The sequence below is a fragment of the Ambystoma mexicanum genome, chromosome 7q (assembly GCF_040938575.1).
Source record: "Ambystoma mexicanum isolate Mex_15411 chromosome 7q, UKY_AmexF1_1, whole genome shotgun sequence".
Lineage (NCBI taxonomy): Eukaryota > Metazoa > Chordata > Amphibia > Caudata > Ambystomatidae > Ambystoma > Ambystoma mexicanum.
Genome location: NC_090941.1, coordinates 936730011 through 936802099, shown reverse-complemented (window position 1 = coordinate 936802099; position 72089 = coordinate 936730011).

Genomic DNA, 72089 nt, shown 5'->3' with positions numbered 1-72089 from the left:
CGGGTGTTCTTAGAAGCGTCTTCAGAACACCACCATCTTGTTCATTTGCGAACATTTCAGTACACCGCGAGTGTTCTTAGGACACATTCAACTTGACAGAGAACAGTACGGACAGCGTCTTCAGGACACCCCTTACGAACACTCCCCGGACACCGCGAGTGTTCTTAGAAGCGTCTTCAGAACACCCCCATTTTGTTTATTTGCGAACATTTCAGGACACCGCGAGTGTTCTTAGGACACATTCAACTTGACAGAGAACAATACGGATAGCGTCCTCAGGACACCCCCTACGAACACTCCCCGGACACCGCGAGTGTTCTTAGAAGCGTCTTCAGAACACCCCCATTTTGTTTATTTGCAAACATTTCAGGACACCGCGAGTGTTCTTAGAACACATTCAACTTGACAGAGAACAATACGGACAGCATCCTCAGAACACCCCCTACAAACATTTCAGGACACCGGGAGTGTTCTCAAAAACGTCTTCAGAACACCCCCATTTTGTTTATTTCCGTACATTTCAGGACACCGCGCGTGTTCTTAGAACACATTCAACTTGACAGAGAACAATACGGACAGCGTCCTCAGGACGCCCCCTACGAACACTCCCCGGACACCGCGAGTGTTCTTAGAACAGTTTCACTTTGCTTGCGAACAAAACTGACACATATTGACTCCTTAGAACACCCCCTAGTCAGTTTATTTAGAATATTTCAGAACACCCGTGATGGCCGCAAACAAATCGAACACAAAAAGAACGTCTAACACATAAAAAACGCAACTTTCATCCTATCTCATACACTCCCACCCTCCCCAAACTACACACCAACACACTCTACAAAATACACATTTTGAACAAAGTTTCACTGCGCTGTCCGGGGACGTCCACGAATCCAAGATGGCGGGCGCTACCGAAAAATCTGACGCGCTTCACGCTCCACGCCGTCCAATCAGCGAACACTTTGCATGTCCGCGAACATCACGCAAGATGATTGGCCAATCAGGACACTTTCCGCGGAGCGAACAGGGAAGTGTGTTCGCAAACCGAACACAGATATCACAATTTTTTTTTTACCTACTTTTTGGTCATTTTTAAAAAAAACTACTGGACGGATTTTCACCAAATTTGCAAAAGCACGCTTTCGGGACCTAGCCGCTGCTCCTGGTCCAAATTTGGTGGAAATCCGTCCAGCGGTTTGGGCTTTAGGCGCGAGCAAAATATTTTTCCAATTCACTCTATGGAGAGTGAGTATAATGTATACAAATATGAGCATATAGAGGGAAGGTAGAGTAATAAAAATAAAACTATGAGAAAGTGCTGATAACCATAATGATTATCTTCATGCACAGAAAGGATTGCTCTCTTTCAAGCCTGTATCTTCCGCTATGTATATGTTTCATATGATGTGACTGGACCCTAAGTCTACAAATATAGTACCTTTTCAATTTTTACTTCCTGACTGTTACTGAAGAAAACTATGTGGCTTCGATATGTCAGTAAATGATAAAAAGAGAGAGCCAGCCATGTGTTGTCATCAGTGATGTCATCAATGACATTTGTGATGTCATCTTTGATGTCCTGGGTGTTAGTGTTAGCAGTGCACGGCGCCGCGAGTTATGGTTGCTTATGTTACGTTAACTGCTGAATTTCAGGGGTTTTTCGGTTTTACTTTGAGCCATAACGTCCCTTTAACAAAGTTTTTTCACTGAATTTCATAGGTTTTTAGTAGCGCAACTTAACCATAACGTCCCTTTAACAAAGTTTTTTCACTGAATTTCATAGGTTTTTAGTGCACAACTTAACCATAATATCCCTGACTTCATATACATGTAACATAGAACATACTAACCCCCTCATAGTGATTTTCATGTCCGCATACTACCGCCATGTCCGCGGACACATCGAAAATCTGAGCGTGGTGAATGTAAATTTAATAGTGTGCCCCATTTCCCCTTTGAAGTTGGCTCTGAAAAGAGCCGTTTTTTTTTTTTTTACAGATGCTTGACAGACACCTGTTATTTTGTATTTTTTTTCTTGTTTTTTTTTCTTACTTTACTCCTAAAATCTTCACATAACCTTCTCCAAAGCAACCCTTACATTCCAAAATAGAAAGGCATTTGTATTTGTATTTGTATTTATTTTATTTGTATAGCGCAGACCAGGCCCGGAGGCTACCGGGCACATTTCTTAAGGCAATGGTTACATAAGTTGCATACAATGATAATATATCAAACAATAAGTATGGCATAGAGATAGACATAGGTAGGTAGTACAACGATACATGGTTTGTCAAGTAGTACATCCCTACATAGGTTATTGCAATGGTTTTCAGAGTGTAGCTTAATCATTGGAAGAGGCAAGCCAACGTTTGGCTCTATGTTTGAAAAGGTTGAGGGAGGGGAGGTTTCTGATAGTCAAGGGGACAGCATTCCACAGTTTGGCTGCCAGGACTGGGAAGCTAGAACCACCAGCTGTTTGGAGCTTGTATCTAGGTATCCGTAGGCTCTGGTTGAGGGTAGATCTAAGTGAGCGAACTGGAGTGTACAGCGTGAATCGTGAGGAGAGATAAGTGGGGGCCAGGTTGTTCATGCTTTTGTAGGTAAGGGCAAGCGATTTTAGTGAGATCCTTTGGGTGACTGACAACCAATGAAGGTTCTTCCTGGTATCTGAAATGTGTGCGGATCTGGGGATATTGAGGGCTGCCCTGATGGCGTTATTTTGTATGATTTGGAGCTTGTCTAGGTTACTCTGATTAGTGCCCTGGTACAATGCATTGCAATAGTCTAGTTTGGACATGACCAGGGTCCTAGCAAGGGTAGTACAGTTGTGCGAGGAGAGGAAAGGGTGACATGCTGTGATCAGCTTGCAGGTATAGGCGGCGGCGGCCGCAACTGCATTAGTTTGTCTGTGAAGGGAGAGGGTGGAGTCGAGGTAAATTCCAAGCGTTTTTGTGTCTTTGGAGACTTTTATTATATTTCCATCGATGTTAAAGGAGTTGAACATAGGGTTCAGCTTGTTTAGTCTTTGCTGAGTACCTAGGATGAGGAGCTCTGTCTTGTCGTCATTGAGACAGAGCTCATGTTGGGCCATCCATGTTTGAATGACATGGTAAACGTCGTTCAAGGCTTTTGAGTCTAATGTGTAATCACCCGTGATGGGGATGAGTATCTGGGTGTCATCCGCATAGTTTGTGTAGGTGACACCCAGATAGTCGAGAACATCAAATAAGGGTTTAGTAAATACATTGTAAAGGGTCGGGGATACACACGATCCTTGGGGGACTCCGCAAGGGACTGGTGCAGGGTCAGCCGCGGAAGTGGGCGAAAATACCCTGTAAAAGATAAAGAAATGCCATCTTCTTTAAAATTAACAGCATTACTGGCATCAATATTCTCATTGTTACAGAAGAACATACCAGCTCTAAGCATGAAGGCACACATGCCTCGGTTGATGACACAACTAGCAATATTTTGCTGAGGACAAAAAACTGAACTATTGTCCCATATTGCCCTAGGTAGTAATCCAGAAAAAAATACTTTTGCATTTGGAAGGATCTTCATTACTGCTTGAACCAAGCGTTCCAAATCAGCCAACAAAGTAGGGGCACTGACGTTGCCCAAATGGAAAGCACCATAGTGCAAAACTACCACATGCGGACTGTTCATCGTGGCCATATCCTCACAAACTTGTACAATTCCCTGTACATTGCAATCAGGCACACTGCTCCACACCACCTCCACTCCTTTCACATCAAAGTTCTTTGCAACATGCCTGCATTCAGCGTACTGCTCTAAACCATGCACAAACATATCTCCGAGCACCAACACCCTGACTTTCTCCACCTCTGCCATCTTCACCACACACAGTCTCTTTCAACACAAATCCACAACCTCGACATCTGATTGACTGATCCGTACAGTCTTCTTTCCATGTTGGATTTCCTGGAAAAACCCGGATGTAGCACGCCCTGTCCACGAACAGCCGCGGTGTCCACGGACTGCGTCCACTTTACTCTCTGTGCCATTCCCTCATTGCATACAGCTAAGCAATCACACAATACGAATAACGTCCTCAGAACAACCCCATTTTGTGAATTTTCGAACATTTCAGGACAATTATTATTTCATCATTCAACATATTAACATTACACATATTATACTTTCATCTTGTACTCTGCACACAATGCTATGTTTCTCCATTAGTAGCTCAGTATACTGGATAGAATCCCATAATACAATGCTATTTATATCAATGGATCGTTCAAAGCACTAATAACGGTATGATATTTATTGCAATATCCTTGACACTTTTTTTGCAACATTATAATGAAAATCCCTAGTACACAAATTCCATGAAAAGTACATACACACATGATGTCATCAGTGATTTCATCAATGACATTTGCTATGTCATCTTTGATGTCCTGGGTGTTAGTCTTAGCAGTGCACGGTGGTGGCGCCAGTTATTTTTCAAAGCTTACCATAACTTGCGATTTTCAGGGGTCTTTCGGCTGTACTTAGAACCATAACGTCCTTTAAACAAACTTTTTTTAATATCACGCAAACAATATACAAACATGGCGTGCAAAAACCAAATTCTACAGATGGCTTTACACAGAATGTTGCAAAGTAAGAATTTATGCTCATTCACAGTGAAGGTCAGCTGCTTCCACAACTTCTACACATGGCTTTACACAGAATGTTGCAAAGTAAGAATTTATGCTCGTTCACAGTGAAGGTCAGCTGCTTCCATTTTTTTCTCGGGCCCCGGAGAGGCTCACGAAGTGGACTATAAGGTTGTATTGTGTTTTGACCTTGACAGACAGAGATTGTGATGAAAGACTTCTCTTGAAGGAGTGTTGCTAAAACGTAAGAGAAGATAAAGATGACATTTCTGAAACAAAACCACTTTTATATATTATATCACTATGCAAAGATCGTTGGCACACACGGAGTCATATTTTGGGACTGCACCACTCGTAGGCAATGGAAATTGCAATTGCACTTTAAGTAACCCTTTATACCAAATATAATTACAATAGCGTAGCATTAAAGACCGCTCAAGTTGAACTTGTTCGTTGAAAGTGGCATAATGTTTTCTACCGCACACTATCACTGCCGAATTGATCCCCTGTCGTTTAGAGGGCTCTGAAAAAGGCAGACGACACAGGGTGGGTTAATAGAAATAATTTAACCGGTCTATAGGCGGTCAAGCGCTCTACTCGCTGTGCCACTTCACTGTAGCCTGTCAAGTGGAACAGCGAGTACAGCGCTCACTTTGACATCCGTGCACAGCTTGCTAACGCAAGTTTGAAACCCGGCAAGGCCAAACTCAGCCTTTCATCCTTCCGTGGTCGATAAATGAGCACCACACACCGTGGTTAATAATAAGCACCGCTTAGATACCTCACGGTTCTTAGCGCTATATGAATGGGAAAATGTTATTATTTTATTATTAACATACTCTGTTGCACTATCTTCGATAGCAAATATTTTCACGCCCTAATAAATAAAATGATGATTTTTAATGAAGATCGGCTGGTGAGACTAATTTATGTTTTTTAAAACAGGTATGTGGCTCCATTTTGCCTATGTCACGATTTACAGACTCCAGCGGATGGGGTCTTCAACTGCCAGGTGCAGGTCCAAATATGCAACTTCATGACCCTCACCATTTTATTGGACAATCGCCAAGTACCAAAATGCCCTTACGCAGTACTAGCGGCTACAATACAACATACCAACCAATAGGGTGGTCTAATGGCTCGTTGTTAAAGCAACCTTCCGATTATCAGAGCGACCATTTACTGCTTTTATCATAATCCAACAGCCTATCTACCGCAAAGGAACAACGCGTGGCTCCAAATAAACTTTTGCTGATCGACAGCAGAGACAATAGCAAATCGCTGAATATTCACTAAACATTTCATGTGAAATAAATGTACTTTACCAAATGTACAATCCTGCTGTTTACTTTTAAACCACAGTTTCATATTCCGAATTGTGGCGCACTGAGTTGTAAGCTGATCTAACACTCTCTGTACTGCAAAGGAACATCTCGCGGTGTTCTTAGAAGCGTCTTCAGAACACCCCCATTTTGTTTATTTGCAAACATTTCAGGACACCGCGAGTGTTCTTAGGACACATTCAACTTGACAGAGAACAATACGGACAGCGTCCTCAGGACACCCCCTACGAACACTCCCTGGACACCGCGAGTGTTCTTAGAAGCGTCTTCAGGACACCCCCATTTTGTTTATTTGCGAACATTTCAGGACACCGCGAGTGTTCTTAGAACACATTCAACTTGACAGAGAACAATACGGACAGCGTCCTTAGAACACCCCCTACAAACATTTCAGGACACCGGGAGTGTTCTCAAAAACGTCTTCAGAACACCCCCATTTTGTTTATTTCCGTACATTTCAGGACACCGCGCGTGTTCTTAGAACACATTCAACTTGACAGAGAACAATACGGACAGCGTCCTCAGGACGCCCCCTACGAACACTCCCCGGACACCGCGAGTGTTCTTAGAACAGTTTCACTTTGCTTGCGAACAAAACTGACACATATTGACTCCTTAGAACACCCCCTAGTCAGTTTATTTAGAATATTTCAGAACACCTGTGATGGCCGCAAACAAATCGAACACAAAAAGAACGTCTAACACATAAAAAACACAACTTTCATCCTATCTCATACACTCCCACCCTCCCCAAACACTCCTACACACCAACACACTCTACAAAATACACATTTTGAACAAAGTTTCACTGCGCTGTCCGGGGACGTCCGCGAATCCAAGATGGCGGGCGCTACCGAAAAATCTGACGCGCTTCACGCTCCACGCCGTCCAATCAGCGAACACTTTGCATGTCCGCGAACATCACGCAAGATGATTGGCCAATCAGGACACTTTCCGCGGAGCGAACAGGGAAGTGTGTTCGCAAACCGAACACAGATATCACTAATTTTTTTTTACCTACTTTTTGGTCATTTTAAAAAAAAACTACTGGACGGATTTTCACCAAATTTGCAAAAGCACGCTTTCGGGACCAAGCCGCTGCTCCTGGTCCAGATTTGGTGGATATCCGTCCAGCGGTTTGGGCTGTAGGCGCGAGCAAAATATTTTTCCAATTCACTCTATGCAGAGTGAGTATAATGTATACAAATATGAGCATATAGAGGGAAGGTAGAGTAATAAAAATAAAACTATGAGAAAGTGCTGATAACCATAATGATTATCTTCATGCACAGAAAGGATTGCTCTCTTTCAAGCCTGTATCTTCCGCTATGTATATGTTTCATATGATGTGACTGGACCCTAAGTCTACAAATATAGTACCTTTTCAATTTTTACTTCCTGACTGTTACTGAAGAAAACTATGTGGCTTCGATATGTCAGTAAATGATAAAAAGGGAGAGCCAGCCATGTGATGTCATCAGTGATGTCATCAATGACATTTGTGATGTCATCTTTGATGTCCTGTGTGTTAGTGTTAGCAGTGAACGGCGCCGCAAGTTATGGTTGCTTATGTTACGTTAACTGCTGAATTTCAGGGGTTTTTCGGTTTTACTTTGAGCCATAACGTCCCTTTAACAAAGTTTTTTCACTGAATTTCATAGGTTTTTAGTAGCGCAACTTAACCATAACGTCCCTTTAACAAAGTTTTTTCACTGAATTTCATAGGTTTTTAGTGCACAACTTAACCATAATATCCCTGACTTCATATACATGTAACATAGAACATACTAACCCCCTCGTAGTGATTTTCATGTCTGCAGACTACCGCCATGTCCGCGGACACATCGAAAATCTGAGCGTGGTGAATGTAAATTTAAATAGTGTGCCCCATTTCCCCTTTGAAGTTGGCTCTGAAAAGAGCCGTTTTTTTTTTTTTTACAGATGCTTGACAGACACCTGTTATTTTGTATTTTTTTTCTTGTTTTTTTTTCTTACTTTACTCCTAAAATCTTCACATAACCTTCTCCAAAGCAACCCTTACATTCCAAAATAGAAAGGCATTTGTATTTGTATTTGTATTTATTTTATTTTTATAGCGCAGACCAGGCCCGGAGGCTACCGGGCGCATTTCTTAAGGCAATGGTTACATAAGTTGCATACAATGATAATATATCGAACAATAAGTATGGCATAGAGATAGACATAGGTAGGTAGTACAACGATATATGGTTTGTCAAGTAGTACATCCCTACATAGGTTATTGCAATGGTTTTCAGAGTGTAGCTTAGGCATTGGAAGAGGCAAGCCAACGTTTGGCTCTATGTTTGAAAAGGTTGAGGGAGGGGAGGTTTCTGATAGTCAAGGGGACAGCATTCCACAGTTTGGCTGCCAGGACTGGGGAGCTAGAACCACCAGCTGTTTGGAGCTTGTATCTAGGTATCCGTAGGCTCTGGTTGAGGGTAGATCTAAGTGAGCGAACTGGAGTGTACAGCGTGAATCGTGAGGAGAGATAAGTGGGGGCCAGGTTGTTCATGCATTTGTAGGTAAGGGCAAGCGATTTTAGTGAGATCCTTTGGGTGACTGACAACCAATGAAGGTTCTTCCTGGTATCCGAAATGTGTGCGGATCTGGGGATATTGAGGGCTGCCCTGATGGCGTTATTTTGTATGATTTGGAGCTTGTCTAGGTTACTCTGATTAGTGCCCTGGTACAATGCATTGCAATAGTCTAGTTTGGACATGACCAGGGTCCTAGCAAGGGTAGTACAGTTGTGCGAGGAGAGGAAAGGGCGACATGCTGTGATCAGCTTGCAGGTATAGGCGGCGGCGGCCGCAACTGCATTAGTTTGTCTGTGAAGGGAGAGGGTGGAGTCGAGGTAAATTCCAAGCGTTTTTGTGTCTTTGGAGACTTTTATTATATTTCCATCGATGTTAAAGGAGCTGAACATAGGGTTCAGCTTGTTTAGTCTTTGCTGAGTACCTAGGATGAGGAGCTCTGTCTTGTCGTCATTGAGACAGAGCTCATGTTGGGCCATCCATGTTTGAATGACATGGTAAACGTTGTTCAAGGCTTTTGAGTCTAATGTGTAATCACCCGTGATGGGGATGAGTATCTGGGTGTCATCCGCATAGTTTGTGTAGGTGACACCCAGATAGTCGAGAACATCAAATAAGGGTTTAGTAAATACATTGTAAAGGGTCGGGGATACACACGATCCTTGGGGGACTCCGCAAGGGACTGGTGCAGGGTCAGCCGCGGAAGTGGGCGAAAATACCCTGTAAAAGATAAAGAAATGCCATCTTCTTTAAAATTAACAGCATTACTGGCATCAATATTCTCATTGTTACAGAAGAACATACCAGCTCTAAGCATGAAGGCACACGTGCCTCGGTTGATGACACAACTAGCAATATTTTGCTGAGGACAAAAAACTGAACTATTGTCCCATATTGCCCTAGGTAGTAATCCAGAAAAAAATACTTTTGCATTTGGAAGGATCTTCATTACTGCTTGAACCAGGCGTTCAAATCAGCAAACAAAGTAGGGGCACTGACGTTGCCCAAATGGAAAGCACCATAGTGCAAAACTACCACATGCGGACTGTTCATCGTGGCCATATCCTCACAAACTTGTACAATTCCCTGTACATTGCAATCAGGCACACTGCTCCACACCACCTCCACTCCTTTCACATCAAAGTTCTTTGCAACATGCCTGCATTCAGCGTACTGCTGTAAACCATGCACAAACATATCTCAGAGCACCAACACCCTGACTTTCTCCACCTCTGCCATCTTCACCACACACAGTCTCTTTCAACACAAATCCACAACCTCGACATCTGATTGACTGATCCGTACAGTCTTCTTTCCATGTTGGATTTCCTGGAAAAACCCGGATGTAGCACGCCCTGTCCACGAACAGCCGCGGTGTCCACGGACTGCGTCCACTTTACTCTCTGTGCCATTCCCTCATTGCATACAGCTAAGCAATCACACAATACGAATAACGTCCTCAGAACAACCCCATTTTGTGAATTTTCGAACATTTCAGGACAATTATTATTTCATCATTCAACATATTAACATTACACATATTATACTTTCATCTTGTACTCTGCACACAATGCTATGTTTCTCCATTAGTAGCTCAGTATACTGGATAGAATCCCATAATACAATGCTATTTATATCAATGGATCGTTCAAAGCACTAATAACGGTATGATATTTATTGCAATATCCTTGACACTTTTTTTGCAACATTATAATGAAAATCCCTAGTACACAAATTCCATGAAAAGTACATACACACATGATGTCATCAGTGATTTCATCAATGACATTTGCGATGTCATCTTTGATGTCCTGGGTGTTAGTCTTAGCAGTGCACGGTGGTGGCGCCAGTTATTTTTCAAAGCTTACCATAACTTGCGATTTTCAGGGGTCTTTCGGCTATACATAGAACCATAACGTCCTTTAAACAAACTTTTTTTAATATCACGCAAACAATATACAAACATGGCGTGCAAAAACCAAATTCTACAGATGGCTTTACACAGAATGTTGCAAAGTAAGAATTTATGCTCATTCACAGTGAAGGTCAGCTGCTTCCACAACTTCTACAGATGGCTTTACACAGAATGTTGCAAAGTAAGAATTTATGCTCGTTCACAGTGAAGGTCAGCTGCTTCCATTTTTTTCTCGGGCCCCGGAGAGGCTCACGAAGCGGACTATAAGGTTGTATTGTGTTTTGACCTTGACAGACAGAGATTGTGATGAAAGGCTTCTCTTGAAGGAATGTTGCTAAAATGTAAGAGAAGATAAAGATGACATTTCTGAAACGAAACCACTTTTATATATTATATCACTATGCGAAAGATCGTTGGCACACACGGAGTCATATTTTGGGACTGCACCACTCGTAGACAATGGAAATTGCAATTGCACTTTAAGTAACCCTTTAGATTACTTTATACCAAATATAATTACAATAGCGTAGCATTAAAGACCGCTCAAGTTGAACTTGTTCGTTGAAAGTGGCATAATGTTTTCTACCGCGCACTATCACCGCCGAATTGATCCCCTGTCGTTTAGAGGGCTCTGAAAAAGGCAGACGACACAGGGTGGGTTAATAGAAATAATTTAACCGGTCTGTAGGCGGTCAAGCGCTCTACTCGCTGTGCCACTTCACTGTAGCCTGTCAAGTGGCACAGCGAGTACAGCGCTCGCTTTGACATCCGTGCACAGCTTGCTAACGCAAGTTTGAAACCCGGCAAGGCCAAACTCAGCCTTTCATCCTTCCGTGGTCGATAAATGAGCACCACACACCGTGGTTAATAATAAGCACCGCTTAGATACCTCACGGTTCTTAGCGCTATATGAATGGGAAAATGTTATTATTTTATTATTAACATACTCTGTTGCACTATCTTCGATAGCAAATATTTTCACGCCCTAATAAATAAAATGATGATTTTTAAAGAAGATCGGCTGGTGAGACTAATTTATGTTTTTTAAAACAGGTATGTGGCTCCATTTTGCCTATGTCATGATTTACAGACTCCAGCGGATGGGGTCTTCAACTGCCAGGTGCAGGTCCAAATATGCAACTTCATGACCCTCACCATTTTATGGGACAATCGCCAAGGACCAATAAGCCCTTACGCAGTACTAGCGGCTACAAACAACATACCAACCAATAGGGTGGTCTAATGGCTCGTTGTTAGAGCAACCTTCCGATTATCAGAGCGACCATTTACTGCTTTTATCATAATACAACAGCCTATCTACCGCAAAGGAACAACGCGTGGCTCCAAATAAACTTTTGCTGATCGACAGCAGAGACAATAGCAAATCGCTGAATATTCACTAAACATTTCATGTGAAATAAATGTACTTTACCAAATGTACAATCCTGCTGTTTACTTTTAAACCACAGTTTCATATTCCGAATTGTGACGCACTGAGTTGTAAGCTGATCTAACACTCTCTGTACTGCAAAGGAACATCGCGTGTCTCAACATGAACTTTTGCGGATCGACAACAAAGAGAAATGCAAATTGCTGAATATTCTCTAAACATTTGGTGTCAAATAAATGTACTTTACAACATTTACAATCTTGCTGTTTGCTTTTAAATCACAGTTTCATATTCCCAATTGTGGCGCGCTGTGTTGTGACATAATGTGTGTTGTCTTCCGGTTTCTGTGTAAAGTCGCGTAGTACTGGAGACGACTGGGCGCGTTTGATTACGCACCCTGTAACGTCACGGAGAGAGGCGGGGAATATGAATGCTTTGATAATATCAGGCTTAGGGGCGGGAGATATGATTTAGTGTCGCAAAAGCAAGTCAGCCAGGTCAATACCGCCAGTCATAGGATTATCACATAATGTCGGCGCACACCAGCCGGATTTATCGTTTCTTTAGTGGACAAAAAATCGGTTGACGCCCCTAGGAAATTGTACTATTAGCGGACAAAAGGAGTGCTCTTAAAACACTTTCACCCTGACAACGAACAATACAAACAACGTTCTCAGAACACCCCCATTTTGTGTAATTGCAACCATTTCGGGACACTGCGAGTGTTCTTAGAACACATTCAACTAGACAGATTACAATATGGACAGCGTCCTGAGGACACCCCCAGTTTGTGTATTTACGAACAATTAAGTACACCGCGAGTGTTCATAGCTCATTTTTACCTTCCTTGCGAACAAAAATGACACATACTTCGTCCTCTAAACACCCCACAATTTAGTTTATTTACAAAATGTCAGAACAGCCGTGTTCTCCGCGGACAAATTGAACGCAACAAAAACGTCTAGCACATAAAAAAACAAAACATTGAACCTATCTCATACTCCCCCACCCTCCCCAAACACTCTTACACACCAACACACGGCACTGAATACAATTTTTTATCCACGTTTCACTGCGCTGTACGCGGTCGACTGTGAATACAAGATGGCGGGCGCCACAGAAAATCTGACGCGCTCCACGCCCCTCGCCGTCCAATCAGCGAACACGTCGCATGTCCGCGGACATGACGCAAGGCCATGGGCCAATCGGGGTGCTGTCCGCAGAGCGAACAGGGAAGTCCGTCCGCGAAGCGAACACAGATATCAATAATTTTTTTGCCTTACATTTTGGTCATTTTTAAAAAAACTACTGGACAGATTTACACCAAATTTACAAAAGCACGCTTTTGGGACCAGGCCGCCGCTCCTGCCGCAAATTTGGTGTAAATCCGTCTAGCGGTTCGGGCTGTAGCCGTGCGCAAAGTTTTTTCCCATTCAGTCTATGGGAAAAAAAAAAGTTTTGGGACCCCCTATAACTTTTCCCCCCCTGGTCGAACCCAACTACTTTTTTTGCAAAGTTTGGTGAGGATCTGTCCAGGGAGAGCGAAGTTATAAGCCGCCCAAAAAGTGCTCTTCCTATGGAAACAGCAATTTAACCATAACTACATAGCCACTACCGTGGCCATGTAATGTATATATACGGTGTCAGTATTGTTCGCTGGCAAGTTCAAAGTTTTCTAAGAACACTCACATTGTTCGCGGACATTAAAAGTTTCCCATAGATCATAGTTGTAATGTATATTACATGGCCACGGTAGGTTTCCATAGGAAGAGCACTTTTTGGGCGGCTTATAACTTCGCTCTCCCTGGACGGATCCTCACCAAACTGTGCAAAAAAATTATTTGGGTCACTCTGATTTTTTTGCAAAGTTTGGTGAGGATTCGTCCAGGGGGGGGCAAAGTTATAGGGGGGGTCCCAAAACTTTTTTTTTTTCCCATAGACTGAATGGGAAAAATGTTTTGCTCGCACCTACAGCCCAAACCGCTGGACGGATTTCCACCAAATTTGGACCAGGAGCAGCGGCTTGGTCCCGAAAGTGTGCTTTTGCAAATTTGTTGAAAATCCGTCCAGTAGTTTTTTTTAAAATGACCAAAAAGTAGGTAAAAAAAAATTAGTGATATCTGTGTTCGGTTCGCGGACACACTTCCCTGTTCGCTCAGCGGACAGTGTCCTGATGGCCAATCGTCTTGCGTGATGTTCGCGGACATGCAACGTGTTCGCTGATTGGACGGCCTGGAGCGTGAAGCGCGTCAGATTTTTCAGTAGCGCCCGCCATCTTGGATTCACGGACGTCCCCGGACAGCGCAGTGAAACTTTGTTCAAAATGTGTATTTTGTAGAGTGTGTTGGTGTGTAGGAGTGTTTGGGGAGCGTGGGAGTGTATGAAATAGGATGAAAGTTGTGTTTTTTATGTGTTAGACGTTCTTTTTGTGTTCGATTTGTTTGCGGACATCACGGGTGTTCTGAAATGTTCTAAATAAACTGACTGGGGGGTGTTCTAAGGACTCAATATGTGTCCTTTTTGTTCGCAAGCAAAGTGAAACTGTTCTAAGAACACTCGCGGTGTCCGGGGAGTGTTCGTAGGGGGTGTCCTGAGGACCGTGTCCGTATTGTTCTCTGTCAAGTTGAATGTGTTCTAAGAACACCCGCGGTGTCCTGAAATGTTCGCAAATAAACAAAATGGGGGTAGTCTGAAGACGTTTTTGAGAACACTTCCGGTGTCCTGAAATGTTCGTAGGGGGTGTCCTGAGGACGCTGTCCGTATTGTTCTTTGTCAAGTTAAATGTGTTCTAAGAACACCCGCGGTGTCCTGAAATGTTCCCAAATAAACAAAATGGGGGTGTTCTGAAGACGTTTTTGAGAACACTCCCGGTGTCCTGAAATGTTCGTAGGGGGTGTCCTGAGGACGCTGTCCGTATTGTTCTCTGTCAAGTTGAATGTGTTCTAAGAACACCCGCGGTGTCCTGAAATGTTCGCAAATAAACAAAATGGGGGTGTTCTGAAGACGCTTCTAAGAACACTCGCGGTGTCCGGGGAGTGTTCGTAGGGGGTATCCTGAGGACGCTGTCCGTATTGTTCTCTGTCAAGTTGAATGTGTCCTAAGAACACTCGCGGTCTCCTGAAATGTTTGCAAATAAACAAGATGGTGGTGTTCTGAAGACGCTTCTAAGAACACTCCCGGTGTCCTGGAATGTTCGTAGGGGGTGTCCTGAGGACGCTGTCCGTATTGTTCTCTGTCAAGTTGAATGTGTTCTAAGAACACCCGCGGTGTCCTGAAATGTTCGCAAATAAACAAAATGGGGGTGTTCTGAAGATGCTTCTAAGAACACTCGCGGTGTCCGGGGACTGTTCGTAGGGGGTGTCCTGAGGACGCTGTCCATATTGTTCTCTATCAAGTTGAATGTGTCCTAAGAACACTTGCGGTGTCCTGAAATGTTTGCAAATAAACAAGATGGTGGTGTTTGGAAGACGCTTCTAAGAACACTCCCGGTGTCCTGGAATGTTCGTAGGGGGTGCCCTGAGGACGCTGTCCGTATTGTTCTCTGTCAAGTTGAATGTGTTCTAAGAACACCCGCGGTGTCCTGAAATGTTCGCAAATAAACAAAATGGGGGTGTTCTGAAGACGCTTCTAAGAACACTAGCGGTGTCCGGGGAGTGTTCGTAGGGGGTGCCCTGAGGACGCTGTCCGTATTGTTCTCTGTCAAGTTGAATGTGTCCTAAGAACACTCGCGGTGTCCTGAAATGTTCGCCAATAAACAAAATGGGGGTGTTCTGAAGACGCTTCTAAGAACACTAGCGGTGTCCGGGGAGTGTTCGTAGGGGGTGTCCTGAGGACGCTGTCCGTATTGTTCTATGTCAAGTTGAATGTGTCCTAAGAACACTTGCGGTGTCCTAAAATGTTCGCAAATAAACAAGATGGTGGTGTTCTGAAGACGCTTCTAAGAACACTTACGGTGTCCGGGGAGTGTTCGTAGGGGATGTCCTGAGGACGCTGTCTGTATTGTTCTCTGTCAAGTTGAATGTGTCCTAAGAACACTCGCGTTGTCCTGAAATGTTCGCAAATAAACAAGATGGTGGTGTTCTGAAGACGCTTCTAAGAACACTCGCAGTGTCCGGGGAGTGTTCGTAGGGGGTGTCCTGAGGACGCTGTCCATATTGTTCTCTATCAAGTTGAATGTGTCCTAAGAACACTTGCGGTGTCCTGAAATGTTTGCAAATAAACAAGATGGTGGTGTTTGGAAGACGCTTCTAAGAACACTCCCGGTGTCCTGGAATGTTCGTAGGGGGTGCCCTGAGGACGCTGTCCGTATTGTTCTCTGTCAAGTTGAATGTGTTCTAAGAACACCCACGGTGTCCTGAAATGTTCGCAAATAAACAAAATGGGGGTGTTCTGAAGACGCTTCTAAGAACACTAGCGGTGTCCGGGGAGTGTTCGTAGGGGGTGCCCTGAGGACGCTGTCCGTATTGTTCTCTGTCAAGTTGAATGTGTCCTAAGAACACTCGCGGTGTCCTGAAATGTTCGCCAATAAACAAAATGGGGGTGTTCTGAAGACGCTTCTAAGAACACTAGCGGTGTCCGGGGAGTGTTCGTAGGGGGTGTCCTGAGGACGCTGTCCGTATTGTTCTCTGTCAAGTTGAATGTGTCCTAAGAACACTTGCGGTGTCCTAAAATGTTCGCAAATAAACAAGATGGTGGTGTTCTGAAGACGCTTCTAAGAACACTTACGGTGTCCGGGGAGTGTTCGTAGGGGGTGTCCTGAGGACGCTGTCTGTATTGTTCCCTGTCAAGTTGAAAGTGTCCTAAGAACACTCGCGTTGTCCTGAAATGTTCGCAAATAAACAAGATGGTGGTGTTCTGAAGACGCTTCTAAGAACACTTGCGGTGTCCGGGGAGTGTTCGTAGGGGGTGTCCTGAGGACGCTGTCCGCATTGTTCTCTGTCAAGTTGAATGTGTTCTAAGAACACCCGCGGTGTCCTGAAATGTTCGCAAATAAACAAAATGGGGGTGTTCTGAAGACGTTTTTTGAGAACACTCCCGGTGTCCTAGAATATGCGTAGGGGGTGTCCTTAGGACGCTGTCCGTATTGTTCGTTGTTAAGTTGAAAGTGTTCTAAGAACTATCGCGTTGTTCTGAAATGTTCGTAGGGATTGTCCTGAAAACGGTGTCCGTATTGTTCGCTGGCAAGTTCAAAGTGTTCTAAGAACACTCACATTGTTCGCGGACATTAAAAGTTTCCCATAGATCAGAGTTGAAATGTTTGACTCTATGGATGTGATATGCTGCGGTGGTTGTTGCCACGGCATAGAGTCTTGGGTGCATGGCCAAATGGCAACAACCACCGCAGCATATCACATTCATATTTGCTTATAACTTTGGGTGAAAAACAAATGTGTAAGGAACAAAGGGATTAGATACTATGGATGTGATATGCTGCTATGGTTGTCCTTATTATTGTATACTTACTCTTTGGTCTAGTAATGGGAGTCCATGTTTTTCTTCTTCATTTCTGTGATAAAAGAAAATAGCATGTTAGTATTAGTATTTTGTAATGACTTATTACATTGTGTAAGCAATATACTTTTATTTTTTTTTCGACCCTCATATTTAGTAGAGTACAAATCAGAGTACTGTGCAATTTGCTCAGTTTCTGTATTTGTTGCTAAAATCATTGGGTCTGTGGGAGAAAAAAAAAATCCAGTTGGATTAAAAAAAAAAACCTTTTTCTGTTATGCTACAGTTTATTTGTTTGTTTGTTTTCAATGTTCACTTTTTGTTTCTGGCTAATGCTTTATACTTTGCTTTGTTGTATTTTTTTGGAGCAGTAACAGATTCTTCATTTGTTTTGATATTATAAAATTTTGGAGCAGTTAGATACCAATTGGCGTATTCTGTCTATTTTTTTTAATATATTTTAGTGGTTTCGATTTATCTATTTGGATATTGTTAAATTTTGGGACAGTTAGATACCAATTGGCGTATTCTAACTGTGTATTTTTTGGCCTAATTTAGTGGTATTCAATTATCTGATTAGTTGTTGTAGAATCTTTGAGCTGTTAGATAGCTTTTGGAGTATTCTAACAGTTTATATTATTTTAACACAAATTTATAATTTTGGGACAGTTAGATACCAATTGGCGTATTCTAACTGTGTATTTTTTGGTCTAATTTAGTGGTATTCATTTATCTGATTAGTTGTTGTAGAATCTTTGAGCAGTTAGATAGCTTTTGGAGTATTCTAACAGTTTATATTTTTTTAACACAAATTTACTTAAAGGTTTAAATACAGTTTTTTTAATCAAATTTTGGTTTTAAGAACATCAAATAAGCGTTTGTAAGATTTGCTGGTAATCTCTGCTTTAGAGTAATGGTACTATCATTACATTCAAACCATCCACATTTCTTTTTTATATATGCAGTGTAGTGCCCTGAATTGGTTGTGGCTCCTGTGTGGTAGATTATACCTATTTTTGTGAAGGTTTTCTTACCAAGTGATATTTGACTATGTGTGATTCCAGTCAGCTTGCAGTTGTTTTTGGTACCATCTGCATTGTAACGTAGAAGCATTAGTATTACGTATTTACTATGTGTTTGTATTACTAATGTGGAGCGATTATCTGAATTGCAGGTAGAGCATAATCTACCATGGTTTGCATTTTGTACAAGTTGCTGAAATGGAATGGATTCACAATTTGGTATTGATATATATATGAAGCGTTCAATGGGAATTTCTTCTTGTGTCACATTGTTGCACAGAGTGCATGTATGTTTCCACATGTATGAAATCTGGAAGATTTCATTTATAGGTATGTTTTTGTTTTCCAGTACTAATAGTAAGTACATTAGAAATTCTTGTGGATCTTTCTGTGAGTTTATAGTGAATTTCACCATTCCAGCACAGTAGTCCAATTGTCGTCTTATTCCAAAAACACTATATGTGTTGTCAGGATTGTTTGCTGCATTTCTGTGAAGTACTAACATTTGCAAACACAAAGGTTCTGTACTGTGTAAGTAAATGTTGTCAACAATTGGTGGTAATTGATATAGAATATTCATTGCTACATTTGCATTGCAACTTACACCAACTATATTTGAGAATTTAAATGGTCCAGGTAGTTCTGTATCTAACTGCTTTTTTTGGAGTTTGTCTTCCTTCTTTAAAGAAGTACCTGGTTTACTTTCTCTAATTGATTCTTTTTTGTTTGTGGTACTTGATGAAGTATTAGTTTCTTTTACTCTCTTTGGAGGATTTGCAGTGACGTCCTGTTGCATTTCTGTTTGATTTAGTTTTCTTTTACAACGTTTTAGTTTTTGTGGAACAGAATATGTGTTTAGATGGGGAGTGTATAGTGAGCGAAGTCTATTATATTCTAAAATGCAAGGAATATCAGCGTTTACTTTACTTGCATCAAAGTTGATTAGAAATAGACCGTCAAGTGTACGTAAGCGTGATAGTGCTACGTAGTTCATGCCTTCTTTAAAGACTGTGTTACCAATATCTATCATTGCTTTGTCTAGGGTAAGACCTTGTGATTTATGAATCGTGACTGCGTATGCAAGAGTTAGAGAAAATTGTTCTCTGCGTACATACATATCTTTGAAGAGAAGGAATCTAGCTGTTGAGCGTCCTATCCGTTTTACTTCTGAAAGTTTGTCAAAGAGTATATTGACAAACTGAATTTTGTTGTCACGTGGGTATGTTTGAAAGCCAATAACTGTACCCAGTGCTCCATTAACTAGTCCTTGGTCCACGTCAAGGTTACGTTTAAGCACCACTCTGCAATTTAAGGATAATTTTAACATCTTTTCTAAGCCTGCTGTGTTTGAGATTGATTTTTCTAAATTATTTAGTCTTGTTGTGGCTTGGTCACACATGGGTAGTGTCATACCATGTACATCTAGTTTGTGTGTGGCGCTAATTTCCATTATTGGTTGCATTTCTTTACTTAACATTATTTCGTTGAATTTGAGACAGCTTGCAAGAGTTGGCATTAAGGCCAGACAATTGACATTTTTGTGGGCTAATTGTTCCATAACATCTGTAGCACATGCATTATCGCCATGAAGTGCATTAATGTGCCGGGTTTTCAATGTTGCTTCTGCTTCTTTAGAAAGTATACCAACTCTCAAACTTTTTAAAATGTTGGCATAAGTTAGATCTGCAGATTGGCGCATGTTTTCTGTTAATTCTCTGTATTGGAAATGTTGCCAAAGGTTGACATTTCCAATGCTGCCAACAGTTTTACGGCAGAGTTTGTGCCTTAATGTTTTAAAAATAGTTTCACCTTTTACTGGTGTTAATTGAAGCAGATCTCCAAAAACAATAATGTGTTTTCCTGCAAAGAGCTCTTCATTGTCTGTTTTGAGTACTTCTTGTAATCTGAGGTGAATCAAAGCTAACATCAGGTTGGAGACCATGCTCACTTCATCTATTAGTAGCATTTTCATTTGTTTCAATACTCTGCGTAATTCCATTGCAGCTTCTGCAGAAAGTTTGTAATAGTCTAATTTGTTCTGTTGTTCTACTGGTAATAGTAGCAATCGGTGTGATGTAACACCACCTATGTTGTAGGCAGCTAAACCTGTGGGGGCAGTGACAACAGCTGACAGTTTGTTGTTTGTCAATTGGTGAAGGAACTTACTAATGATTTTGATTAGGAATGTTTTGCCAGAACCAGCTTCACCACTGACGTACAGTAGTATAGGTTTATAATTATGGCAGGAACATTCTTTATTTTCATGTTTTACACCATGTGCAATTTGTTTTGTTACTTCTTGAAAAATACTACTCTGCTCATTGTTTAGTTTTGATTGTAGTATAGTTAAGTCTTCCTTATCTTCATACTGACACATGGTGTTTTCTAATTCTATCATAGCTAATTCTGCCTCATTTGTTATTAGTGGTTCTCCCAGTGGTTCTTGGCTTCCTGTTACAGAAGGTTGACTACTGTCAGGAGTATCCTTATTTAGTTGGGCTTTGAGTTCTTCTTCATGTTGCTGTTCATTGTGCAACATTGTTTTGTACTGTGTAAAGTTTACATCAGTTATAGTGCTTTCATTTGCTTTGAAAGCATCCTCATATGAGTCATAGTTATCTAGTAATTGTTCTTCTTTTCTCCATGGTTTGAAGAGTTGTAGCAAGGACATGTAATATACTTCTTTATGTTGAGGAGTCTTCAATGACAATTTGATATGATTAATTAAATTTGGTTTAGTGAGTTTAACTAAGCTGCCTTCACAGTCTGTCACTCTATATTTACCTTTTTTTTTCATCAGGTTTCATATTATTTTTGTATGTGTAGTTTTGGGCTATTTGGTATAGACACATGTTTTCCAAAGTATTATTTCTGTTTGGGTAGTATGTATCCAATAAATTGTTTTTTAAAATGCCTTGGCTGTTGGGATCATGTTTGGCTATTGTTTCTAAATCTTCATATGATTTTAGAACTCTTTTTCTAGATTTAGCTGGACCAAGACTTAGCCATACTATATTTTCAGATTTACCATACAATGAAGTACCAGTTAAACAATCAGCTGCTTAATAAGATCCACATTCTCTATGGGTGAGCATTTTTATGCCCAAGCTGTATAATTTCTGAGATACTGTTTTATCTGATGACAGGTCATTCCAGAGGTCTTGGAGCTCTGTCTTTTCTGCTTTAGTTAAGTATGCTGTGACATATCGTGCAACTGCAGTAGAATTGTCTGCAATGTACTGCACATCTATATTTGCATTCCATAACTGGGCAATGATTGCATTATAATCATTGATATATGTTTCTTCTTCTTTTCTTTTTATGTAATATGTATTTTTAGGTGACTTACCTTTAACACTATGTCTAACTGAAGACATGAGGTTGTTTACTTGACCTGTATTTGTAACTGGTCTAGGGAAACCAAATCGGCATTTGGTGTAGTATTTGCCTTTGTTTTTGTATTTGCAACGACAATATTTTCCACATTTGTGTCTTTGAAATTGTAAAATTTGTGCATGAAGATCACTATTTGTGGCTTCTGATGGAATTTCACAAGTGACATATTTTTCAATAAACTGTAAAACAGTGGCATCACTGTCTTGACCAAATTTAGGAGCATCTTTAATCCATAAAAACATGTGGATATGTGGTGCTCCTCTGGCTTGGTATTCTTTTCTCCAAAAGAAGTGTTGCACTTCTCCAAGGGGAGGAACAGTTTTATTACAAATAAAATGTAGCATAGCAATGAAGCGATGGTGAAAATATCTTGAAACATTAACAGGATCCAAAGAACAAAGTTCTCCAGGTGTTAGAATATCTATGTTTGTTTTGTTTTTATTTGATATGCGTAGGAAATCATGTAAATCTTCCCATGCATATTCTGCACAACTTAATGTAACAAACCAAGTGGGTGGGCCAAGGTTTCTGATCATACAACGTACATCTCCATGACGTCGAAACCAGTACTCTTTAGTACCACGCATATTTGCAAATAGATTTGTAATATTTGATTGTAAAACCTCATCCTTTTGTTGCACTTTCTCTAATAATTGTGTACTTGTCATATTTTGAAAGTGTGATCCTGATTTTAATATGTGTGCAACTCCGTAACATAAAGTTGCTAGTTCACTTTCAAAGAGTAGGTGGAATATGTATTCCACATTTTGTCTAAATCTGGGATCTTCAGAATACCTCCGTAATGAGCGGTATTCTGAAGCTGATATTTGAATAGGTCTATCATCATACCTTCCTCCTTTGCTAGTAGGAAAGAGTAGAGGAAAAGCATGTGCTTCAATACTTTTTTCCCATATACTGATTGGGGATCCTTTTGTTTGACGCATTTGGTAAGTTTCCAGTACATCTTGTACGGTGTCATTACAGTGCAAAGGATGAATTGTATAATGGTCTAAAGTATTTGATATTGCAGCAGGATCTAGTAGCTCAAATTGACCAGCGTCTTGTGTTTCTTGAATTATTTCAGTTGTATCTTTCAAGTTTACTTCAATATTAATTTCTTTGTAATATTCATTATTCTCTTTAAGATATTGGAAGGCTTGTCTAACTTTATATAAATCTACCAGCTGTTGCCATATTTTTTTGTCTTTTGTAGGTACTCCATTTACTAATATAATTAAAGATTGCTGTATTGGACGTTGCACTCCTAGAGTATGCACATTTTCTTTCAGATTTAAGAGGGAGGTAATTTTGCTGTTTTTGGTTGAAGGCGTATTATTGCTTGAAATGGGTGTACTGTTTGAATTATGATGCTCTCATATAAATTAAGTTGTTGTAGAGGTTTTGGTACTGGGTATAATTCCAAATTATTTGTGATAGAACGTGAAGGAGTTTGGTTGTTGTCAAGTTTTGTAGTGCAATAACTGCAAAGTATTAAGGGCTCAGTTATTTCATATTTGTTTTCTGCTACAAGGTAGAGAACTAATTCAAACCATTTAGAATCTTCATTGTCTTCTATTTTGTATGATAGGTCCACAGTTTTTGTGTTACTTTTATAAAAAATTCTACGGCCACATACACATACATGGTTTGGTACTTCAGCTGATGTACTTTTAAATTTTAGTATTTCTTTTTTGTATGTGTTTAGCAAAAGGTTGCCATGTGTAGAATTGTTGCTTAATTGGTTTAAAGCTATTTCATTCTGTAAATGGCTTTCACTTCCAAAATATTTTTTCTGGATATAGTGAATTTCTTCAAGTAGGTCTTTTGCTGTACCATGTAGAAGGATGTTATTTAACTTTGCTAGTGCTAAAGCAGGACTTTTAGCATAGTACAGTTTATAGACTAGATTTCTTATAGTTGAATGATGTGTTGATATCCTTTTGATATCATGGAAAGTGGTTTTACAAGTAGGTCCTGTAATGCAGGCCAATGAATGTCCTTGTAGTCCCGTGTACTTGCGCACTGGACAGGTATCTATATTTTGCAGTAATTTAATTTTGATTTTGTCTTTGCTTTTTACATATTTATTGAGGAATTGGCATAAAGATTTGAAACATTGTTTGGGAATGTTACACATTGACGTGCATGGCCATTTGTACACTAGACGTTCTGATTCAGTTGAATGGAGGGGTAATTCTAAGTTTTCAGGGCATATTTTTGTAAGGAGTACTTCTTGTTCAATTATGGTATTATTCACTTTTTCATAACCTCGACCACTGCTATTTATGGCAATTGTATTTGTTTGCTTTTGTTTGTACGCTTCTTCATTAAAATATGGTTCTGTGCTCGTAGTGTGATTCCATTCACCTCCGCAGATACTTAAGAAGTTCTTTCTGTTGACATTTTGCTTATTGAGAAGTCTTTTTTGTAATTAGTTTTGTTAGTGGTTTCATTTTGTTTAACAGTAAAATAAATACATTTCTTTTGAGAAGAATTGCACTGTCCATCAATGCTTCTAAGATTAATTTCCTACGATAGGTTTTAAGCTTTGAACCTGATTGCTCTCCTGTTTTTATAAGATTTTGAAGGACTTTGTGACGGTATATTTTGGCTAACTTTGCACTATACTAAAATTTGAAGAAGTAGTTTTATCTGTACTGATAGCTGATTTTCTGTTAATTGTTTTTTGGTTTGTTTTACATTTTGATAGAGGAAGCGAAGTTGTTGTACTTGAAACTTCTTGTGTTTCACTAAATGATTGTATTAGCTGTTTTGTTTCAACTTTTTTTACAAATTCTGCTAGAGATGGATGCTTATGTTGGACACCTTTATTTTCATTTGCTCTACTTTTGCGTTGCTTTTTACGGACTTGACTTTTGGTAGGCATTCTTTAGGGTCTGTTGAAAAAAATAAAGAAGATATGGGTTGTGGTGTTCTGGAATGTATGTGTGCTGTGTGCATGAGTGTTTGAGTAAGATGATAAAGATGTATGTAATGGTGTGTGATTGTGCATTGGGAACTAAAACTAGTAGGGATAGGTATTCTTGAATTTATGTGTTACTAAACTGGGGTTCAGATGACAAAAAAAAGTAAGCTAGTGGTGTGGAAAAGTACAAATAGTAAATCTAATGTATACAATTAAAACAGTTGTTTGTTCTATAATATGAAAATTGTAGTGGTTCAGTTGTGTAATTTGTGTGTCCAAAAATAGAAATTTGTGGGCCATTCTGGCTGTAAATCGCTGTTTAAGACATGGAAATTTTTGGACAAAATGGTACAAAATCTCTATTTTAAGAAACCAAAATAGCTTGTGTTAATATTATAGTATATTTGATTAATAATACAAATATTATGATGATATTTTACTTACTTTTTTTAAATTAACAGGTAACTTCTTAGTTTTTCTTTCTTCTTCGAATTTGGCTGCTTCTTTTCAGGAAACTTGTCTTCACTGCAATTGTAAAAGCTTCAAATTAGTAACTTTGTTTGCATATAGCACTGTTTTTAATTTAGATATTGATTTGTTTAATTGAAATCCTCAGTGCATTCTGTAAAACCATTAAACTAATTTATTTACATAAGATACATTGCATCAGTTCAGTACATATGATATGGTCTTAATGAACAAATTGTATTGAATGACTTACTGTAGCAAAAAAAAAATATCTTTACTATGTCTTGTGAAATTTATAATATATTAGTGAATACCACTATTTCTGTAAGTAAACTGTTCTAGGTAATAGCGCCTCAATGTCATGTCTAATTTAAAGTAATTAAGTAAATAAATAAATAAAAACAAAAAATATGAAATTGTGTAAGTATTTTTATAAAGGTTTAAACATAAATTGTGTTTGCATGCAATTGTGTTTGAATATATGTAGTCTATATATTTCATTTAAAAAATGTTAGTTTAACATGATTTGAGTGTGTGTGTATATAGAAATTAAATAGTATAAAGGTTTATAAGTGATAGTTGATTTTAGGAAATTGAAAAAAGTACAGTAAATTCATTTTACAGATTTTACAAGGTAACAGTCTGTTTGAAAATGTGTTCATCTACTATACAGAAAATATGCATACCTGAAGTTTGTGTTCATGCCACAGTAGTGGCCATGTAGTTATGGTTAAGTTGCTGTTTCCATAGGAAGAGCACTTTTTGGGCGGCTTATAACTTCGCTCTCCCTGGACGGATCCTCACCAAACATTGCAAAACAAGTAGTTGGGTCACTCTGAATTTTTTTGCAAAGTTTGATGAGGATTCGTCCAGGGGGGAAAAGTTATAGGGGGGGGTCCCAAAACTTTTTTTTTTCCCATAGACTGAATGGGAAAAAACGCACGGCTACAGCCCGAACCGCTGGACGGATTTACACCAAATTTGCGGCAGGAGCGGCGGCCTAGTCCCAAAAGCGTGCTTTTGTAAATTTGGTGTAAATCTGTCCAGTAGTTTTTTTAAAAATGACCAAAATGTAAGGCAAAAAAATTAGTGATATCTGTGTTCGCTTCGCGGACGGACTTCCCTGTTCGCTCCGCGGACAGCACCCCGATTGGCCCATGGCCTTGCGTCATGTCCGCGGACATGCAACGTGTTCGCTGATTGGACGGCGAGGGGCGTGGAGCGCGTCAGATTTTCTGTGGCGCCCGCCATCTTGTATTCGCAGTCGACCGCGTATAGCGCAGTGAAACGTGGATAAAAAATTGTATTTAGTGCCGTGTGTTGGTGTGTAAGAGTGTTTGGGGAGGGTGGGAGAGTATGAGATAGGTTCAATGTTTTGTTTTTTTATGTGCTAGACGTTTTTGTTGCGTTCGATTTGTCCGCGGAGAACACAGCTGTTCTGACATTTTGTAAATAAACTAAATGGTGGGGTGTTTAGAGGACAGAGTATGTGTCATTTTTGTTCGCAAGGAAGGTAAAAATGACCTATGAACACTGGCGGTGTACTTTATTGTTCGTAAATACACAAACTGGGGGTGTCCTCAGGACGCTGTCCATATTGTAATCTGTCTAGTTGAATGTGTTCTAAGAACACTCGCAGTGTCCCGAAATGGTTGCAATTACACAAAATGGGGGAGTTCTGAGAACGTTGTTTGTATTGTTCGTTGTCAGGGTGAAAGTGTTTTAAGAGCACTCCTTTTGTCCGCTAATAGTACAATTTCCTAGGGGCGTCAACCGACATTTTGTCCACTAAAGAAACGATAAATCTGGCTGGTGTGCGCCGACATTATGTGATAATCCTATGACTGGCGCTATTGACCTGGCTGACTTGCTTTTGCGACACTAAATCATATCTCCCGCCCGTAAGCCTGATATTATCAAAGCATTCATATTCCCCGCCTCTCTCCGTGACGTTACAGGGTGTCTAATCAAACGCGCCCAGTCGTCTCCAGTACTACGCGTCTTTACACAGAACCCGGAAGACAACACACATTATGTCAAAACACAGCGCGCCACAATTCGGAATATGAAACTGTGATTTAAAAGCAAACAGCAAGATTGTAAATGTTGTAAAGTACATTTATTTGACATCAAATGTTTAGAGAATATTCAGCAATTTGCATTTGTCTTTGTTGTCGATCCGCAAAAGTTCATGTTGAGACACGCGATGTTCCTTTGCGGTACAGAGAGTGTTAGATCAGCTTACAACTCAGTGCGCCACAATTCGGAATATGAAACTGTGGTTTAAAAGTAAACAGCAGGATTGTACATTTGGTAAAGTACATTTATTTCACATGAAATGTTTAGTGAATATTCAGCGATTTGCTATTGTCTCCGCTGTCGATCAGCAAAAGTTTATTTGGAACCACGCGTTGTTCCTTTGTGGTAGATAGGCTGTTGGTTTATGATAAAAGCAGTAAATGGTCGCTCTGATAATCGGAAGGTTGCTCCAACAACGAGCCATTAGACCACCCTATTGGTTGGTATGTTGTTTGTAGCCGCTAGTACTGCGTAAGGGCATATTGGTCCTTGGCGATTGTCCCATATAATGGTGAGGGTCATGAAGTTGCATATTTGGACCTGCACCTGGCAGTTGAAGACCCCATCCGCTGGAGTCTGTAAATCGTGACATAGGCAAAATGGAGCCACATCCCTGTTTTAAAAAACATAAATTTGTCTCACCAGCCGATCTTCATTAAAAATCATAATTTTATTTATTAGGGCGTGAAAATATTTGCTATCGAAGATAGTGCAACAGAGTATGTTAATAATAAAATAATAATATTTTCCCATTCATATAGCGCTAAGAACCGTGAGGTATCTAAGCGGTGCTTATTATTAACCACGGTGTGTGGTGCTCATTTATCGACCACGGAAGGATGAAAGGCTGAGTTTGGCCTTGCTGGGATTCAAACTTGCGTTAACAAGCTGTGCACGGATGTCAAAGCGAGCGCTGTACTCGCTGTGCCACTTGACAGGCTACAGTGAAGTGGTACAGCGAGTAGAGCGCTTGACCGCCTATAGACCGGTTAAATTATTTCTAGTAACCCACCCTGTGTCGTCTGCCTTTTTCAGAGCCCTCTAAACGATAGGGGATCAATTCGGCAGTGATAGTGCGCGGTAGAAAACATTTTGCCACTTTCAACGAACAAGTTCAACTTGAGCGGTCTTTAATGCTACGCTATTGTAATTATATTTGGTATAAAGTAATCTAAAGGGTTACTTACAGTACAATTGCAATTTCCATTGTCTACGAGTGGTGCAGTCCCAAAACACGACTCCACGTGTGCCAACGATCTTTCGCATAGTGATATAATATATAAAAGTGGTTTCGTTTCAGAAATTTCATCTTTATCTTCTCTTACGTTTTAGCAACACTCCTTCAAGAGAAGTCTTTCATCACAATCTCTGTCTGTCAAGGTCAAAACACAATACAACCTTATAGTCCGCTTCGTGAGCCTCTCCGGGGCCTGAGAAAAAAATTGAAGCAGCTGACCTTCACTGTGAACGAGCATAAATTCTTACTTTGCAACATTCTGTGTAAAGTCATCTGTAGAAGTTGTGGAAGCAGCTGACCTTCACTGTGAACGAGCATAAATTCTTACTTTGCAACATTCTGTGTAAAGCCATCTGTAGAAGTTGGTTTTTGCACGCCATGTTTGTATATTGTTTGCGTGATATTAAAAAAAGTTTGTTTAAAGGACGTTATGGTTCTAAGTACAGCCGAAAGACCCCTGAAAATCGCAAGTTATGGTAAGCTTTGAAAAATAACTGGGCCACCACCATGCACTGCTAAGACTAACACCCAGGACATCAAAGATGACATCGCAAATGTCATTGATGAAATCACTGATGACATCACGTGTGTATGTACTTTTCATGGAATTTGTGTACTAGGGATTTTTATTATAATGTTGCGAAAAAAGTGTCAAGTATATTGCAATAAATATCATGCCGTTATTAATGCTTTGAACGATGCATTGATATAAATAGCATTGTATTATGGGATTCAATCTAGTATACTGAGCTACTAATGGAGAAACATAGCATTGTGTGCAGAGTACAAGGTGAAAGTATAATATGTGTAATGTTAATATGTTGAATAATGAATTAATAATTGTCCTGAAATGTTCGCAAATTCACAAAATTGGGTTGTTCTGAGGACATTATTCGTATTGTGTGATTGCTTAGCTGTATGCAATGAGGGAATGGCACAGAGAGTAAAGTGGACGCCGTCCGCGGACACCGCGGCTGTTCGTGGACAGGGCGTGCTACATCCGGGTTTTTCCAGGAAATCCAACATGGAAAGAAGACTGTACGGATCAGCCAATCAGATGTCGAGGTTGTGGATTTCTGTTGAAAGAGACTGTGTGTGGTGAAGTTGGCAGAAGTGGAGAAAGTCAGGGTGTTGGTGCTCGCAGATATGTTTGTGCATGGTTTACAGCAGTACGCTGAATGCAGGCATGTTGCAAAGAACTTTGATGTGAAAGGAGTGGAGGTGGTGTGGAGCAGTGTGCCTGATTGCAATGTACAGGGAATTGTACAAGTTTGTGAGGATATGGCCACGATGAACAGTCCGCATGTGGTAGTTTTGCACTATGGTGCTTTCCATTTGGGCAACGTCAGTGCCCCTACTTTGTTGGCTGATTTGGAACGCTTGGTTCAAGCAGTAATGAAGATCCTTCCAAATGCAAAAGTAATTTTTTCTGGATTACTACCTAGGGCAATATGGGACAATAGTTCAGTTTTTTGTCCTCAGCAAAATATTGTTAGGTGTGTCATCAACCGAGGCATGTGTGCCTTCATGCTTAGAGCTGGTATGTTCTTCTGTAACAATGAGAATATTGATGCCAGTAATGCTGTTAATTTTAAAGAAGATGGCATTTCTTTATCTTTTACGGGAAATGTCTTTCTATTTTGGAATGTAGGGGTTGTTTTGGAGAAGGTTATGTGAAGATTTTAGGAGTAAAGTAAGAAAAAAAACAAGAACAAAAATACAAAATAACAGGTGTCTGTCAAGCATCTGTAAAAAAAAAAAAAAACTTCAAAGGGGAAATGGGGCACACTATTTAAATTTACATTCACCACGCTCAGATTTTCGATGTGTCCGCGGACATGGTGGTAGTGCGCAGAAATGAAAATCACTACGAGGGGGTTAGTATGTTCTATGTTACATGTATATGAAGTCAGGGATATTATGGTTAAGTTGTGCACTAAAAACCTATGAAATTCAGTGAAAAAACTTTGTTAAATGGACGTTATGGTTAAGTTGCGCTACTAAAAACCTATGAAATTCAGTGAAAAAACTTTGTTAAAGGGACGTTATGGCTCAAAGTAAAACCGCAAAACCCCTGAAATTCGGCAGTTATGGTAACATAAGCAACCATAACTCGCGCCACCGTGCACTGCTAACACTAACACCCAGGACATCAAAGATGACATCACAAATGTCATTGATGACATCACTGATGACATCACATGGCTGGCTCTCCCTTTTTATCCTTAACTGACATATCGAAGCCACATAGTTTTCTTCAGTAACAGCCAGGAAGTAAAAATTGAAAAGGTACTATATTTGTAGACTTAGGGTCCAGTCACATCATATGAAACATATACATAGCGGAAGATACAGGCTTGAAAGAGAGCAATCCTTTCTGTGCATGAAGATAATCATTATGGTTATCAGCACTTTCTCATAGTTTTATTTTTATTACTCTACCTTCCCTCTATATGCTCATATTTGTATACATTATACTCACTCTCCATAGAGTGAATGGGAACAAATTTTTGCTCGCGCCTACAGCCCAAACCGCTGGACGGATTTCCACCAAATTTGGACCAGGAGCAGCGGCTTGGTCCCGAAAGCGTGCTTTGGCAATTTGGTGAAAATCTGTCCAGTAGTTTTTTTTAAAATGACCAAAAAGTAGGTAAAAAAAAATTTGTGATATCTGTGTTCAGTTTGCGGACACACTTCCCTGTTCCCTCCGCGGAAAGTGTCCTGATTGGCCAATCGTTTTGCGTGATGTTCGCGGACATGCAAAGTGTTCGCTGATTGGACGGCGTGGAGCGTGAAGCGCGTCAGATTTTTCGGTAGCGCCCGCCATCTTGGATTCGCGGATGTCCCCGGACAGCGCGGTGAAACTTTGTTCAAAATGTGTATTTTGTAGAGTGTGTTGGTGTGTAGGAGTGTTTGGGGAGGGTGGGAGTGTATGAGATAGGATGAAAGTTGTGTTTTTTATGTGTTAGACGTTCTTTTTGTGTTCGATTTGTTTGCGGCCATCACGGGTGTTCTGAAATGTTCTAAATAAACTGACTAGGGGGTGTTCTAAGGAGTCAATATGTGTCCGTTTTGTTCGCAAGCAAAGTGAAACTGTTCTAAGAACACTTGCGGTGTCCGGGGAGTGTTCGTAGGGGGTGTCCTGAGGACGCTGTCCGTATTGTTCTCTGTCAAGTTGAATGTGTTCTAAGAACATGCGCGGTGTCCTGAAATGTTCGCAAATAAACAAAATGGGGGTGTTCTGAAGACGTTTTTGAGAACACTCCCGGTGTCCTGAAATATTTGTAGGGGGTGTTCTGAAGACGCTGTCCGCATTGTTCTCTGTCAAGTTGAATGTGTTCTAAGAACACTCGCAGTGTCCTGAAATGTTCGCAAATAAACAAAATGGGGGTGTTCTGAAGACGCTTCTAAGAACACTTGCGGTGTCCGGGGAGTGTTCGTAGGGGGTGTCCTGAGGACGCTGTCCGTATTGTTCTCTGTCAAGTTGAATGTGTACTAAGAACACTCGCGGTGTCCTGAAATGTTCGCAAATAAACAAGATGGTGGTGTTCTGAAGACGCTTCTAAGAACACTTGCGGTGTCCGGGGAGTGTTCGTAGGGGGTGTCCTGAGGACGCAGTCCGTATTGTTCTCTGTCAAGTTGAATGTGTCCTAAGAACACTCGCGTTGTCCAGAAATGTTCGCAAATAAACAAGATGGTGGTGTTCTGAAGACGCTTCTAAGAACAGTCGCGGTGTCCGGGGAGTGTTCGTAGGGGGTATCCTGAGGACGCTGTCCGTATTGTTCTCTGTCAAGTTGAATGTGTTCTAAGAACACCCGCGGTGTCCTGAAATGTTCGCAAATAAACAAAATGGGGGTGTTCTGAAGACGTTTTTGAGAACACTCCCGGTGTCCTAGAATGTTCGTAGGGGGTGTCCTTAGGACGCTGTCCGTATTGTTCATTGTTAAGTTGAAAGTGTTCTAAGAACTATCGCGTTGTTCTGAAATGTTCGTAGGGGGTGTCCTGAAAACGGTGTCCGTATTGTTCTCTGGCAAGTTCAAAGTGTTCTAAGAACACTCACATTGTTCGCGGACATTAAAAGTTTCCCATAGATCATAGTTGAAATGTTTGACTCTATGGATGTGATATGCTGCGGTGGTTGTTGCCAGGGCATAGAGTCTTGGGTGCATGGCCATTTGGCCATGCACCCAAGACTCTATGCCCTGGCAACAACCACCGCAGCATATCACATTCATATTTGCTTATAACTTTGGGTGAAAAACAAAAGTATAAGGAACAAAGGGATTAGATACTATGGATGTGATATGCTGCTATGGTTGTCCTTATTATTGTATACTTACTGTTTGGTCTAGTAATGGGAGTCCATGTTTTTCTTCTTCATTTCTGTGATAAAAGAAAATAGCATGTTAATATTAGTATTTTGTAATGACTTATTACATTGTATAAGCAATATACTTTTATTTTTTTTCGACCCTCATATTTAGTAGAGTACAAATCAGAGTACTGTGCAATTTGCTCAGTTTCTGTATTTGTTGCTAAAATCATTGGGTCTGTGGGAGAAAAAAAAAATCCAGTTGGATTAAAAAAAAAACCTTTTTCTGTTATGCTACAGTTTATTTGTTTGTTTGTTTTCAATGTTCACTTTTTGTTTCTGGCTAATGCTTTATACTTTGCTTTGTTGTATTTTTTTTGGAGCAGTAACAGATTCTTCATTTGTTTTGATATTATAAAATTTTGGAGCAGTTAGATACCAATTGGTGTATTCTAACTGTCTATTTTTTTAATATATTTTAGTGGTTTTGATTTATCTATTTGGATATTGTTAAATTTTGGGACAGTTAGATACCAATTGGCGTATTCTAACTGTGTATTTTTTGGCCTAATTTAGTGGTATTCATTTATCTGATTAGTTGTTGTAGAATCTTTGAGCTGTTAGATAGCTTTTGGAGTATTCTAACAGTTTATATTATTTTAACACAAATTTATAATTTTGGGACAGTTAGATACCAATTGGCGCATTCTAACTGTCTATTTTTTGGTCTAATTTAGTGGTATTCATTTATCTGATTAGTTGTTGTAGAATCTTTGAGCAGTTAGATAGCTTTTGGAGTATTCTAACAGTTTATATTTTTTAACACAAATTTACTTAAAGGTTTAAATACAGTTTTTTTAATCAAATTTTGGTTTTAAGAACATCAAATAAGCGTTTGTAAGATTTGCTGGTAATCTCTGCTTTAGAGTAATGGTACTATCATTACATTCAAACCATCCACATTTCTTTTTTATATATGCAGTGTAGTGCCCTGAATTGGTTGTGGCTCCTGCGTGGTAGATTATACCTATTGTTGTGAAGGTTTTCTTACCAAGTGATATTTGACTATTTGTGATTCCAGTCAGCTTGCAGTTGTTTTTGGCACCATCTACATTGTAACGTAGAAGCATTAGTATTACGTATTTACTATGTGTTTGAATTACTAATGTGGAGCGATTATCTGAATTGCAGGAAGAGCATAATCTACCATGGTTTGCATTTTGTACAAGTTGCTGAAATGGAATGGATTCACAATTTGGTATTGATATATATATGAAGCGTTCATTGGGAATGTGTTCTTGTGTCACATTGTTGCACAGAGTGCATGTATGTTTCCACATGTATGAAATCTGGAAGATTTCATTCATAGGTATGTTTTTGTTTTCCAGTACTAATAGTAAGTACATTAGAAATTCTTGTGGATCTTTCTGTGAGTTTATAGTGAATTTCACCATTCCAGCACAGTAGACCAATTGTCGTCTTATTCCAAAAACCCTATATGTGTTGTCAGGATTGTTTGCTGCATTTCTGTGAAGTAATAACATTCATGGTCCAGGTAGTTCTGTATCTAACTGCTTTTTTTGGAGTTTGTCTTCCTTCTTTAAAGAAGTACCTGGTTTACTTTCTCTAATTGATTCTTTTTTGTTTGTGGTACTTGATGAAGTATTAGTTTCTTTTACTCTCTTTGGAGGATTTGCAGTGACGTCCTGTTGCATTTCTGTTTGATTTAGTTTTCTTTTACAACGTTTTAGTTTTTGTGGAACAGAATATGTGTTTAGATGGGGAGTGTATAGTGAGCGAAGTCTATTATATTCTAAAATGCAAGGAATATCAGCGGTTACTTTACTTGCATCAAAGTTGATTAGAAATAGACGGTCAAGTGTACGTAAGCGTGATAGTGCTACGTAGCTCATGCCTTCTTTAAAGACTGTGTTACCAATATCTATCATTGCTTTGTCTAGGGTAAGACCTTGTGATTTTTGAATTGTGACTGCGTATGCAAGAGGTAGAGAAAATTGTTCTCTGCGTACATACATATCTTTGAAGAGAAGGAATCTAGAAGGAATCTAGCTGTTGAGCGTCCTATCCGTTTTACTTCTGAAAGTTTGTCAAAGAGTATATTGACAAACTGAATTTTGTTGTCACGTGGGTATGTTTAAGGATCATTTTAACATCTTTTCTAAGCCTGCTGTGTTTGAGATTGATTTTTCTAAATTATTTAGTCTTGTTGTGGCTTGGTCACACATGGGTAGTGTCATACCATGTACATCTAGTTTGTCTGTGGCGCTAATTTCCATTATTGGTTGCATTTCTTTACTTAACATTATTTTGTTGAATTTGAGACAGCTTGCAAGAGTTGGCATTAAGGCCATACAATTGACATTTTTGTGGGCTAATTGTTCCATAACATCTGTAGCACATGCATTATCGCCATAAAGTGCATTAATGTGCCGGGTTTTCAATGTTGCTTCTGCTTCTTTAGAAAGTATACCAACTCTCAAACTTTTTAAAATGTTGGCATAAGTTAGATCTGCAGATTGGCCATGTTTTCTGTTAATTCTCTGTATTGGAAATGTTGCCAAAGGTTGACATTTCCAATGCTGCCAACAGTTTTACGGCAGAGTTTGTGCCCTAATGTTTTAAAAATAGGTTCACCTTTTACTGCTGTTAATTGAAGCAGATCTCCAAAAACAATAATGTGTTTTCCTGCAAAGAGCTCTTCATTGTCTGTTTTGAGTACTTCTTGTAATCTGAGGTGAATCAAAGCTAACATCAGGTTGGAGACCATGCTCACTTCATCTATTAGTAGCATTTTCATTTGTTTCAATACTCTGCGTAATTCCATTGCAGCTTCTACAGAAAGTTTGTAATAGTCTAATTTGTTCTGGTGTTCTACTGGTAATAGTAGCAATCGGTGTAATGTAACACCACCTATGTTGTAGGCAGCTAAACCTGTGGGGGCAGTGACAACAGCTGACAGTTTGTTGTTTGTCAATTGTTGAAGGAACTTACTAATGATTTTGATTAGGAATGTTTTGCCAGAACGAGCTTCACCACTGACGTACAGTAGTATAGGTTTATAATTATGGCCGGAACATTCTTTATTTTCATGTTTTACACCATGTGCAATTTGTTTTGTTACTTCTTGAAAAATACTACTCTGCTCATTGTTTAGTTTTGATTGTAGTATAGTTAAGTCTTCCTTATCTTCATGCTGACACATGGTGTTTTCTAATTCTATCATAGCTAATTCTGCCTCATTTGTTATTAGTGGTTCTCCCAGTGGTTCTTGGCTTCCTGTTACAGAAGGTTGACTACTGTCAGGAGTATCCTTATTTAGTTGGGCTTGGAGTTCTTCTTCATGTTGCTGTTCATTGTGCAACATTGTTTTGTACTGTGTAAAGTTTACATCAGTTATAGTGCTTTCATTTGCTTTGAAAGCATCCTCATATGAGTCATAGTTATCTAGTAATTGTTCTTCTTTTCTCCATGGTTTGAAGAGTTATAGCAGGGACATGTAATATACTTCTTTATGTTGAGGAGTCTTCAATGACAATTTGATATGATTAATTAAATTTGGTTTAGTGAGTTTAACTAAGCTGCTTTCACAGTCTGTCACTCTATATTTACATTTTTTTTTTCATCAGGTTTCATATTATTTTTGTATGTGTAGTTTTGGGATATTTGGTATAGACACATGTTTTCCAAAGTATTATTTCTGTTTGGGTAGTATGTATCCAATAAATTGTTTTTTAAAATGTCTTGGCTGTTGGGATCATGTTTGGCTATTGTTTCTATATCTTCATATGATTTTAGAACTCTTTTTCTAGATTTAGCTGGACCAAGACTTAGTCATACTATATTTTCAGATTTACCATACAATGAAGTACCAGTTAAACAATCAGCTGCTTCATAAGATCCACATTCTCTATGGGTGAGCATTTTTATGCCCAAGCTGTATAATTTCTGAGATACTGTTTTATCTGATGACAGGTCATTCCAGAGGTCTTGGAGCTCTGTCTTTTCTGCTTTAGTTAAGTATGCTGTGACATATCGTGCAACTGCAGTAGAATTGTCTGCAATGTACTGCACATCTATATTTGCATTCCATAAGTGGGCAATGATTGCATTATAATCATTAATATATTTTTCTTCTTCTCTTCTTTTTATGTAATATGCATTTTTAGGTGACTTACCTTTAACACTATGTCTAACTGAAGACATGAGGTTGTTTACTTGACCTGTATTTGTAACTGGTCTAGGGAAACCAAATCGGCATTTGGTGTAGTATTTGCCTTTGTTTTTGTATTTGCGACGACAATATTTTCCACATTTGTGTCTTTGAAATTGTAAAATGTGTGCATGAAGATCACTATTTGTGGCTTCTGATGGAATTTCACAAGTGACATATTTTTCAATAAACTGTAAAACAGTGGCATCACTGTCTTGACCAAATTTAGGAGCATCTTTAATCCATAAAAGCATGTGGATATGTGGTGCTCCTCTGGCTTGGTATTCTTTTCTCCAAAAGAAGTGTTGTACTTCTCCAAGGGGAGGAACAGTTTTATTACAAATAAAATGTAGCATAGCAATGAAGCGATGGTGAAAATATCTTGAAACATTAACAGGATCCAAAGAACAAAGTTCTCCAGGTGTTAGAATATCTATGTTTGTTTTGTTTTTATTTGATATGCGTAGGAAATCATGTAAATCTTCCCATGCATATTCTGCACAACTTAATGTAACAAACCAAGTGGGTGGGCCAAGGTTTCTGATCATACAACGTACATCTCCATGACGTCGAAACCAGTACTCTTTAGTACCACGCATATTTGCAAATAGATTTGTAATATTTGATTGTAAAACCTCATCCTTTTGTTGCACTTTCTCTAATAATTGTGTAGCTGTCATATTTTGAAAGTGTGATCCTGATTTTAATATGTGTGCAACTCCGTAACATAAAGTTGCTAGTTCACTTTCAAAGAGTAGTTGGAATATGTATTCCACATTTTGTCTAAATCTGGGATCTTCAGAATACATCCGTAATGAGCAGTATTCTGAAGCTGATATTTGAATAGGTCTATCATCATACCTTCCTCCTTTGCCAGTAGGAAAGAGTAGAGGAAAAGCACGTGCCTCTATACTTTTTTCCCATATACTGATTGGCGATCCTTTTGTTTGACGCATTTGGTAAGTTTCCAGTACATCTTGTACGGTGTCATTACAGTGCAAAGGATGAATTGTATAATGGTCTAAAGTATTTGATATTGTAGCAGGATCTAGTAGCTCAAATTGACCAGCTTCTTGTGTTTCTTGAATTATTTCAGTTGTATCTTTCAAGTTTTCTTCAATATTAATTTCTTTGTAATATTCATTATTCTCTTTAAGATATTGGAAGGGTTGTCTAACTTTATATAAATCTACCAGCTGTTGCCATATTTTTTTGTCTTTTGTAGGTACTACATTTACTAATATAATTAAAGATTGCTGCATTGGACGTTGCACTCCTAGAGTATGCACATTTTCTTTTAGATTTAATGGTAAATAAAATACTTTTCCACGAATGCCTTTTACCAATTCAGAGGGAGGTAATTTTGCTGTTTTTGGTTGAAGGCGTATTATTGCTTGAAATGGGTGTACTGTTTGAATTATGATGCTCTCATATAAATTAAGTTGTTGTAGAGGTTTTGGTACTGGGTATAATTCCAAATTATTTGTGATAGAACGTGAAGGAGTTTGGTTGTTGTCAAGTTTTGTAGTGCAATAACTGCAAAGTATTAAGGGCTCAGTTATTTCATATTTGTTTTCTGCTACAAGGTAGAGAGCTAATTCAAACCATTTAGAATCTTCATTGTCTTCTATTTTGTATGATAGGTCCACAGTTTTTGTGTTACTTTTATAAGAAATTCTACGGCAACATACACATACATGGTTTGGTACTTCAGCTGATGTACTTTTAAATTTTAGTATTTCTTTTTTGTATGTGTTTAGCAAAAGGTTGCCATGTGTAGAATTGTTGCTTAATTGGTTTAAAGATATTTCATTCTGTAAATGGCTTTCACTTCCAAAATATTTTTTCTGGATATAGTGAATTTCTTCAAGTAGGTCTTTTGCTGTACCATGTAGAAGGATGTTATTTAACTTTGCTAGTGCTAAAGCAGGACTTTTAGCATAGTACAGTTTATAGACTAGATTTCTTATAGTTGAATGATGTGTTGATATCCTTTTGATATCATGGAAAGTGGTTTTACAAGTAGGTCCTGTAATGCAGGCCAATGAATGTCCTTGTAGTCCTGTGTACTTGCGCACTGGACAGGTATCTATATTTTGCAGTAATTTAATTTTGATTTTGTCTTTGCTTTTTACATATTTATTGAGGAATTGGCGTAAAGATTTGAAACATTGTTTAGGAATGTTACACATTGATGTGCATGGCCATTTGTACACTAGACGTTCTGATTCAGTTGAATGGAGGGGTAATTCTAAGTTTTCAGGGCATATTTTTGTGAGGAGTACTTCTTGTTCCATTATGGTATTATTCACTTTTTCATAACCTCGACCACTGCTATTTATGGCAATTGTATTTGTTTGCTTTTGTTTGTACGCTTCTACATTAAAATATGGTTCTGTGCTCGTAGTGTGATTCCATTCACCTCTGCAGATACTTAAGAAGTTCTTTCTGTTGACATTTCGCTTATTGAGAAGTCTTTTTTGTAATTTAGTTATTAGTTTTGTTAGTGGTTTCATTTTGTTTAACAGTAAAATAAATACATTTCTTTTGAGAAGAATTGCACTGTCCATCAATGCTTCTAAGATTAATTTCCTACGATAGGTTTTAAGCTTTGAACCTGATTTCTCTCCTGTTTTTATAAGATTTTGAAGGACTTTGTGACGGTATATTTTGGCTAACTTTGCACTATATTAAAATTTGAAGAAGTAAAAAATAAAGAAGATATGGGTTGGGGTGTTCTGGAATGTATGTTTGCTGTGTGCATGAGTGTTTGAGTAAGATGATAAAGATGTATGTAATGGTGTGTGATTGTGCATTGGGAACTAAAACTAGTATGGATAGGTATTCTTGAATTTATGTGTTACTAAACTGGGGTTCAGATGACAAAAAAAAGTAAGTTGGTGGTGTGGAAAAGTACAAATAGTAAATCTAATGTATACAATTAAAACAGTTGTTTGGTCTATAATATGAAAATTGTAGTGGTTCAGTTGGGTAATTTGTGTGTCCAAAAATAGAAATTTGTGGGCCATTCTGGCTGTAAATCGCTGTTTAAGACATGGAAATTTTTGGACAAAATGGTACAAAATCTCTATTTCAAGAAACCAAAATAGCTCGTATTAATGTTATAGTATATTTGATTAATAATACAAATATTATGGTGATATTTTACTTACTTTTTTTTAATTTAACAGGTAACTTCTTAGTTTTTCTTTCTTCTTCGAATTCGGCTGCTTCTTTTCAGGAAACTTGTCTTCACTGCAATTGTAAAAGCTTCAAATTAGTAACTTTGTTTGTATATAGCACTGTTTTTAATTTAGATATTGATTTGTTTAATTGAAATCCTCAGTGCCTTCTGTAAAACCATTAAACTAATTTATTTACATAAGATACATTGCATCAGTTCAGTACATATGATATGGTCTTAATGAACAAATTGTATTGAATGACTTACTGTAGCAAAAAAAAAATATCTTTACTATGTCTTGTGAAATTTATAATACATTAGTGAATACCACTATTTCTGTAAGTAAACTGTTCTAGGTAATAGCGCCTCAATGTCATGTCTAATTTAAAGTAATTAAGTAAATAAATAAATAAAAACAAAAAATATGAAATTGTGTAAGTATTTTTATAAAGGTTTAAACATAAATTGTGTTTGCATGCAATTGTGTTTGAATATATGTAGTCTATATATTTCATTTAAAAAATGTTAGTTTAACATGATTTGAGTGTGTGTGTATAAAGAAATTAAATAGTATAAAGGTTTATAAGTGATAGTTGATTTTAGGAAATTGAAAAAAGTACAGTAAATTCATTTTACAGATTTTACAAGGTAACAGTCTGTTTGAAAATGTGTTCATCTACTATACAGAAAATATGCGTACCTGAAGTTTGTGTTCATGCATATGGATATGCATGGAGCTGCAAGTAGAAATCTTGAAGACTTGTACAGTATTTCTGGTAGATGGTGCTTGCCAATGATATGACACTTGTACACAGAGAGATTCAGAGTACATTTGCAGTGCTGATCTATGATGATGCAGTTAGATGTAGAGGTCTTGAATGTGATTGGTGCATGGTCATGTGATTTTTGAGGTACATCCAATGAGGGGATGGCAGAGAGAGTGTAGTGGAAATGGTAGAAGGGCTGTTCATGTTACGATATGTCCGCGGACATGGCAGTAGTTCGCGGACATCGGGAGTTACATCCGGGGATTTTTGGGTTCAGAAGTCATGCAAATGAGAATAAGCACTGAAAGGGATTGGTCAGGAAAGTTTGGTGGGTGTGTTGTGCCAGGAGAGATTTTCTCAGATACTCTTTTTGCGGAGAGAACAAAAGATAGCTATGGCTGTGTGTTTCAGAAAACAGATTGTTTGGATTTTAGGAGATCCGTGGATACATTGGTTGAAGGTGCATGCAGAAAGCTGTGGAGTAGCTGTAGATCTTGGATTCCCACATGTGGAAGTACACTGGCATGGAGTACGTGGAATGAAGTGGTTGGACTTGCTACCTCTCTGTGCTACTTTGGAGACAGAGCAACATCCAGACATAATTGTAATTCATTGTGGAGGGAACAGTTTAGGACATGTGACTGGAATCTTTTTGCAATTTGCTATGAACGAAGGACTTAGGAAGGTTATCAACATGTTTCCTAATTCTCAAGTGATATTTTCACGGATTGCGCAGAGACAAATGTGGTTTCGTTCTTCTTCATTTGGTCCACAAATGGAAAAAGCAAGGCGCAATATTAATAAGGCTGTTTGTGCCTTTCTAAGAGATTTTGGCATGTCTTCTTTTCACAATGAAAATATTATGTTTTGTAGTACATACATTTTTCGCAGAGATGGAGTCCATCTTACTTATGCTGGCAATCAGATTTTTCTGAGAAATGTACAAAATGCATTGCAACCTTTTTTGGAATTACAACAACGATTTTGAAGTAGATGTTAAGCATTTACAATTTTTGACTTACAAACACCACCCAAGGCTTTTTTCAGAGCCACCACTTCTTTCCAGAGAAAATTACAATGTTTGTGATGGAGTAGCAACCCAATTTTTTTAATGTTCGCAAACTGTCCGTGGATTTCTAAAAAATACAAAGAGCCCTGCTTCATTTATTTTCACTTCTATTTTTTAACTGGGAAAGGCGGCTCTGAAAAGAGCCTTATATTCTTTCTGATTTTTGTAATTTTGTATTTTTTTTGGTTTTTCAGACACGACACACTAGGAGAGGAGGGTAAAGGAGGGTAAAGGGGAGGACACCAACCACAGGGATAAGAAAGGGCGAGCTGAGAGAGGAAGATGTAGAGTGGGTTTTATTTGGGTAGTGAGCAGGTCTTCTCGTGGTCTGAGACGATAGTCTCAAAAGCACTCCGAAGTCGCTCCCCCCTGCAGAGTACTGTGTCACAGTACATACATACAACTGTGACCCTCGAAAGGTAAGGGTCATCAGCATTCTGTATGGCCTGTGAGGCAGCTTGAGGAAGACGCTGTCCCACAGAGGTGGTCCTTGTGGTGACAGGATCAGAAATCGAGGATGAAGTAGAAGAAATCAACCTGCTACGTTCTTCGCAAGGTATAACCCTGCGAATAGCCCCAGAGTGAAATGACCTCAGGTGTCGCTTCATAGTAGTGGTCCCAAAGCTGTACTTACCGTGCTTCCCGCGACTGAGTATCATTTTGCACTCATTGCAGGTAACACGGTTCGCACAAGCCTTAGGAACAATACCATGAATGGTAAATAACCGCCACACCCAAGACTCACGCCTAGTGCGGGTAGTAGAGTTTTCCTCTACCTCATTCTCATCATCCTCTTCTTCCTCCTCCGCATCCTCACTCCTGTTCCCCTCTTCAGGCCCTTGGGGAGGTGGTGGTGGTGGAGGGGGTGGGGGTGGTGCTGAAGCAGGTGCAGCACCAAGTGGCAGTTCAGCAGCCAAGGATGCCATCTCGATGATGGTGTAGTCTGCAGGTGGCAGCAAAAATCACTGTGTTCTGAAGAATAGCCAGAAACACAATGGGAATAAGCTCTTGGGCGTGGTCTTTTATAGGGGTGCTTGTGCGCGGTTCGCGGACATGCGCACTGTCCGCTGACAGATCGAAAACAAAAAAAGGATCGGAAAGTTTCAAAAGGTATATAGAAACTCAAGATTGCTATGTGGGATTTGTGCCATGGTGAGATTTTATTGAAAAATATTATGGATTAACTGAAAATGTACTTTTAAATTGTTCGGGGACACGAACAGTGTCCGCATTTCAGGACACACGATGAGCGTGGGCGCGGTCATATGATCCGTTCGCGAACTAGTCCGCGAAGGAAGCGCCTCTCCGCAGGACACCAAGTGCACGGAGATTGGTTAGCGCATGCGCATTGATGTCCTACGGACACTGTTCAGGTTCTGAAGTAATTAAAAGTGCGTCACACGTGAAACAAACATTTCAGGACACCGCGTGTGTTCTTAGAACAGTTTAAACTTGGTAGCGAACAGTAAGGACAGATATAGTGTTCTTCAGGACACGTGTAATTTAGTTTATGTACAAACATTTCAAGACACCAATTGTGTTCTTAGAACAGTTTCAATTGGGTAGCGAACACTACGAACAGGTATAGTGTTCTTCAGGACACCTCCATTTTCGTTTATGTACGAACATTTCAGGACACCAATAGCGTTCTTAGAACAGTTTGAACTTGCTAGCGAACAGTACCGGACAGGTATAGTGTTCTTTAGGACACTTTAATTTTTGTTTGTTTACGAACAATTCAGGACACCTCGTGTGTTCTTAGTACAGTTTCATGTTGCTAGCGAACACTACGAACAGTTGTACTGTTGTTCTGGACACATCATTTTCGTTTATTTACGAACATTTCAGGACACCAATTGTGTTCTTAGGACAGTTTTAAGTTGATAGCGAACATTACGGACAGATATGGTGTTCTTTAGAACAGTTTAATTTTTGTTTCTTTACGAACATTTCAGGACACCACGTGTGTTCTTAGAACAGTTTCAACTTGCTAGCGAACAGTACGAACAGGTGTGGTGTTCTTCAGGACACCTCCATTTTCGTTTATGTACGAACATTTCAGAACACTCGCACTGTCCGCGGACACTTTTATTGTTTTTTTTTTTTAAAAAACGGAAACTATTCACAATACAATATAAAAATTAAACTTTATTTAACATATATTAATAATTTATGACAGAGAAGGTGAGGCAGAAACAGAAACAAAAACAGGAGAATTTGGGGTTTCAACATGATTGGTATTAGGTGAAGAAGGGATGGAAATCTCATCAAAACGTTTTGGATTATGGAGAGGGTTTGGGGATAATTGACTGGGATATGGTGAGGACGGACAAGTACATGTGGGGCAATGGTACGAGGTTTTTGGTTTGAAATGATTTTCTACATAAGTTTTTAAATTATTAAAATTAGCCAACAATACATCCATTTTTTCTTCTATATTGTGAAGACTGTTATCCATTACAGGGTTTTCTGAAGTTTTTTCTATTTTGGTATGCTCTGTACAAAACAATAATATATATGTTAAATGTATATAAAAAAAATAATAAATAAATGGTTTATATTATAAAGTGTTTACCATTAGTTTCACTATCTTGTGACATTTCTTCATGTGGGAAATTGTCCTCTAGCCATTCCAGAGTACTAGACATTTCTGTGAGAAAAAAAAAAGATAATATATTTTTTAATCTAATACAGAAAGTTTTTAAATATATGAGTAAAATGAAGTACACTTACTATTTCTGGTAAGATAAGTCCTATGTATTCAGTGGGTCTGGTCTTGTTCTCAGTTCTGTTGTGTCTGTGAGGTAATTATGTTGGAAGCCAATTTATCTTCTTGTGATATATTCTATTTCAGAACATATTGTATTTAAATGAATGGTTAGTGTGTTACATATATGGGTTACATTTCTTATGTATTACTATATATAATGTGTTTGTGTGCTGCTTTTTGAATTTGTTAAATGTTCCTATATTATGATATAACAATCAAACATACCCCACCACCCCCCCCACAGTTTTTAGGTAGTGGTACTGTTCTCCGAACATGTCCGAGAACATTAAATAAGTTCGCGGACATCAAGTTCATAAGAAGAGATCTAGTCAGTTCCATATGACATGTATATAAAGTCAAAGTCATTATTGTTAAGTTGTGCTACTAAAAACTATGAAATTCAGTGAAAAAACGTTGTTAAAGGGACGCTATGATTAAGTTGCGCTACTAAAAACCTATGAAATTCAGTGAAAAAAACTTTGTTAAAGGAACGTTATGGTTAACTTGCGCTACTAAAAACCTATGAAATTCAGTGAAAAAACTTTGTTAAAGGGACGTTATGGTTCCAAGTAAAACCGAAAAACCCTTGAAATTCTCCAGTTATGGTAAGCTAAGCAACCATAACTCGCGCCACCACCGTGCACTGCTAAGACTAACACCCAGGTCATCAAAGATGACATCACAAATGTCATTGATGACATCACTGATGACATCACATGTGTATGTACTTCTCATGAAATATGTGTAGAAGGGATTCTTATTATGTTGCGAAAAAAGTGTCAAGAATCATTGCAAGAAATATACCCTAATAAGTGCATTGAACGATGCATTGATATAAATAGCATCCTATTATGGGGTTCTATCTAGTATACTAAGCTACTCATACAGAAACATAACATTGTGTGCAGCGTACAAGATGAAGGTATGACATTCGTAATGTTAATATGTTGAATAATGAAATGATAATTGTTTTCTTAATAGATTTTTGTGTACTGTGAAATATGTAATAAGTAGCTAATAAAACCCATGTATTACATAATTGCATTACTATATACAAAACACAAAGACACAAGAACACATACCAATATGGGTATATACAGGGAAAACATTTTGCCACTTTCAACGAACAAGTTCAACTTGAGCGGTCTTTAATGCTAAGCTATTGTAATTATATTTGGTATAAAGTAATCTAAAGGGTTACTTACAGTACAATTGCAATTTCCATTGTCTACGAGTGGTGCAGTCCCAAAACACGACTCCACGTGTGCCAACGATCTTTCGCATAGTGATATAATATATAAAAGTGGTTTCGTTTCAGAAATTTCATTTTATCTTCTCTTACGTTTTAGCAACACTCCTTCAAGAGAAGTCTTTCATCACAATCTCTGTCTGTCAAGGTCAAAACACAATACAACCTTATAGTCCGCTTCGTGAGCCTCTCCGGGGCCCGAGAAAAAAATGGAAGCAGCTGACCTTCACTGTGAACGAGCACAAATTCTTAATTTGCAACATTCTGTGTAAAGCCATCTGTAGAAGTTGTGGAAGCAGCTGACCTTCACTGTGAACGAGCATAAATTCTTACTTTGCAACATTCTGTGTAAAGCCTTCTGTAGAAGTTGGTTTTTGCACACAATGTTTGTATATTGTTTGCGTGATATTAAAAAAAGTTTGTTTAAAGGACGTTATGGTTCTAAGTACAGCCGAAAGACCCCTGAAAATCGCAAGTTATGGTAAGCTTTGAAAAATAACTGGCGCCACCACCGTGCACTGCTAAGACTAACACCCAGGACATCAAAGATGACATCGCAAATGTCATTAATGAAATCACTGATGACATCACGTGTGTATGTACTTTTCATGGAATTTGTGTACTAGGGATTTTTATTATAATGTTGCGAAAAAAGTGTCAAGGATATTGCAATAAATATCATACCGTTATTAGTGCTTTGAACGATGCATTGATATAAATAGCATTGTATTATGGGATTCTATCTAGTATACTGAGCTACTAATGGAGAAACATAGCATTGTGTGCAGAGTACAAGATGAAAATATAATATGTGTAATGTTAATATGTTGAATAATGAAATAATAATTGTCCTGAAATGTTCGAAAATTCACAAAATGGGGTTGTTCTGAGGACGTTATTTGTATTGTGTGATTGCTTAGTTGTATGCAATGAGGGAATGGCACAGAGAGTAAAGTGGACGCCGTCCGCGGACACCGCGGCTGTTCGTGGACAGGGCGTGCTACATCCGGGTTTTTCCAGGAAATCCAACATGGAAAGAAGACTGTACGGATCAGCCAATCAGATGTCGAGGTTGTGGATTTCTGTTGAAAGAGAATGTGTGTGGTGAAGATGGCAGAAGTGGAGAAAGTCAGGGTGTTGGTGCTCGGAGATATGTTTGTGCATGGTTTACAGCAGTACGCTGAATGCAGGCATGTTGCAAAGAACTTTGATGTGAAAGGAGTGGAGGTGGTGTGGAGCAGTGTGCCTGATTGCAATGTACAGGGAATTGTACGAGTTTGTGAGGATATGGCCCCGATGAACAGTCCGCATGTGGTAGTTTTGCACTATGGTGCTTTCCATTTGGGCAACGTCAGTGCCCCTACTTTGTTGGCTGATTTGGAACGCTTGGTTCAAGCAGTAATGAAGATCCTTCCAAATGCAAAAGTAATTTTTTCTGGATTACTACCTAGGGCAATATGGGACAATAGTTCAGTTTTTTGTCCTCAGCAAAATATTGCTAGGTGTGTCATCAACCGAGGCATGTGTGCCTTCATGCTTAGAGCTGGTATGTTCTTCTGTAACAATGAGAATATTGATGCCAGTAATGCTGTTAATTTTAAAGAAGATGGCATTTCTTTATCTTTTACGGGAAATGTCTTTCTATTTTGGAATGTAGGGGTTGCTTTGGAGAAGGTTATGTGAAGATTTTAGGAGTAAAGTAAGAAAAAAACAAGAAAAAAAATACAAAATAACAGGTGTCTGTCAAGCATCTGTAAAAAAAAAAAAGAACTTCAAAGGGGAAATGGGGCACACTATTTAAATTTACATTCACCACGCTCAGATTTTCGATGTGTCCGCGGACATGGTGGTAGTGCGCGGACATGAAAATCACTACGAGGGGGTTAGTATGTTCTATGTTACATGTATATGAAGTCAGGGATATTATGGTTAAGTTGCGCTACTAAAAACCTATGAAATTCAGTGAAAAAACTTTGTTAAAGGGACGTTATGGCTCAAAGTAAAACCGCAAAACCCCTGAAATTCGGCAGTTATGGTAACATAAGCAACCATAACTCGCGCCACCGTGCACTGCTAACACTAACACCCAGGACATCAAAGATGACATCACAAATGTCATTGATGACATCACTGATGACATCACATGGCTTGCTCTCCCTTTTTATCCTTTACTGACATATCGAAGCCACATAGTTTTCTTCAGTAACAGTCAGGAAGTAAAAATTGAAAAGGTACTATATTTGTAGACTCAGGGTCCAGTCACGTCATATGAAACATATACATAGCGGAAGATACAGGCTTGAAAGAGAGCAATCCTTTCTGTGCATGAAGATAATCATTATTGTTATCAGCACTTTCTCATAGTTTTATTTTTATTACTCTACCTTCCCTCTATATGCTCATATTTGTATACATTATACTCACTCTCCATAGAGTGAATGGGAACAAATTTTTGCTCGCGCCTACAGCCCAAACCGCTGGACGGATTTCCACCAAATTTGGACCAGGAGCAGCGGCTTGGTCCCGAAAGCGTGCTTTTGCAAATTTGGTGAAAATCCGTCCAGTAGTTTTTTTTAAAATGACCAAATGACATGCAAAGTGTTCGCTGATTGGACGGCGTGGAGCGTGAAGCGCGTCAGATTTTTCGGTAGCACCCGCCATCTTGGATTCGCGGATGTCCCCGGACAGCGCGGTGTAACTTTGTTCAAAATGCGTATTTTGTAGAGTGTGTTGGTGTGTAGGAGTATTTGGGGAGGGTAGGAGTGTATGAGATAGGATGAAAGTTGTGTTTTTTATGTGTTAGACGTTCTTTTTGTGTTCGATTTGTTTGCGGCCATCACGGGTGTTCTGAAATGTTCTAAATAAACTGACTAGGGGGTGTTCTAAGGAGTCAATATGTGTCCGTTTTGTTCGCAAGCAAAGTGAAACTGTTCTAAGAACACTTGCAGTGTCCGGGGAGGGTTCGTAGGGGGTGTCCTGAGGACGCTGTCCGTATTGTTCTCTGTCAAGTTGAATGTGTTCAAAGAACATGCTCGGTGTCCTGAAATGTTCGCAAATAAACAAAATGGGGGTGTTCTGAAGACGTTTTTGAGAACACTCCCGGTGTCCTAAAATGTTTGTAGGGGGTGTTCTGAAGACGCTGTCCGTATTGTTCTCTGTCAAGTTGAATGTGTTCTAAGAACACTCGCGGTGTCCTGAAATGTTCGCAAATGAACAAAATGGGGGTGTTCTGAAGACGCTTCTAAGAACACTCGCGGTGTCCGGGAGTGTTCGTAGGGGGTGTCCTGAGGACGCTGTCCGTATTGTTCTCTGTCAAGTTGAATGTGTCCTAAGAACACTTGCGGTGTCCTGAAATGTTCGCAAATAAACACAATGGGGGTGTTCTGAAGACGCTTCTAAGAACACTCGCGGTGTCCGGGGAGTGTTCGTAGGGGGTGTCCTGAGGACGCTGTCCGTATTGTTCTCTGTCAAGTTGAATGTGTCCTAAGAACACTCGCGGTGTACTGAAATGTTCGCAAATAAACAAGATGGTGGTGTTCTGAAGACGCTTCTAAGAACACTCGCGGTGTCCAGGGAGTGTTCGTAGGGGGTGTCCTGAGGATGCTGTCCGTATTGTTCTCTGTCAAGTTGAATGTGTCCTAAGAACACTCGCGGTGTCCTGGAATGTTCGCAAATAAACAAAATGGGGGTGTTCTGAAGACGCTTCTAAGAACACTCGCGGTGTCCTGGGATTGTTCGTAGGGGGTGTCCTGAGGACGCTGTCCGTATTGTTCTTTGTCAAGTTGAATGTATCTTAAGAACACTCGCGGTGTCCTGAAATGTTTGCAAATAAACAAGATGGTGGTGTTCTGAAGACGCTTCTAAGAACACTCCCGGTGTCAGGGGAGTGTTCGTAGGGGGTGTCCTGAGGACGCTGTCCGTATTGTTCTTTGTCAAGTTGAATGTGTCCTAAGAACACTCGCGGTGTCCTGAAATGTTCGCAAATAAACAAGATGGTGGTGTTCTGAAGACGTTTCTAAGAACACTCCCGGTGTCCTGGAATGTTCGTAGGGGGTGTCCTTAGGACGCTGTCCGTATTGTTCGTTGTTAAGTTGAAAGTGTTCTAAGAACTGTCGCGTTGTTCTGAAATGTTCGTAGGGGGTGTCCTGAAAACGGTGTCCGTATTGTTCGCTGGCAAGTTCAAAGTGTTCTAAGAACACTCACATTGTTCGCGGACATTAAAAGTTTCCCATAGATCATAGTTGAAATGTTTGACTCTATGGATGTGATATGCTGCGGTGGTTGTTGCCAGGGCATAGAGTCTTGGGTGCATGGCCATTTGGCCATGCACCCAAGATTGTATGCCCTGGCAACAACCACCGCAGCATATCACATTCATATTTGCTTATAACTTTGGGTGAAAAACAAATGTATAAGGAACAAAGGTATTAGATACTCTGGATGTGATATGCTGCTATGGTTGTCCTTAGTATTGTATACTTACTGTTTGGTCTAGTAACGGGAGTCCATGTTTTTCTTCTTCATTTCTGTGATAAAAGAAAATAGCATGTTAGTATTAGTATTTTGTAATGATTTATTACATTGTATAAGCAATACACTTTTATTTTTTTTCGACCCTCATATTTAGTAGAGTACAAATCAGAGTACTGTGCAATTTGCTCAGTTTCTGTATTTATTGCTAAAATCATTGGGTCTGTGGGAGAAAACAAAATCCATGTTGGATTAAAAAAAAAACCTTTTTCTGTTATGCTGCAGTTTATTTGTTTGTTTGTTTTCAGTGTTCACTTGTTGTTTCTGGCTAATGCTTTATACTTTGCTTTGTTGTATTTTTTTTGGAGCAGTAACAGATTCTTCATTTGTTTTGATATTATAAAATTTTGGAGCAGTTAGATACCAATTGGCGTATTCTAACTGTCTTTTTTTTTAATATGTTTTAGTGGTTTTGATTTATCTATTTGGATATTGTTAAATTTTGGGACAGTTAGATACCAATTGGCGTATTCTAACTGTGTATTTTTTGGCCTAATTTAGTGGTATTCATTTATGTGATTAGTTGTTGTAAAATCTTTGAGCTGTTAGATAGCTTTTGGAGTATTCTAACAGTTTATATTATTTTAACACAAATTTATAATTTTGGGACAGTTAGATACCAATTGGCGTATTCGAACTGTGTATTCTTTGGTCTAATTTAGTGGTATTCATTTATCTGATTAGTTGTTGTAGAATCTTTGAGCAGTTAGATAGCTTTTGGAGTATTCTAACAGTTTATATTTTTTTAACACAGATTTATTTAAAGGTTTAAATACAGTTTATTTATCAAATTTTGGTTTTAAGAACATCAAATAAGTGTTTGTAAGATTTTCTGGTAATCTCTGCTTTAGAGTAATGGTACTATCATTACATTCAAACCATCCACATTTCTTTTTTATATATGCAGTGTAGTGCCCTGAATTGGTTGTGGCTCCTGCGTGATAGATTATACCTATTTTTGTGAAGGTTTTCTTACCAAGTGATATTTGACCATGTGTGAATCCAGTCAGCTTGCAGTTGTTTTTGGTACCATCTGCATTGTAACGTAGAAGCATTAGTATTACGTATTTACTATGTGTTTGTATTACTAACGTGGAGCGATTATCTGAATTGCAGGTAGAGCATAATGTACCATGGTTTGCAATTTGTACAAGTTGCTGAAATGGAATGGATTCACAATTTGGTATTGATATATATGAAACGTTCATTGGGGATTTCTTCTTGTGTCACATTGTTGCAGAGAGTGCATATATGTTTCCACATGTATGAAATCTGAAAGATTTCATTTATAGGTATGTTTTTGTTTTACAGTACTTGTAGTAAGTACATTAGAAATTCTTGTGGATCTTCCTGTGAGTTTATAGTGAATTTCACCATTCCAGCACAGTAGTCCAATTGTCGTCTTATTCCAAAAACACTATATGTGTTGTCAGGATTGTTTGCTGCATTTCTGTGAAGTACTAACATTTGCAAACACAATGGGTCTGTACTGTGTAAGTAAATGTTGTCAACAATTGGTGGTAATTGAAATAGAATATTCATTGCTACATTTGCATAGCAACTTACACCAACTATATTTGAGAATTTAAATGGTCCAGGTAGTTCTGTATCAAACTGCTTTTTTTGGAGTTTGTCTTCCTTCTTTAAAGAAGTACCTGGTTTACTTTCTCTAATTGATTATTTTTTGTTTGTGGTACTTGATGAAGTATTATTTTCTTTTACTCTCTTTGGAGGATTTGCAGTGACGTCCTGTTGCATTTCTGTTTGATTTAGTTTTATTTTACAACGTTTTAGTTTTTGTGGAACAGAATATGTGTTTAGATGGGGAGTGTATAGTGAGCGAATGCAAGGAATGCAAGGAATATCAGCGTTTACTTTACTTGCATCAAAGTTGATTAGAAATAGACCGTCAAGTGTACGTAAGCGTGATAGTGCTACGTAGCTCATGCCTTCTTTAAAGACTGTGTTACCAATATCTATCATTGCTTTGTCTAGGGTAAGACCTTGTGATTTATGAATCGTGACTGCGTATGCAAGAGTTAGAGAAAATTGTTCTCTGCGTACATACATATCTTTGAAGAGAAGGAATCTAGCTGTTGAGCGTCCTATCCGTTTTACTTCTGAAAGTTTGTCAAAGAGTATAATGACAAACTGAATTTTGTTGTCACGTGGGTATGTTTGAAAGCCAACAACTGTACCCAGTGCTCCATTAACTAGTCCTTGGTCCATGTCAAGGTTACGTTTAAGCATTACTCTGCAATTTAAGGATAATTTTAACATCTTTTCTAAGCCTGCTGTGTTTGAGATTGATTTTTCTAAATTATTTAGTCTTGTTGTGGCTTGGTCACAAATGGGTAGTGTCATACCATGTACATCTAGTTTGTCTGTGGCGCTAATTTCCATTATTGGTTGCATTTCTTTACTTAACATTATTTCATTGAATTTGAGACAGCTTGCAAGAGTTGGCATTAAGGCCATACAATTGACATTTTTGTGGGCTAATTGTTCCATAACATCTGTAGCACATGCATTATCGCCATAAAGTGCATTAATGTGCCGGGTTTTCAATGTTGCTTCTGCTTCTTTAGAAAGTATACCAACTCTCAAACTTTTTAAAATGTTGGCATAAGTTAGATCTGCAGATTGGCGCATGTTTTCTGTTAATTCTCTGTATTGGAAATGTTGCCAAAGGTTGACATTTCCAATGCTGCCAACAGTTTTACTGCAGAGTTTGTGCCCTAATGTTTTAAAAATAGGTTCACCTTTTACTGGTGTTAATTGAAGCAGATCTCCAAAAACAATAATGTGTTTTCCTGCAAAGAGCTCTTCATAGTCTGTTTTGAGTACTTCTTGTAATCTGAGGTGAATCAAAGCTAACATCAGGTTGGAGGCCATGCTCACTTCATCTATTAGTAGCATTTTCATTTGTTTCAATACTCTGCGTAATTCCATTGCAGCTTCTGCAGAAAGTTTGTAATAGTCTAATTTGTTCTGGTGTTCTACTGGTAATAGTAGTAATCGGTGTAATGTAACAACACCTATGTTGTAGGCAGCTAAACCTGTGGGGGCAGTGACAACAGCTGACAGTTTGTTGTTTGTCAATTGTTGAAGGAACTTACTAATGATTTTGATTAGAAATGTTTTGCCAGAACCAGCTTCACTACTGACGTACAGTAGTATAGGTTTATAATTATGGCAGGAACATTCTTTATTTTCATGTTTTACACCATGTGCAATTTGTTTTGTTACTTCTTGAAAAATGCTACTTTGCTCATTGTTTAGTTTTGATTGTAGTATAGTTAAGTCTTCCTTATATTCATACTGACACATGGTGTTTTCTACTTCTATCATAGCTAAGTCTGCCTCATTTGTTATTAGTGGTTCTCCCAGTGGTTCTTGGCTTCCTGTTACAGAAGGTTGACTACTGTCAGGAGTATCCTTATCTAGTTGGGCTTGGAGTTCTTCTTCATGTTGCTGTTCATTGTGCAACATTGTTTTGTACTGTGTAAAGTTTACATCAGTTATAGTGCTTTCATTTGCTTTGAAAGCATCCTCATATGAGTCATAGTTATCTAGTAATTGTTCTTCTTTTCTCCATGGTTTGAAGAGTTGTAGCAGGGACATTTAATATACTTCTTTATGTTGAGGAGTCTTCAATGACAATTTGATATGATTAATTAAATTTGGTTTAGTGAGTTTAACTAAGCTGCCTTCACAGTCTGTCACTCTATATTTACCTTTTTTTTCATCAGGTTTCATATTATTTTTGTATGTGTAGTTTTGGGCTATTTGGTATAGACACATGTTTTCCAAAGTATTACTTCTGTTTGGGTAGTATGTGTCCAATAAATTGTTTTTTAAAATGTCTTGGCTGTTGGGATCTTGTTTGGCTATTGTTTCTATATCTTCATATGATTTTAGAACTCTTTTTCTAGTTTTAGCTGGACCAAGACTTAGCCATACTATATTTTCAGATTTACCATACAATGAAGTACCAGTTAAACAATCAGCTGCTTCATAAGATCCACATTCTCTATGGGTGAGCATTTTTATGCCCAAGCTGTATAATTTCTGAGATACTGTTTTATCTGATGACAGGTCATTCCAGAGGTCTTGGAGCTCTGTCTTTTCTGCTTTAGTTAAGTATGCTGTGACATATCGTGCAACTGCAGTAGAATTGTCTGCAATGTACTGCACATCTATATTTGCATTCCATAACTGGGCAATGATTGCATTATAATCATTGATATATTTTTCTTCTTCTTTTCTTTTTATGTAATATGTATTTTTAGGTGACTTACCTTTAACACTATGTCTAACTGAAGACATGAGGTTGTTTACTTGACCTGTATTTGTAACTGGTCTAGGGAAACCAAATCGGCATTTGGTGTAGTATTTGCCTTTGTTTTTGTATTTGCCACGACAATATTTTCCACATTTGTGTCTTTGAAATTGTAAAATTTGTGCACGAAGATCACTATTTGTGGCTTCTGATGGAATTTCACAAGTGACATATTTTTCAATAAACTGTAAAACAGTGGCATCACTGTCTTGACCAAATTTAGGAGCATCTTTAATCCATAAAAGCATGTGGATATGTGGTGCTCCTCTGGCTTGGTATTCTTTTCTCCAAAAGAAGTGTTGCACTTCTCCAAGGGGAGGAACAGTTTTATTACAAATAAAATGTAGCATAGCAATGAAGCGATGGTGAAAAGATCTTGAAACATTAACAGGATCCAAAGAACAAAGTTCTCCAGGTTTTAGAATATCTATGTTTGTTTCGTTTTTATTTGATATGCGTAGGAAATCATGTAAATCGTCCCATGCATATTCTGCACAACTTAATGTAACAAACCAAGTGGGTGGGCCAAGGTTTCTGATCATACAACATACATCTCCATGACGTTGAAACCAGTACTCTTTAGTACCACGCATATTTGCTAATAGATTTGTAATATTTGATTGTAAAACCTCATCCTTTTGTTGCACTTTCTCTAATAATTGTGTAGCTGCCATATTTTGAAAGTGTGATCCTGATTTTAATATGTGTGCAACTCCGTAACATAAAGTTGCTAGTTCACTTTCAAAGAGTAGGTGGAATATGTATTCCACATTTTGTCTAAATCTGGGATCTTCAGAATACATCCGTAATGAACGGTATTCTGAAGCTGATATTTGAATAGGTCTATCATCATACCTTCCTCCTTTGCCAGTAGGAAAGAGTAGAGGGAAAGCACGTGCCTCTATACTTTTTTCCCATATACTGATTGGCGATCCTTTTTTTGACGCATTTGGTAAGTTTCTAGTACATCTTGTACGGTGTCATTACAGTGCAAAGGATGAATTGTATAATGGTCTAAAGTATTTTATATTGTAGCAGGATCTAGTAGCTCAAATTGACCAGCTTCTTGTGTTTCTTGAATTATTTCAGTTGTATCTTTCAAGTTTTCTTCAATATTAATTTCTTTGTAATATTCATTATTCTCTTTAAGATATTGGAAGGCTTGTCTAACTTTATATAAATCTACCAGCTGTTGCCATATTTTTTTGTCTTTTGTAGGTACTCCATTTACTAATATAATTAAAGATTGCTGCATTGGACGTTGCACTCCTAGAGTATGCACATTTTCTTTTAGATTTAATGGTAAATAAACTACTTTTCCACGAATGCCTTTTACCAATTCAGAGGGAGGTAATTTTGTTGTTTTTGGTTGAAGGCGTATTATTGCTTGAAATGGGTGTACTGTTTGAATTATGATGCTCTCATATAAATTAAGTTGTTGTAGAGGTTTTGGTACTGGGTATAATTCCAAATTATTTGTGATAGAACGTGAAGGAGTTTGGTTGTTGTCAAGTTTTGTAGTGCAATAACTGCAAAGTATTAAGGGCTCAGTTATTTCATATTTGTTTTCTGCTAGAAGGTAGAGAGCTAATTCAAACCATTTAGAATCTTCATTGTCTTCTATTTTGTATGATAGGTCCACAGTTTTTGTGTTACTTTTATAAAAAATTCTACGGCAACATACACATACATGGTTTGGTACTTCAGCTGATGTACTTTTAAATTTTAGTATTTCTTTTTTGTATGTGTTTAGCAAAAGGTTGCCATGTGTAGAATTGTTGCTTAATTGGTTTAAAGCTATTTCATTCTGTAAATGGCTTTCACTTCCAAAATATTTTTTCTGGATATAGTGAATTTCTTCAAGTAGGTCTTTTGCTGTACCATGTAGTAGGATGTTATATAACTTTGCTAGTGCTAAAGCAGGACTTTTAGCATAGTACAGTTTATAGACTAGATTTCTTATAGTTGAATGATGTGTTGATATCCTTTTGATATCATGGAAAGTGGTTTTACAAGTAGGTCCTGTAATGCAGGCCAATGAATGTCCTTGTAGTCCCGTGTACTTGCGCACTGGACAGGTATCTATATTTTGCAGTAATTTAATTTTGATTTTGTCTTTGCTTTTTACATATTTATTGAGGAATTGGTGTAAAGATTTTAAGCATTGTTTGGGAATGTTACACATTGACGTGCATGGCCATTTGTACACTAGAGGTTCTGATTCAGTTGAATGGAGGGGCAATTCTAAGTTTTCAGGGCATATTTTTGTAAGGAGTACTTCTTGTTCCATTATGGTATTATTCACTTTTTCATAACCTCGACCACTGCTATTTATGGGAATTGTATTTGTTTGCTTTTGTTTGTACGCTTCTTCATTAAAATATGGTTCTGTGCTCGTAGTGTGATTCCATTCACCTCCGCAGATACTTAAGAAGTTCTTTCTGTTGACATTTCGCTTATTGAGAAGTCTTTTTTGTAATTTAGTTATTAGTTTTGTTAGTGGTTTCATTTTGTTTAACAGTAAAATAAATACATTTCTTTTGAGAAGAATTGCACTGTCCATCAATGCTTCTAATATTAATTTCCTACGATAGGTTTTAAGCTTTGAACCTGATTTCTCTCCTGTTTTTATAAGATTTTGAAGGACTTTGTGTCAGTATATTTTGGCTAAAATACTTTTCTTGGTATGCTTACTTTGCACTATCTTAAAATTTGAAGAAGTAGTTTAATCTGTACTGATAGCTGATTTTCTGTTAATTGTTTTTTGGTTTGTTTTACATTTTGATAGAGGCAGCAAAGTTGTTGTACTTGAAACTTCTTGTGTTTCACTAAATGATTGTATTAGCTGTTTTGTTTCAACTTTTTTTTACAAATTCTGCTAGAGATGGATGCTTATGTTGGACACCTTTATTTTCATTTGCTCTAATTTTGCGTTGCTTTCTATGGAGTTGTCTTTTGGTAGGCATTATTTAGGGTCTGTTGAAGAAAATAAAGAAGATATGGGTTGGGGTGTTCTGGAATGTATGTGTACTGTGTGCATGAGTGTTTGAGTAAGATGATAAAGATGTATGTAATGGTGTGTGATTGTGCATTGGGAACTAAAACTAGTAGGGATAGGTAGTCTTGAATTTATGTGTTACTAAACTGGGGTTCAGATGACATAAAAAAAGTAAGCTAGTGGTGTGGAAAAGTACAAATAGTAAATCTAATGTATACAATTAAAACAGTTGTTTGTTCTATAACATGAAAATTGTAGTGGTTCAGTTGGCTAATTTGTGTGTCCAAAAATAGAAATTTGTGGGCCATTCTGGCTGTAAATTGCTGTTTAAGACATGGAACTTTTTGGACAAAATGGTACAAAATCTCTATTTTAAGAAACCAAAATAGCTCGTATTAATGTTATAGTATATTTGGTTAATAATATAAATATTATGGTGATATTTTACTTACTTTTCTTTTAAATTAACAGGTAACTTCTTAGTTTTTCTTTCTTCTTCAAATTCGGCTGCTTCTTTTCAGGAAACTGGTCTTCACTGCAATTGTAAAAGCTTCAAATTAGTAACTTTGTTTGTATATAGCACTGTTTTTAATTTAGATATTGATTTTTTTAATTGAAATCCTCAGTGCCTTCTGTAAAATCATTAACCTAATTTATTTACATAAGATATATTGCATCAGTTCAGTACATATGATATGTTCTTAATGAACAAATTGTATTGAATGACTAACTGTAGCAAAAAAAAATATCTTTACTATGTCTTGTGAAATTTATAATATATTAGTGAATACCACTATTTCTGTAAGTAAATTGTTCTAGGTAATAGCGCCTCAATGTCATGTCTAATTTAAAGTAATTAAGTAAATAAATAAATAAAAACAAAAAATATGAAATTGTATAAGTATTTTTATAAAGGTTTAAACATAGATTGTGTTTGCATGCAAGTTTGTTTGAATATATGTAGTCTATATATTTCATTTAAAAAATGTTAGTTTAACATGATTTGAGTGTGTGTGTATAAAGAAAGTAAAAAGTATAAAGGTTTATAAGTGATAGTTGATTTTAGGAAATTGAAAAAAGTACAGTAAATTCATTTTACAGATTTTACAAGGTAAAAGTCTGTTTGAAAATGTGTTCATCTACCATAGGTCTCAACTCACACGCTTTTGGCGGGTGTCACACGCCTTGTAAAGGGCAGACTCACCCGCCAAGCCTCCTGCACGCCCATTCATTCCAATGGGCTTCTCACCCGCCAAAAACAAAATCAGGTGATTTCTCCCCGCCTCTAAAACAAAAATGGTTGAGAGCTATGTCATCTACTATTCAGAAAATATGCATACCTTAAGTTTGTGTTCATGCCTATGGATATGCATGGAGCTGCGAGTAGAAATCTTGAAGACTTGTACAGTATTTCTGGTAGATGCTGCTTGCCAATGATATGACACTTGTACTCAGAGAGATTCAGATTACATTTGCAGTGCTGATCTATGATGATGCAGTTAGATGTAGAGGTCTTGAATGTGATTGGTGCATGGTCATGTGATTTTTGAGGTACATCCAATGAGGGAATGGCAGAGAGAGTGTAGTGGAAATGGTAGAAGGGCTGTTCATGTTTCGATATGTCCGCGGACATGGCGGTAGTTTGCGGACATCGGGAGTTACATCCGGGGATTTTTGGGTTCAGAAGTCATGCAAATGAGAATAAGCACTGAAATGGATTGGTCAGGAAAGTTTGGTGGGTGTGTTGTGCCAGGAGAGATTTTCTCATATACTCTTTTTGCTGAGAGAGCAAAAGATAGCTATGGCTGTGTGTTTCAGAAAACAGATTGTTTGGATTTTAAGAGATTCGTGGATACATTGGTTGAAGGTGCATGCAGAAAGCTGTGGAGTAGCTGTAGATCTTGGATTCCCACATGTGGAAGTACACTGGCATGGAGTACGTGGAATGAAGTGGTTGGACTTGCTACCTCTCTGTGCTACTTTGGAGACAGAGCAACATCCAGACATAATTGTAATTCATTGTGGAGGGAACAGTTTAGGACATGTGACTGGAATTTTTTTGTAATTTGCTATGAAAGAAGGACTGAGGAAGGTTATGGACATGTTTCCTAATTCTCAAGTGATATTTTCACGGATTGCACACAGACAAATGTGGCTTCGTTCTTCTTCATTTGGTTCACAAATGGAAAAAGCAAGGCGCAATGTTAATAAGGCTGTTAGTGGCTTTCTAAGAGATTTTGGCATGTCTTCTTTTCACAATGAAAATATTATGTTTTGTAGTACATACATTTTTCGCAAAAATGGAGTCCATCTTACTTATGCTGGCAATCAGATTTTTCTGAGAAATGTACAAAATGCATTGCGACCTTTTTTGGAATTACAACAACGATTTTGAAGTAGATGTTGAGCATTTACAATTTTTGATTTAAAAACACCACCCAAAGGCTCTTTTCAGAGCCACCACTTATTTCCAGAGAAAATTACAATGTTTGTGATGGAGTAGCAACCCAATTTTTTTAATGTTCGCGAACTTTCCGCGGTCTTCTAAAAAATACAAAGAGCCCTGCTTTATTTATTTTCACTTCTATTTTTTAACTGGGAAAGGCGGCTCTGAAAATAGCCTTATTTTTATTTGATTTTTGTAATTTTGTATTTTTTTTGGTTTTTCAGACACGACACACTAGGAGAGGAGGGTAAAGGAGGGTAAAGGGGGGACACCAACCACAGGGATAAGAAAGGGCGAGCTGAGAGAGGAAGATGTAGAGTGGGTTTTATTTGGGTAGTGAGCAGGTCTTCTCGTGCTCTGAGACGATAGTCTCAAAAGCACTCCGAAGTCGCTCCCCCCTGCAGAGTACTGTGTCACAGTACATACATACAACTGTGACCCTCGAAAGGTAAGCGTCATCAGCATTCTGTATGGCCTGTGAGGCAGGTTGAGAAAGACGCTGTCCCACAGAGGTGGTCCTTGTGGTGACAGGATCAGAAACAGAGGATGAAGTAGAGGAAATCAACCTGCTACGTTCTTCGCAAGGTACAACCCTGCGAATAGCCCCAGAGTGAAATGACCTCAGGTGTCGCTTCATAGTAGTGGTCCCAAAGCTGTAGTTACCGTGCTTCCCGCGACTGAGTATCATTTTGCACTCATTGCAGGTAACATGGTTTGCACGAGCCTTAGGACCATTCCCATGAATGGTAAATAACCGCCACACCCAAGACTCACGCCTAGTGCGGGTAGTAGGGATTTCCTCTACCTCATTCTCATCATCCTCTTCTTCCTCCTCCACATCCTCAGTCCTGTTCCCCTCTTCAGGCCCTTGGGGAAGTGGTGGTGGTGGAGGGGGTGGTGGTGGTGCTGAAGCAGGTGCAGCACCAAGTGGCAGTTCAGCAGCCAAGGATGCCATCTCGATGATGGTGTAGTCTGCAGGTGGCAGCAAAAATCACTCTGTTCTGAAGAATAGCCAGAAACACATTGGGAATAAGCTCTTGGGCGTGGTCTTTTATAGGGGTGCTTGTGCGCGGTCCGCGGACATGCGCACTGTGCGCGGACAGATCGAACACAAAAAAAGGATCAGAAAGTTTCAAAAGGTATATAGAAACTCAAGATTGCTATGTGGGACTTGTGGCATGGTGAGATTTTATTGAAAAATATTATGGATTAACTGAAAATGTACTTTTAAATTGTTCAGGGACACGAACAGTGTTCGCATTTCAGGACACATGATGAGCGTGGGCGCGGTCATATGATCTGTTTGCGAACTAGTCTGCGAAGGAAGCGCCTGTCCGCAGGACACCAAGTGCACGGAGATTGGTTAGCGCATGCGCATTGATGTCCTACAGACACTGTTCGGGTTCTGAAATAATTAAAAGTGCGTCAGACGTAAAACGAACATTTCAGGACACCGCGTGTGTTCTTAGAACAGTTTAAACTTGGTAGCGAAAAGTAGGACAGATATAGTGTTCTTCAGGACACGTGTAATTTAGTTTATGTACAAACATTTCAGGACACCAATTGTGTTCTTAGAACAGTTTCAATTGGGTAGCGAACACTACGAACAGTTGTACTGTTGTTCAGGACACATCATTTTCGTTTATTTACGAACATTTCAGGACACCAATTGTGTTCTTAGGACAGTTTTAAGTTGATAGCGAACATTACGGACAGATATAGTGTTCTTTAGAACACTTTAATTTTTGTTTCTTTACGAACATTTCAGGACACCACGTGTGTTCTTAGAACAGTTTCAACTTGCTAGCGAACAGTACGAACAGGTGTGGTGTTCTTCAGGACACCTCCATTTTCGTTTATGTACAAACATTTCAGAACACTCGCACTGTCCGCGGACACTTTTATTGTTTAAAAAAAAAAAAACGGGACCTATTCACAATACAATATAAAAATTAAACTTTATTTAACATATATTAATAATTTATGACAGAGAAGGTGAGGCAGAAACAGAAACAAAAACAGGAGAATTTGGGGTTTCAACATGATTGGTATTAGGTGAAGAAGGGATGGAAATCTCATCAAAACGTTTTGGATTATGGAGAGGGTTTGGGGATAATTGACTGGGATATGGTGAGGAGGGACAAGTACATGTGGGGCAATGGTATGATGTTTTTGTTTTAAAATGATCTTCAACAAAAGTTTTCAAATTATTAAAATTGGTCAACAGTAAATCAATTTTTTCTTTTATGTTGTCAAGCGTGTTTTCCATAACAGCTTCTTCAGAGGTGGTTTCTATTTTGTTATGCTCTGTACAAAAAAAATATATATATGTTAAATGTATACAAAATAATAATATTTTAATGTTTTATATTATAAAGTGTTTACCATTAGTTTCACTATCTTGTGACATTTCTTCATGTGGGAAATTGTCCTCTAGCCATTCCAGAGTACTAGACATTTCTGTGAGAAAAAAAAAAAAGATAATATATTTTTTAATCTAATACAGAAAGTTTATAAATATATGAGTAAAATGAAGTACACTTACTATTTCTGGTAAGATAAGTCCTATGTATTCAGTGGGTCTGGTCTTGTTCTCAGTTCTGTTGTGTCTGTGAGGTAATTATGTTGGAAGCCAATTTATCTTCTTGTGATATATTCTATTTCAGAACATATTGTATTTAAATGAATGGTTAGTGTGTTACATATATGGGTTACATTTCTTATGTATTACTATATATAATGTGTTTGTGTGCTGCTTTTTGAATTTGTTAAATGTTCCTATATTATGATATAACAATCAAACATACCCCACCACCCCCCCCACAGTTTTTAGGTAGTGGTACTGTTCTCCGAACATGTCCGAGAACATTAAATAAGTTCGCGGACATCAAGTTCATAAGAAGAGATCTAGTCAGTTCCATATGACATGTATATAAAGTCAAAGTCATTATTGTTAAGTTGTGCTACTAAAAACTATGAAATTCAGTGAAAAAACGTTGTTAAAGGGACGCTATGATTAAGTTGCGCTAGTAAAAACCTATAAAATTCAGTGAAAAAAACTTTGTTAAAGGAACGTTATGGTTAACTTGCGCTACTAAAAACCTATGAAATTCAGTGAAAAAACTTTGTTAAAGGGACGTTATGGTTCCAAGTAAAACCGAAAAACCCTTGAAATTCTCCAGTTATGGTAAGCTAAGCAACCATAACTCGCGCCACCACCGTGCACTGCTAAGACTAACACCCAGGTCATCAAAGATGACATCACAAATGTCATTGATGACATCACTGATGACATCACATGTGTATGTACTTCTCATGAAATATGTGTAGAAGGGATTCTTATTATGTTGCGAAAAAAGTGTCAAGAATCATTGCAAGAAATATACCCTAATAAGTGCATTGAACGATGCATTGATATAAATAGCATCCTATTATGGGGTTCTATCTAGTATACTAAGCTACTCATACAGAAACATAACATTGTGTGCAGCGTACAAGATGAAGGTATGACATTCGTAATGTTAATATGTTGAATAATGAAATGATAATTGTTTTCTTAATAGATTTTTGTGTACTGTGAAATATGTAATAAGTAGCTAATAAAACCCATGTATTACATAATTGCATTACTATATACAAAACACAAAGACACAAGAACACATACCAATATGGGTATATACAGGGAAAACATTTTGCCACTTTCAACGAACAAGTTCAACTTGAGCGGTCTTTAATGCTAAGCTATTGTAATTATATTTGGTATAAAGTAATCTAAAGGGTTACTTACAGTACAATTGCAATTTCCATTGTCTACGAGTGGTGCAGTCCCAAAACACGACTCCACGTGTGCCAACGATCTTTCGCATAGTGATATAATATATAAAAGTGGTTTCGTTTCAGAAATTTCATTTTATCTTCTCTTACGTTTTAGCAACACTCCTTCAAGAGAAGTCTTTCATCACAATCTCTGTCTGTCAAGGTCAAAACACAATACAACCTTATAGTCCGCTTCGTGAGCCTCTCCGGGGCCCGAGAAAAAAATGGAAGCAGCTGACCTTCACTGTGAACGAGCACAAATTCTTAATTTGCAACATTCTGTGTAAAGCCATCTGTAGAAGTTGTGGAAGCAGCTGACCTTCACTGTGAACGAGCATAAATTCTTACTTTGCAACATTCTGTGTAAAGCCTTCTGTAGAAGTTGGTTTTTGCACACAATGTTTGTATATTGTTTGCGTGATATTAAAAAAAGTTTGTTTAAAGGACGTTATGGTTCTAAGTACAGCCGAAAGACCCCTGAAAATCGCAAGTTATGGTAAGCTTTGAAAAATAACTGGCGCCACCACCGTGCACTGCTAAGACTAACACCCAGGACATCAAAGATGACATCGCAAATGTCATTAATGAAATCACTGATGACATCACGTGTGTATGTACTTTTCATGGAATTTGTGTACTAGGGATTTTTATTATAATGTTGCGAAAAAAGTGTCAAGGATATTGCAATAAATATCATACCGTTATTAGTGCTTTGAACGATGCATTGATATAAATAGCATTGTATTATGGGATTCTATCTAGTATACTGAGCTACTAATGGAGAAACATAGCATTGTGTGCAGAGTACAAGATGAAAATATAATATGTGTAATGTTAATATGTTGAATAATGAAATAATAATTGTCCTGAAATGTTCGAAAATTCACAAAATGGGGTTGTTCTGAGGACGTTATTCGTATTGTGTGATTGCTTAGTTGTATGCAATGAGGGAATGGCACAGAGAGTAAAGTGGACGCCGTCCGCGGACACCGCGGCTGTTCGTGGACAGGGCGTGCTACATCCGGGTTTTTCCAGGAAATCCAACATGGAAAGAAGACTGTACGGATCAGCCAATCAGATGTCGAGGTTGTGGATTTCTGTTGAAAGAGAATGTGTGTGGTGAAGATGGCAGAAGTGGAGAAAGTCAGGGTGTTGGTGCTCGGAGATATGTTTGTGCATGGTTTACAGCAGTACGCTGAATGCAGGCATGTTGCAAAGAACTTTGATGTGAAAGGAGTGGAGGTGGTGTGGAGCAGTGTGCCTGATTGCAATGTACAGGGAATTGTACGAGTTTGTGAGGATATGGCCCCGATGAACAGTCCGCATGTGGTAGTTTTGCACTATGGTGCTTTCCATTTGGGCAACGTCAGTGCCCCTACTTTGTTGGCTGATTTGGAACGCTTGGTTCAAGCAGTAATGAAGATCCTTCCAAATGCAAAAGTAATTTTTTCTGGATTACTACCTAGGGCAATATGGGACAATAGTTCAGTTTTTTGTCCTCAGCAAAATATTGCTAGGTGTGTCATCAACCGAGGCATGTGTGCCTTCATGCTTAGAGCTGGTATGTTCTTCTGTAACAATGAGAATATTGATGCCAGTAATGCTGTTAATTTTAAAGAAGATGGCATTTCTTTATCTTTTACGGGAAATGTCTTTCTATTTTGGAATGTAGGGGTTGCTTTGGAGAAGGTTATGTGAAGATTTTAGGAGTAAAGTAAGAAAAAAACAAGAAAAAAAATACAAAATAACAGGTGTCTGTCAAGCATCTGTAAAAAAAAAAAAGAACTTCAAAGGGGAAATGGGGCACACTATTTAAATTTACATTCACCACGCTCAGATTTTCGATGTGTCCGCGGACATGGTGGTAGTGCGCGGACATGAAAATCACTACGAGGGGGTTAGTATGTTCTATGTTACATGTATATGAAGTCAGGGATATTATGGTTAAGTTGCGCTACTAAAAACCTATGAAATTCAGTGAAAAAACTTTGTTAAAGGGACGTTATGGCTCAAAGTAAAACCGCAAAACCCCTGAAATTCGGCAGTTATGGTAACATAAGCAACCATAACTCGCGCCACCGTGCACTGCTAACACTAACACCCAGGACATCAAAGATGACATCACAAATGTCATTGATGACATCACTGATGACATCACATGGCTTGCTCTCCCTTTTTATCCTTTACTGACATATCGAAGCCACATAGTTTTCTTCAGTAACAGTCAGGAAGTAAAAATTGAAAAGGTACTATATTTGTAGACTCAGGGTCCAGTCACGTCATATGAAACATATACATAGCGGAAGATACAGGCTTGAAAGAGAGCAATCCTTTCTGTGCATGAAGATAATCATTATTGTTCTCAGCACTTTCTCATAGTTTTATTTTTATTACTCTACCTTCCCTCTATATGCTCATATTTGTATACATTATACTCACTCTCCATAGAGTGAATGGGAACAAATTTTTGCTCGCGCCTACAGCCCAAACCGCTGGACGGATTTCCACCAAATTTGGACCAGGAGCAGCGGCTTGGTCCCGAAAGCGTGCTTTTGCAAATTTGGTGAAAATCCGTCCAGTAGTTTTTTTTAAAATGACCAAATGACATGCAAAGTGTTCGCTGATTGGACGGCGTGGAGCGTGAAGCGCGTCAGATTTTTCGGTAGCACCCGCCATCTTGGATTCGCGGATGTCCCCGGACAGCGCGGTGTAACTTTGTTCAAAATGCGTATTTTGTAGAGTGTGTTGGTGTGTAGGAGTATTTGGGGAGGGTAGGAGTGTATGAGATAGGATGAAAGTTGTGTTTTTTATGTGTTAGACGTTCTTTTTGTGTTCGATTTGTTTGCGGCCATCACGGGTGTTCTGAAATGTTCTAAATAAACTGACTAGGGGGTGTTCTAAGGAGTCAATATGTGTCCGTTTTGTTCGCAAGCAAAGTGAAACTGTTCTAAGAACACTTGCAGTGTCCGGGGAGGGTTCGTAGGGGGTGTCCTGAGGACGCTGTCCGTATTGTTCTCTGTCAAGTTGAATGTGTTCAAAGAACATGCTCGGTGTCCTGAAATGTTCGCAAATAAACAAAATGGGGGTGTTCTGAAGACGTTTTTGAGAACACTCCCGGTGTCCTAAAATGTTTGTAGGGGGTGTTCTGAAGACGCTGTCCGTATTGTTCTCTGTCAAGTTGAATGTGTTCTAAGAACACTCGCGGTGTCCTGAAATGTTCGCAAATGAACAAAATGGGGGTGTTCTGAAGACGCTTCTAAGAACACTCGCGGTGTCCGGGAGTGTTCGTAGGGGGTGTCCTGAGGACGCTGTCCGTATTGTTCTCTGTCAAGTTGAATGTGTCCTAAGAACACTTGCGGTGTCCTGAAATGTTCGCAAATAAACACAATGGGGGTGTTCTGAAGACGCTTCTAAGAACACTCGCGGTGTCCGGGGAGTGTTCGTAGGGGGTGTCCTGAGGACGCTGTCCGTATTGTTCTCTGTCAAGTTGAATGTGTCCTAAGAACACTCGCGGTGTACTGAAATGTTCGCAAATAAACAAGATGGTGGTGTTCTGAAGACGCTTCTAAGAACACTCGCGGTGTCCAGGGAGTGTTCGTAGGGGGTGTCCTGAGGATGCTGTCCGTATTGTTCTCTGTCAAGTTGAATGTGTCCTAAGAACACTCGCGGTGTCCTGGAATGTTCGCAAATAAACAAAATGGGGGTGTTCTGAAGACGCTTCTAAGAACACTCGCGGTGTCCTGGGATTGTTCGTAGGGGGTGTCCTGAGGACGCTGTCCGTATTGTTCTTTGTCAAGTTGAATGTATCTTAAGAACACTCGCGGTGTCCTGAAATGTTTGCAAATAAACAAGATGGTGGTGTTCTGAAGACGCTTCTAAGAACACTCCCGGTGTCAGGGGAGTGTTCGTAGGGGGTGTCCTGAGGACGCTGTCCGTATTGTTCTTTGTCAAGTTGAATGTGTCCTAAGAACACTCGCGGTGTCCTGAAATGTTCGCAAATAAACAAGATGGTGGTGTTCTGAAGACGTTTCTAAGAACACTCCCGGTGTCCTGGAATGTTCGTAGGGGGTGTCCTTAGGACGCTGTCCGTATTGTTCGTTGTTAAGTTGAAAGTGTTCTAAGAACTGTCGCGTTGTTCTGAAATGTTCGTAGGGGGTGTCCTGAAAACGGTGTCCGTATTGTTCGCTGGCAAGTTCAAAGTGTTCTAAGAACACTCACATTGTTCGCGGACATTAAAAGTTTCCCATAGATCATAGTTGAAATGTTTGACTCTATGGATGTGATATGCTGCGGTGGTTGTTGCCAGGGCATAGAGTCTTGGGTGCATGGCCATTTGGCCATGCACCCAAGATTGTATGCCCTGGCAACAACCACCGCAGCATATCACATTCATATTTGCTTATAACTTTGGGTGAAAAACAAATGTATAAGGAACAAAGGTATTAGATACTCTGGATGTGATATGCTGCTATGGTTGTCCTTAGTATTGTATACTTACTGTTTGGTCTAGTAACGGGAGTCCATGTTTTTCTTCTTCATTTCTGTGATAAAAGAAAATAGCATGTTAGTATTAGTATTTTGTAATGATTTATTACATTGTATAAGCAATACACTTTTATTTTTTTTCGACCCTCATATTTAGTAGAGTACAAATCAGAGTACTGTGCAATTTGCTCAGTTTCTGTATTTATTGCTAAAATCATTGGGTCTGTGGGAGAAAACAAAATCCATGTTGGATTAAAAAAAAAACCTTTTTCTGTTATGCTGCAGTTTATTTGTTTGTTTGTTTTCAGTGTTCACTTGTTGTTTCTGGCTAATGCTTTATACTTTGCTTTGTTGTATTTTTTTTGGAGCAGTAACAGATTCTTCATTTGTTTTGATATTATAAAATTTTGGAGCAGTTAGATACCAATTGGCGTATTCTAACTGTCTTTTTTTTTAATATGTTTTAGTGGTTTTGATTTATCTATTTGGATATTGTTAAATTTTGGGACAGTTAGATACCAATTGGCGTATTCTAACTGTGTATTTTTTGGCCTAATTTAGTGGTATTCATTTATGTGATTAGTTGTTGTAAAATCTTTGAGCTGTTAGATAGCTTTTGGAGTATTCTAACAGTTTATATTATTTTAACACAAATTTATAATTTTGGGACAGTTAGATACCAATTGGCGTATTCGAACTGTGTATTCTTTGGTCTAATTTAGTGGTATTCATTTATCTGATTAGTTGTTGTAGAATCTTTGAGCAGTTAGATAGCTTTTGGAGTATTCTAACAGTTTATATTTTTTTAACACAGATTTATTTAAAGGTTTAAATACAGTTTATTTATCAAATTTTGGTTTTAAGAACATCAAATAAGTGTTTGTAAGATTTTCTGGTAATCTCTGCTTTAGAGTAATGGTACTATCATTACATTCAAACCATCCACATTTCTTTTTTATATATGCAGTGTAGTGCCCTGAATTGGTTGTGGCTCCTGCGTGATAGATTATACCTATTTTTGTGAAGGTTTTCTTACCAAGTGATATTTGACCATGTGTGAATCCAGTCAGCTTGCAGTTGTTTTTGGTACCATCTGCATTGTAACGTAGAAGCATTAGTATTACGTATTTACTATGTGTTTGTATTACTAACGTGGAGCGATTATCTGAATTGCAGGTAGAGCATAATGTACCATGGTTTGCAATTTGTACAAGTTGCTGAAATGGAATGGATTCACAATTTGGTATTGATATATATGAAACGTTCATTGGGGATTTCTTCTTGTGTCACATTGTTGCAGAGAGTGCATATATGTTTCCACATGTATGAAATCTGAAAGATTTCATTTATAGGTATGTTTTTGTTTTACAGTACTTGTAGTAAGTACATTAGAAATTCTTGTGGATCTTCCTGTGAGTTTATAGTGAATTTCACCATTCCAGCACAGTAGTCCAATTGTCGTCTTATTCCAAAAACACTATATGTGTTGTCAGGATTGTTTGCTGCATTTCTGTGAAGTACTAACATTTGCAAACACAATGGGTCTGTACTGTGTAAGTAAATGTTGTCAACAATTGGTGGTAATTGAAATAGAATATTCATTGCTACATTTGCATAGCAACTTACACCAACTATATTTGAGAATTTAAATGGTCCAGGTAGTTCTGTATCAAACTGCTTTTTTTGGAGTTTGTCTTCCTTCTTTAAAGAAGTACCTGGTTTACTTTCTCTAATTGATTATTTTTTGTTTGTGGTACTTGATGAAGTATTATTTTCTTTTACTCTCTTTGGAGGATTTGCAGTGACGTCCTGTTGCATTTCTGTTTGATTTAGTTTTATTTTACAACGTTTTAGTTTTTGTGGAACAGAATATGTGTTTAGATGGGGAGTGTATAGTGAGCGAATGCAAGGAATGCAAGGAATATCAGCGTTTACTTTACTTGCATCAAAGTTGATTAGAAATAGACCGTCAAGTGTACGTAAGCGTGATAGTGCTACGTAGCTCATGCCTTCTTTAAAGACTGTGTTACCAATATCTATCATTGCTTTGTCTAGGGTAAGACCTTGTGATTTATGAATCGTGACTGCGTATGCAAGAGTTAGAGAAAATTGTTCTCTGCGTACATACATATCTTTGAAGAGAAGGAATCTAGCTGTTGAGCGTCCTATCCGTTTTACTTCTGAAAGTTTGTCAAAGAGTATAATGACAAACTGAATTTTGTTGTCACGTGGGTATGTTTGAAAGCCAACAACTGTACCCAGTGCTCCATTAACTAGTCCTTGGTCCATGTCAAGGTTACGTTTAAGCATTACTCTGCAATTTAAGGATAATTTTAACATCTTTTCTAAGCCTGCTGTGTTTGAGATTGATTTTTCTAAATTATTTAGTCTTGTTGTGGCTTGGTCACAAATGGGTAGTGTCATACCATGTACATCTAGTTTGTCTGTGGCGCTAATTTCCATTATTGGTTGCATTTCTTTACTTAACATTATTTCATTGAATTTGAGACAGCTTGCAAGAGTTGGCATTAAGGCCATACAATTGACATTTTTGTGGGCTAATTGTTCCATAACATCTGTAGCACATGCATTATCGCCATAAAGTGCATTAATGTGCCGGGTTTTCAATGTTGCTTCTGCTTCTTTAGAAAGTATACCAACTCTCAAACTTTTTAAAATGTTGGCATAAGTTAGATCTGCAGATTGGCGCATGTTTTCTGTTAATTCTCTGTATTGGAAATGTTGCCAAAGGTTGACATTTCCAATGCTGCCAACAGTTTTACTGCAGAGTTTGTGCCCTAATGTTTTAAAAATAGGTTCACCTTTTACTGGTGTTAATTGAAGCAGATCTCCAAAAACAATAATGTGTTTTCCTGCAAAGAGCTCTTCATAGTCTGTTTTGAGTACTTCTTGTAATCTGAGGTGAATCAAAGCTAACATCAGGTTGGAGGCCATGCTCACTTCATCTATTAGTAGCATTTTCATTTGTTTCAATACTCTGCGTAATTCCATTGCAGCTTCTGCAGAAAGTTTGTAATAGTCTAATTTGTTCTGGTGTTCTACTGGTAATAGTAGTAATCGGTGTAATGTAACAACACCTATGTTGTAGGCAGCTAAACCTGTGGGGGCAGTGACAACAGCTGACAGTTTGTTGTTTGTCAATTGTTGAAGGAACTTACTAATGATTTTGATTAGAAATGTTTTGCCAGAACCAGCTTCACTACTGACGTACAGTAGTATAGGTTTATAATTATGGCAGGAACATTCTTTATTTTCATGTTTTACACCATGTGCAATTTGTTTTGTTACTTCTTGAAAAATGCTACTTTGCTCATTGTTTAGTTTTGATTGTAGTATAGTTAAGTCTTCCTTATATTCATACTGACACATGGTGTTTTCTACTTCTATCATAGCTAAGTCTGCCTCATTTGTTATTAGTGGTTCTCCCAGTGGTTCTTGGCTTCCTGTTACAGAAGGTTGACT